Source organism: Python bivittatus, unplaced genomic scaffold, assembly GCF_059951505.1.
Source record: "Python bivittatus isolate LINGU-HERP-01145 unplaced genomic scaffold, Pbiv_v1 ctg000580_np1212, whole genome shotgun sequence".
NCBI lineage: Eukaryota > Metazoa > Chordata > Lepidosauria > Squamata > Pythonidae > Python > Python bivittatus.
The window spans coordinates 12,692,608-12,764,696 of NW_028277087.1; positions in this window are offsets into that span (position 1 = coordinate 12,692,608).

The following is a 72,089-nucleotide window of genomic DNA, read 5'->3' on the forward strand; positions in this document are numbered from 1 at the left end:
TTTCCCCTCATCAAGAGGCTCTTTAGTTCTTCTTCACTTTCTGCCATTAGGGTGGTATCGTCCGCATATCTGAGGTTGTTGATGATTCTCCCTGCAATCTTAATTCCGGCTTGTGATTCTTCCAGCCTGGCATTTCTCATGAGGTACTCTGCATATAGGTTAAATAAGCAGGGTGACAGTATACAGCCTTGTCGTACACCTTTCCCTATTTTGAACCAATCGGTTGTTCCATGACCGGTTCTAACTGTTGCTTCTTGGCCCGCATACAGATTTCTCAGGAGACAGGTAAGGTGGTCTGGTATTCCCATCTCTTTAAGAATTTGCCACACTTTGTTGTGATCCACACAATCAAAGGCTTTTGCATAGTCAATGAAGCAGAAGTAGATATTTTTCTGGAACTCTCGTGCTTTCTCCATGATCCAGCGAATGTTGGCGATTTGATCTCTAGTTCCTCTGCCTCTTCGAAACCCAGCTTGTACATCCGGTAGTTCTTGGTTCATGTATTGCTGAAGCCTAGCTTGTAGGATTTTGAGCATAACCTTGCTAGCATGTGAAATGAGTGCAATTGTGCGATAGTTTGAGCATTCTTTGGCGTTGCCCTTCTTTGGAATTGGAACGTAAACTGACCTTTTCCAATCCCGTGGCCACTGTTGCGTTTTCCAAACTTGCTGGCATATTGAGTGCAGCACTTTAACACCATCATCTTTTAGTATTTTAAATAACTCAGCTGGAATACTGTCATCTCCACTAGCTTTGTTGTTAGCAATGCTTCCTAAGGCCCACTTGACTTCACTCTCTAGGATGTCTGGCTCAAGGTCAGTGATCACACCAGCGTGGACATCAGGGACATTAAGATCTTTCTTGTATAGTTCTTCTGTGTATTCTTGCCACCTCTTCTTAATCTCTTCTGCTTCTGTTAGGTCCCTGCCTTTTTGTCCTTTATCATGCCCATCTTTGCACTAAAGGTTCCTTTCATATCTCCAATTTTCTTGTAGAGATCTCTAGTCTTCCCCATTCTATTGTTTTCCTCAATTTCTTTGCATTGTTCATTTAAGAAGGCCTTCTTATCTCTCCTGGCTATTCTCTGGAAATCTGCATTCAGTTGCTTATATCTTTCCCTTTCACCCTTGCTTTTCGCATTCCTTCTTTCCACAGCTATTTGTAAAGCCTCATCAGACAGCCATTTTGCTTTCTTGCATTTCTTTTTCTTTGGGATGGTTTTAGTTGCTGCCTCCTGTACAATGTTACGGACCTCCGTCCATAGTTCTTCAGGCACTCTGTCTACCAAATCTAATCCTCTAAATCTATTCATCACCTTCACTGTGTACTCACAAGGAATATGATCTAAGTCATACCTGAGTGGTCTAGTGGTTTTCCCTACATTCTTCAATTTAAGCCTAAATTTTGCAGTAAGAAGCTCATGATCTGAGCCACAGTCAGCTCCTGGTCTTGTTTTTGCTGTCTGTATAGAGCTTCTCCATCTTTGGCTGCAAAGTATATAATCAATCTGGTTTCGGTATTGACCATCTGGTGATGTCCATGTGTAGAGTCGTCTCTTGTGTTGTTGGAAAAGAGTGTTTGCTATGACTAGCTTGTTCTCTTGACAGAACTCTATTAGCCTTTGCCCTGCTTCATTTTGTACTCCAAGGCCAAATTTGCCTGTTATTCCGATTACTCCTTGACTTCCTACTTTAGCATTCCAATCCCCTATGATGAAAAGGACATCTTTAATTGGTGCTAGTTCTAGAAGGTGTTGTAGGTCTTCATAGAAGCGGTCAACGTCAGCTTCTTCAGCATCAGTGGTTGGGGCATAGACTTGGATGACTGTGATATTGAATGGTTTGCCTTGGATACGCACTGAGATCATTCTGTCATTTTTGAGGTTGTACCCCATTACTGCCTTTCCCACTCTCTTATTCACTATGAGTGCAACTCCATTTCTTCTAAGGGTTTCTTGCCCACAGTAGTAGATATAATGGTCACCCGAATTAAATTCACCCATTCCCGTCCATTTCAGTTCGCTGATTCCCAAGATGTCGACGTTCAATCTTGTCATCTCATGTTTGACCACATCCAGCTTGCCTTGGTTCATAGATCTTACATTCCAGGTACCTATACAATATTGTTCTTTACAGCATCGGACCTTCTTTTCGCTTCCAGATACATCCACAGCTGAACGTCCTTTCGGCTTTGGCCCAGCCGCTTCACTCTTTCTGGAGCTACTTGGAAATGCCCTCCGCTCTTCCCCAGTAACATATTGGACACCTTCCGACCTGAGGGGCTCATCTTCCGGCATCATATCTTTTAGCCTTTTAACATTGTCCATGGGGTTTTCTTGGCAAGGATACTGGAGTGGGTTGCCATTTCCTTCTCCAGTGGACCACATTTTGTCAGAACTCTCTGTCATGACCTGTCCGTCTTGGGTGGCCCTGCACGGTATAGCTCATGGCTTCACTGAGTTATGCAAGCCCCTTCGCCACGACAAGACTACATGTGATCAATGAGCATCCTCCAAGCCAAACAGTATGCCCTAAGAAAATGTATTTGTGGACTTGGATGGATGGATAGATGGGTGGGTGGACAGATAGAAATGCAGAGTTCCAAATCTTGAGAGAGAGAGAGAGAGAGAGAGGGAGGGAGGGAGAGAGTTGTAATTCACCCTTGAAGTGACTTGAACTGTCTGTTTGGAATAGGAGAAATGGTAGATCCCCTGAACACACATAGCAGATATAAATGTCAGCAACTACTTTTTTTATGAAGATAGGGATGACAGAAGGGAATCTTACACTCAACTGCTTTGGAAAATTATTCATATTAGTGTGAAATTTCTGTTACAACCTGCAATATTTTTATTAAATTTTTTGATAATGTTATTAAAAATTACAATTACAGCAATAAAAACTAATACAAACTAAAAGAAAAAGAAAAAAGAGAAGGTGCAGAAAAGAAAAAAAAATAATAGAAAGAAAAATAGAAAAGAAAGAAAAAATAAGAATATAGTAAAGAAAAAGAAAAGAAATATATAAAGAAATGAATTCCCCTTTATCACAACAAGTATAAACAGTTTTAGTAACTTATCACCTTCTCATAAAATACAATACATGATTTCTTCTTCCCATATCTGATCTCTTATCTGTAAACAAATCCTTAAAGCTTCGTCATTCTGTCGTCAGCAAAAGTCCATTAATGGTTACCAGAGATAAAACCTCTATTTTAACCTTGATCAGATAAACCAACTTTACATTCCTTCCTTTTACTTCTTACGATCTTGATCTTTAGTCCCTTCAAATAACGTCCTAGAACTTGATTTCTTTTCACTTTTTCATTGTCCCATCACACAAAATTCTTCAAAGCTTTAACAAGCTTCTTTTGAAAATCCAATATAGAAAAATTATCCAGGTCACTCTCTTGGTTTGTTATTTGTATATCCCTTTTAATTATTAAGACATCAGCTGGTTTCTTTTGCATGTCCAGTGTAACATATTTTTCCGTGTCATTCTTATACCCTGTCATTTTTAAATCCACTTTCAAATCAGTCTCAATCTTGTCAGGTAAAACTTGTTCCTCTTCTATAACATCTTTTAAACACAGTCTATCTATAGAGGCAGACTAACTTCTGGGTCCATTATTCAAAAATATCCTTCAGTATGTCCAGTGTTAAAATATTTTGTTTCATGCTGTATTTATAAGTTGAGTTTGAGTGTTCTTCTCCTTTAATTGTAATTTTTAGTTGCTTCTAGTTTCCTCTAGTGTCCAATTTTTAAAGTATTATCTTATTATTTTTAAAAAAAGAATTCAAAACAAAAGCATTTTTCCATGGACAGGATTCTTTATAATTAATTCCAAAATCTTATTTCAAATTTAGCTGGACCCTTATTCCATAAAATCAAAGTTTTAATCACCCTTTTGCTGTTTATTATTATTTTTTTTAATTCTTAAACTTATAGTTAAAACTTTTTTCACTAAGGATCGAAGGAAATTCACCCGGTGTTGTAAAACTTGTCAATCCAAAGGTTCCTAATGGCTGAAAAGCAGTTAACAAGTAATTTCTGAAAGTGATTAGAAATGGAAATATGCGAACCCAGTGCCTTTTCAAAGGCACCAACCATGGTTTGAGCAAGATGGCTATTCCCTCATCTCCCAGAGCTCTAAACTTGTTGGAGACCACTGTCTTATGGTCTCATCATGAGGAACAACTGTCTGGAGCACTTGTGGGTGATCTCAAGTCCTCTCCTTGTCTGGAGAGGTTTCAAAGAGCCAGTCTACTGCCCAGCTCTTCATTCCGCCACGGTCGTGAGCTCCACTTTTCACAGAGCTGTCTTTTCTTCCCTGGAAGTCCCCAATATTTTTATTAAACTTGACTAAGTCATATATCACTTCAAACTGCACTGATTTAGCTTTGTTTATGTTAACTGCTGCAAGGATATTTTATGCTATATGATTGAAATGATCTTCAATTGAAGAATGGCTAAGTTGTGGGAGTATGCTTCAATGTTTAAAATATCTTCATATCTTAAAAGTAAATCTGACATAGAATTCAACTCAAATGGAAGACTATTCACAGAACACAACTTTAACATGTACCACATTCATAATCTGAGCTTCCCCATGCATAGAGCCTATATTTCAGTTTTATAGGATATTTAAATCAGAATAGGTTCTCAGTGAAATTGATTGAATTTACAGTGCTTATAATCTCATTTGGGGTTTTATACTGTGTTGACCATAGTTCTGGATATCCATGCTTATGTTAGAGCTTAATAGCAATTTTCAATCTCTAAAATAATATATTAGGTTATTCATAATTAACCAATGATATACTGGAAAATAATAGTTTCCATGACATTTTAAAATCCCTTGTTTATTCATTTGTACCTTTTTATGTTTGTATATCTTTTTAAAATGTCTACTAAAAACACAAAAAGGAGTTTGAGTAGCAGCAAGCAAGGAGAAATGGAAATTGGGATTCTGTGCACCAAATATTAGGCAATTAAATTGGTTTGACATTGCAATAAGTAAATAAGTAAATATAGATTGGAAACAGTGCAATGCATTTTTGAGATTAAATCTCCCATGACTCAAGTTGGACTCTTGATGACTTTATGGACAAGTCCATTTTGAAAGTATGTCCCTTTTTTTGACATTCTCTTCTCTCACTTGGAGCAGCAATGTGATGGCTTTGACTATATGTTCCCTTGGCTGACTTGTAACCTGGAACTATCACTAACACACCCCACATATTCTATACCTCTAGGGAGGGATATTTTCCAGTATATGTTGAAATTTGCAGACGCTGACTGGAACAAATGTTTGTGCAAGTACTAGTTTTAATTACTGCAGGGATTTGCAATATGAGACTCAGGTATAAGGAAGCTAAAGCAGAAAGATGAGGTCAGGAATTATGTAACTGTATGAAGATATGTTGAAGGTTCCCTGTTTGCTCTATCCACTCATTCAATGGGCTAAAGCACCCAGGTTATACAAGACCTCTTCCCAGTCTTTTGGACCATTTCAAGTTAGCTAACAATAAGAATCAGACTGAGCAAGTTTCACCCCACCACCAAGTCCCCTAGGATACTCATTATGATAGACAGTAACCCAACAGGGTGCCCATTTACCAGTGTGGCTGTTAGTATGACCAAAATCTAACAAACCAATCTCTCAACTGAGCTGGGTCTAAACAATAAGAAAGGAGTCTGTAAAAAAACAAAGCTTCCAGGCTAGAAAATATGCTCCCTAAATTCCTACTCAGCCTTGAAAGATGACTAGTGAACCCAAGCTGTGAACCAGAGTAAGTAGGAAGGAAGCTGGTTACCCCAAAGAGTCCACAGGCTGGACACACTGCAGGCATTCCCTTCCTCCCCTCTGTTGGTCAGAAGATGCAGCTCATTCATGCAAGCCTTAGGCCTTAATTTAAGGAAACAGAAGGCCAAAATCATTCTGCCCAAAAGGGAGAAAGACATTGAGCCATCAGAGCAAGGAAGCAAAATATGAGAGGCAGCAATAAAATCCTGTCCTCTGGGCCAATTTCAGTGGATGTGTTGGCTCTGGTTGGACAAATCTATCAAGATCAAATTCACTCTGTTTTCTCTCCCCTTTTCTCCCTGACGTAAGATAGTTTCAACCTGTCTCCGTGTCAGCTTGCAATGTTTTATGAAGGTTGCACAAATAGTTGTGCACGTTTTCAGGCATGTTTATTCTGATATACAAACTTTCTATACTTTCCTTAATAGGAAAGTTCTTTTCCTTAATATAATGTGTAGGGAGTGGGAATTGCAAATTGTGTTACAGTTCATATCCAGGCTTGGGAAATTTGAATTATATTATGCTAGGAAGAGGAATTATTATCAAAATGCTAATAGGGGAATAGAGGTACCAACCTTGGTGTTTTTATCCCCAATGGTATCTGACACACTGTAAGCTGCAGTTCATACAAACCTTTTCCGAATCTCTCTATGGCATATTCACCAACTCAGACCCATAACATTCTAGGGTACCATTTTCTTCTCTCTTATTACTCAAACATTTTTTCCCACACTGTTAGCCTTTTGCCACTCAATGTTGACTGCCAAAATACAAGAATATTTGAATCTTTCTATCCAGATTGGTAAAAAGCTTCAAGCTGGGTGATTTCAATGTTGAGTAGAACTATCCAGGGAAAATCTTCACACCATCCAGAAGCAGCATTTGCAGAAATGATTGAAGAAACCAGAGGTGAAAGAATGGGGGCTGGAGCTCATTTCTTGGTGAGTGATCTCCCTCACTCACATTGCTAAAATGCTCAGTGGATAATGCAGGGTTAGGGAGGGCTTATGTTAAATTCAAAATGGTATATGAGGAAAAATGTTGGAAACAAAATTAAGAGTTTTTTATTCAAACAGGGGCATCTACCGGTGGGGGTGGGGGTGGAGGTTAAAAAGGTAAAAACTGGGGGGGGGGGGGCTTCAATCATGGCATTACAACCATCATCTTGATGTTTTTGCCCCATCCCATGGATACCCTTGTATTCAAAACCCTGACTGATGGTGATGGATTTAATAAGCATCTCAGTTGCCTATCAATTTCAGTTTACTGAATGAGACTAAAACTTGCAGTTAGAAATAACAAGATTCGTTACTACAGCAGTAGAATATCATCATGGAATATTTGTGTCTATGCACCCATTTCCCAAACTATTTAATATAATTTATCACATTTGAACCCAGCTTTCCTTCAAAGGACACTATCCCTTTCTCATTGTCCACAAAACAACCCTATGCTAGATCAATCTAACTATCTGCCCAAGCTCACCTCTTGGACCAAGTGGGTGTGGGAAGGAATAAGTCAAATTGCACCAGATTCTTCTTTGTGTATTCATGTCTTCTAAAGGTTGTATATAATTCAAAAGGTCATTGTTCAACCCAGGGTTTCTCAACTTTGCCAACTTTAAGATGTGTGGACTTCAATTCCCAGAATTCTATGCTGGCTGGGGAATTCTGAGAGTTGAAGTCCACATGTCTCAAAGTTGCCAAGGTTGAAAAACCCTGGTCAAACCTATTCTAGAATCTTAATGGTGACAGTTGGCTATTTCAATGGCTTTCAAAGAAGAAAGACTTAAATGGCATGGAGTCGTGCACCTAAAAGGATAGGAAAAGCTGTGTGAATCAGGCCAAATCCTGTTCCTGGGGTCCCCAACCTTTTGGGGTAGTATTTGGAACTTTGAGAATATGTTATGAGTGCTCTCACAAAATGATTGCCATGGTGTATGGCATGACACTCCTATATCAGAAGGCAAAGTCCTGGACTAAACCACACACTGGTTTATCTTCCAAGGGCTTGTGAGGGAAAAGGAATGAGGTTGAAAACACCCTCTTCACTTGGAAGAGGTAGCACTGAAATTATCTGAATGGCACAGATCCTAGGCAAAAAGAGCTCTTCCCCTTCCTGAAGTCAAGCTCAACTTAATCCCCCCCACTCCTCCCAAAAAGGGACATGAGAATTATGATAAATCCAGTGAAGGAATCCTCAAATCCGGTAGTTTGCAGATTGACTGGCTGGTGTCCTAGCCAGCTGATTGGCTCTTTGATGGGCATAACAGCATCCACAGCTAGTTTAACCACATTGTGGCCTTTTCAGGCCATGCTGATGTCCATAGTTGGCAGGTTAGTCTACCTTCTCCACCCACATCTTCAGCGTACAAAAGGGGAGGCTAAGTGAGAGAGTGTGTGGGCAAGCAGGAGAACAGGAAAGGAGGAAAGACTGCAATCAGGCAAGGAAGTGGGAAGTGATGTCTGCACCATTTCAGGATCAACAGTCACAGCAAGTAGTCCCAAATCTGCTTGATCCCTGCCTGGCACTTGGCTGGGGAGCTCAGCTTGATGCTCAGCAGCAACCCTGCTTAGAGCTCAGTCTGAAGCTTGGCACCAACTTGGCTCTGCAGCTTGATTTACATAAGGAGCCACCAAGCTGAGGCTGCACAAAATCCCAATGTAGACAAGACATTCTGGAGAGAGGCAAGGGCTGTATATCACTTCAACTCAGTGTTTCTCAACCTTGGCAGCTTTCAGGTGTGTGGACTCCAACTCCCAGAATTCTCCAACCAGCCATTTTCCTGCATTTTCTTGTTTGCTGGCTGGGGAATTCTGGGAGTTGGAGTCCACCCATCTAAAAGCTGCCAAGGCTGAGAAACACTGCTTTAACTTGTAAGAACTTAAAGAGACAGAAAACAGTTAAGTAAGCTAAACCCTTGGTAATATGGATAGGCCAGCTCATTAGACTTGGGAGGGTGAAGTTAACCCTGTCCAGCCAGGGCAAACATTTTGTACTGAGGAAAATGTGAAAGCCATGAAGTTTTGTGTAAAGCTTTCATCCAACCAGTCAGAGCCAAAAGAAGCCCTCACAGGGTTCTGGATCTGGGGTTTAAATGAGATATATTTAATGACTGGGATATTATTAGAAACGCTTGAGGCTGGTGCCTTAGTTTGCTAGCTTCTCGTTCATTTTCTTTTTTTAAAACGAAAAGCATGAGAGGCTTAAGGGGAAGTTTGGTTACTGCCATGTAACACCACTGGTTGCTGATGTGTTTCTGAGTGCAGCTGAATGTGCTGGTCATGATTTATAAAGCCCTATATAGCTCAAGACCTGGGTATCTGTAAAATCACTTTCCCAAAATAGTCCTGCCCATTCTAAGGAAATAGAGAATGCCTGCCGAAGGTCCCTTCCTACCTTGAAGGTCCCAGAAGCAACTCTACTCTGTGAGAGCTCTCCCTTTTGGATCTGCTTGACCCCCAAAACATGAACACCCCTGCTCTTATGGCCTTCAAAAGCCTCATGAAGAACCCATGAAGGTGGTTTAGGAAGACCTTCAGAGACTGATAGATGCTAGTGCCAAATTGGTGCTGTTATTTTTAATGTATTTTTATTCATATTTTTTGCACTCATATTGCTGGAGAATTTTTGAGTTGTTTTGACACCTGCACATCTTCACTGAAGCACAGATTGAATTATTGATCGGTACAGGGGGTGAAGACAAGCCTAAAGAAGGAAGGACTTACACTTCCTCTTTAGAGACTTATGCAAATTGCAATACATATTTAATTAGTTTCTGATTTATTGGTTGATATAACATATGTGTGTTAATGTGCATGGTAATGAGGTGAGATAGTGAGGTAATAGGTTCAAATACAATGGCACCCATGAGTTAAAACAAAGGATAAAAGAAAACCTATCTGAAGTTGTTACATTTCTCAAGATGTTATCTAAAAAAGCCTTGAGTTCCTGGGGCTATTTGTTATTCCCCTAGCTGACCTAGTTAAAATTCTTTATGGTTAACACTTTCACTATCTTGTTACTGCTTGCAGCATTCCCACACCTGAGTGTTCCTTGTGTCTAACTGATTTATAGCTCAGCTAGCACTTTCTTTTCACTGGAAGTCATGTTTGGATAAGGGAATTCTTTTTTTAGTTGACCCCCAAATTGCTACTTTGGTATATTGCATACTATGGTATGGTACCACAGTACCACATGGTATCCCTATGATACTCTGTGGAAGTGAAAGTTGGAATTTAAAGAAGGATAGGAAAAGTATGGATGCCTTTGAACTTTGGTGTTGGAGAAAACCCCTGAGGATGCCATGGACAGCCAAGAAAACTAACTGATACTGTAGATCATTGAACAAATCAACCCAGAGTTCTCACTAGAGGCCCAAATGACCAGGCTCAAATTGTCCTACTTTGGACCTATTATGCGAAGACCCAGCTCTCTGGAAAACACCCTAATGCTGAGAAAGGTGGAAGGAAAGAGAAGAAGAGGATGACCAGCAGCAAGGTGGATGGACTCAGTTACAGTGGCGATGAGTACACCATTGGGAGACTTGAAAGAACAGTTTAAGGATAGATCATCATGGGGAAAAAACCCCTATCTATGTGGTTGCTAGGAGTTGAAAATGACTTGATGGCACATAATCAATCATATTGCGTACTATACTTGTGATGGTTTGCAGGAGTCCATGCCAACCTGAAATGGATTGGACAATGTAACACTGCTGACATCTTTCAAGTTTGAGAGGTGCCTGAAGTCTCTTGAAATGGAGCTGAGAGGGACCTGGAGAAGATTCACTGAAGAATCAGAGAAGGAGGCATCGCTAGACCTTCTGTACTCTTTGCAGAAGGCCTCTGAGGGAGGAGACAGGGTACATCAGATTCTACCAACCACACAGATAAAGCAAGTGCCAGCATCAAAAATGTTTACCCAGTATGGTTAGCAGTTTACTTGTCTCTAAATGGAAAATAGGTACAGTAATTTATGTAGAAACAGAGATGTGTGTGTATGGTAGGCAACACAACTCCTTGCAGACATTTTCAGTAGAAAAAAATAGTTCAGCTCAAAGCTACTGTAGTTATCAGTCAAGTGGGCAGAGGGAGGAGGGTGAGAAAGAGCTGTCTAGTTGTAAATAATCCTTGCAAAAGAAGGCTGTGAAAACTGAAAGTAAAAGCTACATGTTTTACTTGCTGTCTTAACAAAAGGAAACAAAATTCAAAAGAGAAGTTTTGCACTGTGATTTGTATCAAATCCTGTGAACCCACATAAGTGGGTAAAGTACTATTGTTCTAGTGTACACCATTCACCCCCTTCATGGATCACTGCCTTGTCGTGGCGAAGGGGCTTGCGTAACTCAGTGAAGCCATGAGCTATACCGTGCAGGGCCACCCAAGACGGACAGGTCATGACAGAGAGTTCTGACAAAATGTGGTCCACTGGAGAAGGAAATGGCAACCCACTCCAGTATCCTTGCCAAGAAAACCCCATGGACAATGTTAAAAGGCTAAAAGATATGATGCTGGAAGATGAGCCCCTCAGGTCGGAAGGTGTCCAATATGCTACTGGGGAAGAGCAGAGGGCATTTCCAAGTAGCTCCAGAAAGAGTGAAGCGGCTGGGCCAAAGCCGAAAGGACGTTCAGCTGTGGATGTATCTGGAAGCAAAAAGAAGGTCCGATGCTGTAAAGAACAATATTGTATAGGTACCTGGAATGTAAGATCTATGAACCAAGGCAAGCTGGATGTGGTCAAACATGAGATGACAAGATTGAACGTCGACATCTTGGGAATCAGCGAACTGAAATGGACGGGAATGGGTGAATTTAATTCGGGTGACCATTATATCTACTACTGTGGGCAAGAAACCCTTAGAAGAAATGGAGTTGCACTCATAGTCAATAAGAGAGTGGGAAAGGCAGTAATGGGGTACAACCTCAAAAACGACAGAATGATCTCAGTGCGTATCCAAGGCAAACCATTCAATATCACAGTCATCCAAGTCTATGCCCCAACCACTGATGCCGAAGAAGCTGAAGTTGACCGCTTCTATGAAGACCTACAACACCTTCTAGAACTAGCACCAAAAAGATGTCCTTTTCATCATAGGGGATTGGAATGCTAAAGTAGGAAGTCAAGGAGTAATTGGAATAACAGGCAAATTTGGCCTTGGAGTACAAAATGAAGCAGGGCAAAGGCTAATAGAGTTCTGTCAAGAGAACAAGCTAGTCATAGCAAACACTCTTTTCCAACAACACAAGAGACGACTCTACACATGGACATCACCAGATGGTCAATCCCGAAACCAGATTGATTATATACTTTGCAGCCAAAGATGGAGAAGCTCTATACAGACAGCAAAAACAAGACCAGGAGCTGACTGTGGCTCAGATCATGAGCTTCTTACTGCAAAATTTAGGCTTAAATTGAAGAATGTAGGGAAAACCACTAGACCACTCAGGTATGACTTAGATCATATTCCTTGTGAGTACACAGTGAAGGTGATGAATAGATTTAGAGGATTAGATTTGGTAGACAGAGTGCCTGAAGAACTATGGACGGAGGTCCGTAACATTGTACAGGAGGCAGCAACTAAAACCATCCCAAAGAAAAAGAAATGCAAGAAAGCAAAATGGCTGTCTGATGAGGCTTTACAAATAGCTGTGGAAAGAAGGAATGCGAAAAGCAAGGGTGAAAGGGAAAGATATAAGCAACTGAATGCAGATTTCCAGAGAATAGCCAGGAGAGATAAGAAGGCCTTCTTAAATGAACAATGCAAAGAAATTGAGGAAAACAATAGAATGGGGAAGACTAGAGATCTCTTCAAGAAAATTGGAGATATGAAAGGAACGTTTAGTGCAAAGATGGGCATGATAAAGGACAAAAAAGGCAGGGACCTAACAGAAGCAGAAGAGATTAAGAAGAGGTGGCAAGAATACACAGAAGAACTATACAAGAAAGATCTTAATGTCCCTGATGTCCACGCTGGTGTGATCACTGACCTTGAGCCAGACATCCTAGAGAGTGAAGTCAAATGGGCCTTAGGAAACATTGCTAACAACAAAGCTAGTGGAGATGACAGGATTCCAGCTGAGTTATTTAAAATACTAAAAGATGATGGTGTTAAAGTGCTGCACTCAATATGCCAGCAAGTTTGGAAAACGCAACAGTGGCCACGGGATTGGAAAAGGTCAGTTTACGTTCCAATTCCAAAGAAGGGCAACGCCAAAGAATGCTCAAACTATCGCACAATTGCACTCATTTCACATGCTAGCAAGGTTATGCTCAAAATCCTACAAGCTAGGCTTCAGCAATACATGAACCGAGAACTACCGGATGTACAAGCTGGGTTTCGAAGAGGCAGAGGAACTAGAGATCAAATCGCCAACATTCGCTGGATCATGGAGAAAGCATGAGAGTTCCAGAAAAATATCTACTTCTGCTTCATTGACTATGCAAAAGCCTTTGATTGTGTGGATCACAACAAACTGTGGCAAATTCTTAAAGAGATGGGAATACCAGACCACCTTACCTGTCTCCTGAGAAATCTGTATGCGGGCCAAGAAGCAACAGTTAGAACCGGTCATGGAACAACCGATTGGTTCAAAATAGGGAAAGGTGTACGACAAGGCTGTATACTGTCACCCTGCTTATTTAACCTATATGCAGAGTACATCATGAGAAATGCCAGGCTGGAAGAATCACAAGCCGGAATTAAGATTGCAGGGAGAATCATCAACAACCTCAGATATGCGGACGATACCACCCTAATGGCAGAAAGTGAAGAAGAACTAAAGAGCCTCTTGATGAGGGTGAAAGAGGAGAGTGCAAAAGCTGGCTTGAAACTCAACATTAAAAAAACTAAGATCATGGCATCTGGACCCATCAATTCCTGGCAAATAGAAGGGGTAGAAATGGAAGCAGTAACAGACTTCATTTATTTGGGCTCCAAGATCACCGCAGACGGAGACTGCAGCCATGAAATTAAAAGACGCTTGCTCCTTGGGAGGAAAGCTATGGCAAGCCTAGATAGCATATTAAAAAGCAGAGACGTCACCTTGCCGACAAAGATCCGCATAGTCAAAGCTATGGTTTTTCCAGTAGTAATGTATGGCTGTGAGAGCTGGACCATAAAAAGGCCGAGCGCCGAAGAATTGATGCCTTTGAACTGTGGTGCTGGAGAAGACTCTTAAGAGTTCCCTGGACTGCTAGGAGGTCAAACCAGTCAATCTTAAAGGAAATCAACCCTGATTGCTCATTGGAAGGATCGATAATGAAGCTCAAGCTCAGATATTTTGGCCACCTAATGCGAAGAGAGATCTCTTTGGAGAAGACCCTGATGCTGGGAAAGATTGAAGGCAAAAGGAGAAGAGGACGGCAGAGGATGAGATGGTTAGATAGCATCACTGAAGCAATGAGCATGAAACTGAGCAAACTCAGGGAGGCAGTGAAGGACAGGAAGGCCTGGCGCAATATGGTTCATGGGGTCACGAAGAGTCGGACACAACTTAACGACTAAACAACAACACACCATTCAGACTGAAGTGGTATACATCTAATAAAATAAATAAATAAGAGCAGGGAGATTAGTGTATGCCTAGGAATATATAAGGAGTCACACTGTTGCTCCTGGTTACTAGATCAAAGAACCAGGGTCTATTTATTTTCACAACAAACTTCTGTTCCCATGGTGTTCAAATAGATGCTGCCAGAGATCGTACAAGTGGGACAAAAGAATGATAACATCTTCTTCCTTGTCTGTCCCAGCAACTGGTTTTCAGAAAATATGCCGCTCTCCAAGGTGGGCAATGTAGAGCATCACCAGGGCTGATAGACATTCACAGTGTTGCTGTTGAAGTTTCCATAGAACTTTTAAACGAGTTTGTACAAGGACAAGAAAAATAACCTTCTTAGGGCCACATCCAAATGGCAGAACTTTCTGCCTTACAAAGCTAAACTGGTTTGCTATTCTATGTTATTTTATTTTAACCCGGTGATCAGGACTTCTTATTTAGGAAGGTACGTGTTTCGTAAGGAGAATATTATTTATTTTTGTATACTGTATCTGCAGGCATTAAGCAGCTCCCCCCCCCTTTATTTCAAATGATGTTCCTTTGCATTAGTTTTAATTGTTCTCAGCCATCCTCAATGGTTTGTAAAAAACAAAAACTACGCAAATAAAAATAGATTATGCCTCCCCCCGTGGATTCTTACTCTTATATTGATGTGTTTGTTCAATTTATATGGCTGCACATTTTGCAGAAGCAGCTCAACATTTTGGTGCAAACGGTTTGACAGCAACAATAGTCACGATAAAGCTGTCCCAGCCCTTGGGACATTATACACAGAAGATTGATGCAAGCTGATGGAGTCCATGATCAGTTCAGATCCATAAATTAGTGAGTCCTTGTAGGGACAATGGCAAACAGCAGAATCATAGGGAACAGGTTCCTTATTATTGATCACTATTTCAGATGTCCAGATGGATTCATCCAAGGTAATAAAACAAATTGGCTAAGAAATGTAAGCTCAAAAATTATCTCAAGATTTTGAATTCCTGTATACACCCTGATATACTGGGCTACTGATTTCTCAAAAAAGAATAGGAGGAGAATAAAATTACATTGATGCAGAATGGAATGGAATGAGAAAAACAGCCTATAAGTTCAAGACAGTGACCAATAAGAGGGAAGCTTATTAAACTTACGATTTAGACATGTTAAAAATATAGCCATTTTTAAAAAGCACACAAAAGTTACTTGTTTGTTTTTGTAACATTTCTAGGTTGCCCCACCCCTTCCATAGCTTCTAAACCCAGACAAGGTCAACCACTGGTTGTTACTTGTTGAGACAATACCTTTATTAGAACCTATCAATGAAATGACAATGGCAGCAAGTTTCTGAGTTCTCCAGATTTGGGAAATGTTCAGATCAAGAGTGGTATGAAGGTAGTTATTTCAAGATTTACACTGGAAGTTTAATGAACTGGATAAACTGGATATTTATCATTTCATTTAAGGCTGTCACTAGGCTTCCTTCTACCCTCACTAGAGGTTTGGGTGCTCTTAAATTAACATTATATTCTTGGATCTTTCTGCATCATAAAATGATTTGCTAAAGGTTGGAGGGAATCAGCATCTTCAGTAAAATGAGACTGGGCTCCTCTTTTTCTAGCAAGTAAAAGACACCATAAACTTGACATTTGATTTCTTTTTGCTTTCTTTTGTTAACAGACATCTTCCCCTTCTGGGCTACCTGCACCTTCATCAAAGTGAGGAAGATCATACTGAGTGAGGAAGATCATACTGAGTGGGGGGGGGGGGGGGGTGCAGGGGGTTCCACCATCGGGTTGATATGCTGCATTGCAATGTCAGCTCCAGATGCGAACAATCTTTGTTTGAAGACCTGTTTTCCACTCCCAGGTTCCTACACATTTTTGATGGGTTCTTGGTCTTTGGAAGAGATGGAAGACCAGAGAGCCCCTTTGCTTACCTCAGAATTCACCCTTTAGGAGAAACAAAGGGCATCTCATTTTCTTCAGCAGTTTTGCCCAATTGATCCTTGGAGACATCATGCAATTAGAAACAGCCACACTCAACAATTGTATCAATTCCCCTCTAGAAGAACTGGTAAGTGAAATTAAATGCAACTGTATGTGTGTATGAGTATGTATATGTAATCTTATTGATTCAATGGGTACAGATCAAGGTTTACAGTATTACAATCTTTATTTCCCTGTTGTGTATCAGTTGCTACGCACAAAGACACACAGACATGCACACTTTAATATCCACATGTAAGTGAGAATGTATAAGAATCAATGTGATATAGTGGTTAAGGTGTGGACTAGGACACCTCCTTTAGGCACCGAAGCTGGCTAAGTAACTTTGGGCCACTCACTCTCTGTCAGTTCTGGTCTGGAAGTCAAGAAATATCTACCTACCAACCTGCACTGGACCAGTCTGGTAGATGGTAGATTACTGTTCATAACCTTCAATGAAGAGGCCTTCATTCTGTGGTGAATTGATTCAGGTTGATGATGATCTCCCTCTCCCTCTCTCTCTCTATATATAATCACATGCACACATGTGTGCTCTCATTTTTTTCCTTTTCCTGAAATTGTCTGTACCATAGGAAGGGAGATCAAAATACATGCTACTGGATATTCATCAGGCAAATAATGTCCTCTGAATATTTTACCCTCTCCAAGTAATAAAGACAGTACATTTTGTTAGCTAGCCAGGACAGTAATGAAACTCAGGACCATGGTGTCAAGATGAGTAAGGAAACACTTGCTATTGATAGAATACCTTGGGGGTTCCTGATCTCTTTTCCTCTTTCATTCTTCACTCCCAAATGTGTTTTGCATTCAAGTGTAACTGGAACTCTGTTGATAAAGCCAGCATTTATTTTTAAGCTGCGTATTCTGTTCTTCAATAAATATTCGCAGGGCAGCTTTACACAATAGAAAACAATCAATATAAAATGATCATGACCGTTTTTTGAGAAGTATAACACAGCCGATTGGGGGAAAAAAACAGTAGATTAAGAAAAACATCCAGCGATAAAATCATCATAGTTTAAGCATTAAAGCAGCTTCCCTCAATATGGTTTGGGAAAGCTGAATTAAAAGCCTAGGAAAATAGAAAATTCTTGGCACCAAAAAGTTAGCACAGATGGAGCCAGACTGTCCTCTCAGGGGAGTGACTTCCTAAAAGTGATTTTCACCTGATCCCCAAGCTCCATATGTTTCACTTTTGATAGCACAGACATTTAGAAAAAGGCATATAATCTAACTCTAGAAAGGACACAGACATTCTTTTAGATGTTTTATTCCCAGACTTGCAAGTAATGCTGTGTCAGAATCTGCTACACAGTTTTTCAAGTGTTCTTCTCCTACAAACAAGGTTTCTGTTTTTCTACTTATTCCCAGGATGCTTGAGATTTTTTTTCAGGCTTCTCCTGGTGGTGTTTCTGAGTTTGCTTTATTATTTGAAGTGGTAGAAAACACAACTGCTGATATTTCTGTTTTCTTGTGACACATCTTCCTGTCCTTCTGAAGCCTCACTGGTTGATTATGTTTCCCAAACTGAAAACCCAGTAGGAGGAACATCCAAACTTCCCTTGGGAGTTAAATTGAAGGGAACCTGTAGATCTCCAAACAAATGACCATACAGTAAAAGACAAGACAAACACACCTCATGGCCATCATGTAATGAAATAAGTGGAAAAGATCAATCCTCTACCCATGGACATCTTACTGAAATACTTTCTTCTTTGAAAGAAATTTTGAAAGTCATTGCTCTTTCTTCAAATTGAGTGAAAACCAATTAGAAGGAAAAAAGGGAGATAGGTTTTCTTCACAAAGCTTTCAAAGAGAGCACTATCATTGTAAACTGGAAATGGGCCACTAATTGACAAAACACACTGAGAATTCATGAGAAAGTCATGGATCATCCATAACACTAAGGCATAATGTGGTTGCTTTGTTTTGATCATAGTGTAATGTGCAAGCCTACATAACAGGGCTTAGTGTTATGACTTCTCAACAAAGCATGGTTAAAACAGCCTGCTTTGGTGACATAGACATTACTTTTTTTCTTGTTCCTAGTCAAAAACCCAGAAGGCTAGACTTTATAGTAGTTGACATTTCCAAATAGTCTTCAAAGGCAGCTCAGAATTGCAGTAACCTAACTTGAAGGATTCCCAAGTGATCTCAAAGCTGAAGGAACTTCAGTTAATGACAACTGTACATTTTTTTTTACATGTCTGAGATGTGGAGGAGGAAGAAAATTAGGACTGGAATAGGTAAAATCACAGACAATAAATAAAGCCTTGGTTCATTTGTATACAACTGCAGCTCAAAACCTGCTCCAACAACCTTTTATGCTATGTTTTCATCAGATTGGAATTTCAGATTGGGATACATTATATAACTATCACCCTGTCTCCAACCTTCCATTTGTGGCAAAGATTGTTGAGACAGTGGTGTAAGACCAACTATGGAGCATGCTACATGAAGCTGATTATCTGGACTGATATCAGTAAGGGTTCAGGCCTAGGAATAGGTCTGAGATGGCACTGGTCACTCTGATTGATGGTCTATGTTGAGACCTGGATGGGGGTAGTGCACCTGTCCTGGTCCTTTTGGATTTTTCAGCAACCTTCAATATCATTAACCATGGTATTCTTCAGCTGTGGGGACTCAGGACTGGAGGCACAGTCCTGCAGTGGTCCCACTCTTCCTCAGTGGTCATTTCCAATCACTGGTAGTAAAATAAAGAGGGAGAGATTGGCACAGCGATTGCTCCCTTGAGGGTTATTCCAGGGAGTCAGTGTTCTCCCCCTTGGTGTTAAACTTCTATATGAAACCGCTGAGGGAGATCATCCAATGCTTTTGAGCCTGGTATCCTCAATATACTGATGATTTTGTTGTTCAGTCGTTAAGTTGTGTCCGACTCTTTGTGACCCCATGAACCATATTGTGCCAGGCCTTCCTGTCCTTCACTGCCTCCCTGAGTTTGCTCAGTTTCATGCTCATTGCTTCAGGGATGCTATCTAACCATCTCATCCTCTGCTGCCCTCTTCTCCTTTTGCCTTCAATCTTTCCCAGCATCGGGGTCTTTTCCAAAGAGTCCTCTCTTCGCATTAGGTGACCAAAGTATCTGAGCTTGAGCTTCATTATCAATCCTTCCAATGAGCGGTCAGGGTTGATTTCCTTTAAGACTGACCGGTTTGACCTCCTAGCAGTCCAAGGGACTCCTAAGAGTCTTCTGCAGCACCACAGTTCAAACCCATCAATTCTTCGGTGCTCAGCCTTCTTTATGGTCCAGCTCTCACAGCCATACATTGCTACTGGGAAAACCATAGCTTTGACTATGCGGATCTTTGTCGGCAAGGTGACATCTCTGCTTTTTAATATGCTATCTAGGTTTGCCATAGCTTTCCTCCCAAGGAGCAAGCATCTTTTAATTTCATGGCTGCAGTCTCTGTCTGCGGTGATCTTGGAGCCCAAATAAATGAAGTCTGTCACTGCTTCCATTTCTACCCCTTCTATTTGCCAGGAATTAATGGGTCCATTAATTAATTAATTAATTATGGTACTGATGATACCCAACTGTATATTGCAGCCCCATGCTGGAGTTTGGTCAGTTTCACAGTCAGATGACCCCCTAGAACACAGCATCAGTCAGCATCTATAGGCCACTTTGGATTAGTGCAAGAATATGCTTTCAGAGCACTTCTGCTTTTAGCGCTGGTAAAGTCCATTTCTTTCACACCTGGCTGTCCTGCTGTACTTGCCAGGTCTCCAAGCTGATTCCCAACTCAGAGATCTGAACCAGCCTGAACATCAGTTGACCAGTAATGATGGCAGCAGATCTGTATCACAAAGCAGGATGGAGAGACAATGTTTTCTGTCAACTGTTGAGATCCTGTTGAACATGCATTTAGCACTTTTTCTAAACCCATGCCCCAAAGAAGCCTCACTATTATTAACATCACAGAATATAAAAGTTGCAAGAGATCCTCTAGTTCAACCCTCTGCCCAGTGTAGTCATCCATTACTAGAGCTGAATCAGCTGATACAGGCTCCCTTTGAACATACCCAAGCAAAACATTTGCAGAAACCCAGAATATGTTTTGACAGATGGCTATTCTCTTGGGTCTAACAATTTGACAAAACTTGTCTCTTCCCCTAGCCCCAGCCCACATTAACAAAACTGATTTGTGGGTGTTTTCTACTGGCTAGTAAAGTTTGTTGAGAGGGGAGGGAAACAAAGCCAGGATAATCCACCAACCCCTTCCCTTAATTTGCCGTGTATGTAGTAAATAAAGACATCACTATTGGTGATGTCCTTCCTTTGACAGGATAAGGAATGCTAGCAGGGGAAACAAACTTTATACTGGTATAATTTTTACCAAACTCAAGGACTGGTACTTAGCTTTTTAATTCAGCTATGAAGAATACCTCTTATTGTGCCAACTTTGACTGTGGAAGTCTTACCAAGGCTCTAAATTTTATTTTTATTCAAAGCAATTCAACCTCCAAGGACAAGATGCTCTGATAGCTCTTTGATACCCAGTGCCTTGTCAGATACCTGCCAGAAGATCATAAAATGAGAGCTGCTTCTCTCCTTGGATGCTTTGTTGTTGTTTTAATACATTCTCTCCCACTATTGTCAAGAGTAGATCATAAATCTATAGCAGTTCTAGAACTGGTATAGTTATCTGCTGGATAAGGATGGTGTTGGATACCTTGCATACTGGAGATCTCAGGCCCCTTTCTCAATAAGACACTTCCTGAAACAGACAATAATTGTTTCAATAATTATTAGGTATCATTCAAATATTGTTTAAACCTATTTCAAACTTACTCCAATTTTATCCAACTTCACATTCCCTGACTGGTTTGAAAGCTCAAATGAATTCCTTCAAAATTGCCATCAATTTAATGCATATTCTTGGAGACTCAATACTGATTTCCTTCCCCATTCTTCACATAAACAATTCTACCTGCCATTATGACATGAAGGAGAAAATTCTCTTGATCTTCCCTTCTGCTCTTTAACATATGTCCAAAGAAAGATATACTTTAGAGACATTACATTTCTGTTAACAATCTCATGGCTTGCTGGTAGAAACTGTATTTTAATCCTGGGTGTGTTTCCATTGCTATCAAATCTTATCATTCTGACACACTCAAGGACTTATCAGAGTAATCATGTACTTTTGATATTTTCTACCTGACTTGTACTTAACTATGTTATTATGGTAACTGCATTGTTATCTTTAAGAAATCTAAGCATGATATCTAAGTAGCTCCATGTAAAGATCCTTCATGTCCAGCTCAACTCCTATGACTTCATGAATTACCCATGTAATTTGTCATTGCCTTTTTCCAAAATGTACTTCTGACTTCCCAATCTAGCAGATAGCTGAAAGCAGATATTGTAGGAGAGCTGTGTTAGTATATGGTGGTAAAAAATCAGATGTACAGACTGTCTGGGCTGATGTAGGTTTTAAACTGGGATGAGGTGGGAGGGGGGAAGAAGGGAAGACTGCTGATTATACAGATACAGATTACATGAAAGACAATTAAAAGTACTTTATCAATTAACAATTACAATGTGTTAAAAACCCATTGTGCTTGCTGAAACCTTTCTGAGACCTCCTGAAACTTTTAAATGTATGATTGAGTTCAACGATGCTGTTAAAGTCTTCTTTTTCCAAAATGATCACTTCAAGTCTGCCATAAAATGTCCTGGGAGCTTGAAATGGTCTATTATCTTGTTTTGAGTCATGATGTCAAATATTGTGTCCATTAATTATTTTGCAGTTTTTCCTGTTTGTCCTACATAGACTCCAGAGGACATTGCTGGCAGATGGTGGCATATATCACATTGGAGAAGTGCATATGAAGGTACCTCTAATCTTGTGTGTATTCTTTTTGGGGCCAGTAATGGTGCTGCTGGTGTAGATGTGTAGGCAAAGTAAACATCTAGGTTTGTTGTATGATCTGGTTCTTATATTAGCATCATTGTCCTGTTGTTTCATCACACTACAAGCCCTCCACCCATGTGTGTTATGATATCACCTGCACATCCAGAATGACAAAAACAGTGAAAGCCTATCGATGCTGCTGATGCTGATCAGTTTGAGATAACAATTCCTTTTACCATTTTTTCTGTTTTAACTGGGCGGATGATATAAGACAGAAGCAGGGATGTTCTTTCACTTGGGAACTGCATTTGATCACAAGTACCTCTATGCAGTACTACTAAAACTCTCTTGTGTTTATCTGTTTGACCCCTCAAATTAGCCCCAACTGTGCATTATATCACAACAATTTTTGAATCAAGGTATCTAAAATCCTCTAACTTAAAGAATGTGTAAAAAATCCAGGACCCATCGCTCCTGTGGAATTGAAATTTCCATGAAGTTCAGACCAGCTCTATTAGCAAAATTGTGGCTGTTGCAGTGTCCCTGCATTCATGTGATCATGATTTCCAATGCTGTCTGCCATCCTCCCACAAACAAAGTCTATGGGGAAGCTGACAGGAAGTCGGAGGTCACTCCCACTCCCATTGCTTTTTTGTCCACCTGTGGTCATTCTGTTTATCTGTTTAGGTGAGTAAATATTACTTATTATTAAGTTCATTTGCCACTACAATTATTTTTCTATTTATGATATATAATCTTCTTAGATGATCATTGGACCATCCACAAAAATATGGTCGGTCTAAAATTTAATGTTCATTCTGGTCACATCATACAGCACTACCTTTCTCTCAAAGGATGACCCAACAGGTCACAGGGTTGTCTAGTGTTTTTTCTTTATTTATTTGTTACATTTATATGGCTGCCCATCTCACAAAAAATGACTCTATAAACTTGCATGAAATTGAGTTCAACTTTCATAAAATTCAACTTTCATACACATTCAATAAAGTTGAATTGCAATAGTGAGGAGAAACAAAGTCACACACTTTCTTTGTTCACTAAACAAATGGTCCCTCATTATCTTCTCACAGATAGTAGGGAGGCATTTTTCCCTAAAATAATTACAAAGAATATCATTGAGGTTTTAGCGGGGAGGAGGTGGAATTCATAGCTTACAACTATGAACCTAGCCAACCTGCATACCATTCCAATTCTCTCTCTCTCTCTCTCTCTCTCTCATTTTCTTTCACACACATCCACAAACACACATGCATCCATTGAATCAAGCTGTTGAAAAGCATTTCATTATGCCTACAGTATATGGAGAGAAGAGCCAGTTTGGTGCAGTGGTTAAAGCGCCAGGCTGGAAACCAGGAGACTGTGAGTTCTAGTCCCACCTTAGGTACAAAACCAGCTGGGTGATCTTGGGCACTCACTCTCTCTCAGTCCTAGGAAGGAGGCAATGGCAACCCACTTCTGAACTTTTGCCAAGAAAACTGTAGGGACATGTCCAGGCATTTGCCAGGAGTCAGCACTGACTCGAAGGAACCCCCCTGCCAAAAAAAGTGATTATGTGTTAACTCTTCCCTTCATCATTGAAAATGTTGTCAAGTGCACCATCTACAACTGCACCAGAGCAATTCAGTACAGGAAACAATTGTTGTTGATTACAATCAAATTTGACTATAGCAATGCACTCTATATGACTTTTTCTTTGAGGAATGCCCAGAAGCTTCACCCAGTAGAAAATAAAGCAGCTAGGATACTAACTGGTATTATAGTGTAATAGTGTTATATTATATTGTTATATGTTAAAAACTTGCACTGTTACTGATTGTTTTCAGGCACAATTTAAGGTGTTGGTTTCAACTGTTTAGAAACTCAAATGACTTAAGCCTGAGTGAAGAGTACCAACTCAATATTAATTTGGCTATTACAGTCAATAGAAGAAAAAGAACTCAGCTTCTTTAGATTTATTTATTAAAATATAGAAGAGGGCTCTTCCTTCCTTCCTTCCTTCCTTCCTTCCTTCCTTCCTTCCTTCCTTCCTTCCTTCCTTCCTTCCTTCCTTCCTTCCTTCCCTTTGTTTCAGAACTATCTTCAGATGTATAGAACATGGAAATAACTGGAAGTCAGTTCTTTGGGGAAACTGGTTGTTACTTTATCGACTCAAGCAAAATGCTCCAAATAATAAGATTGCATGGGAGAAGTTTTTAGAGGGTAAGAAAAATGAATTATATTTTCTCAGGCCACTCAGCATGGGATCAGTTTATTCAATGCTTCAGGGAACTCTGTTGTGCCATAGTAAAGACTAGATATTTGTCTTAAACCACATCAAGGAAGTCCACCAGTGCTGTGGTCATACCACTAGTTCATCTGGTCTTGTGGTAATAAAGGTAAAGTTCAGCCACATCTTAAATACCAAAGATATGGAACACAAATGTAGAATCAGATTCTTAATTTTGTCCATTCTTGGTAGTCTTAGAATGCTTGGGATTGTGATATCATCATTTTTCCAAGACTTTTGTCTTCCATTTCTTTATTTCCTTTCCCCTTTTGTTCCATTACTGCTTTTGCAGGAATTGGCAATGAAATAAACTGAGCCCCAAAGAAAGTTTTGTCTGGTTCCCAAATATTGAATGTATTCAGCAGCTAAGAATAGTTAAGGTTTTTAAAACCTTTAATTAAAGTCTTTATTTGATTCTCTAATAATACATTATTAGCATTCCATTGACTTTTAGGACCTTTTCCAAAATTAATCTTAACTCAAAATTGCTTTATGATTAGCCCCTTCCCGTTATTTTCATTCTCTGTGACTGTTGTAACCAGCTCAGTGGTATGATGGAGTTCTGAGCATTCATGTGCATTTGCAGTGGACCCCAGAAGTTACCTATGATCTGTTCTTGCCACTGAAGCTCGGAGGAAATCATGGGTCTCCCTGAGTAGCGAAAAGCCATAAGTGTGATAGATCCATGGAGAAAAAATTAGCTTGTCATTTTCATTTTTAACACATTCTTTTTGAGGAAACCAGAATGAACAATTATGTGCAGGGAAGAAAAAAAAAATCTCACTAATGGAGCTGTTAGGTGAGAGCAAAAGAATCCATCTATTGTTTTCAGTTTTTGCACTTTTCTAATTGCATTTGCCTCTCTCTGTTTCCGATTCCTCAGCTGGATTAGAATGAAAGAACCAAAATGAAACTAAAATGGAAATCAAATCTTGGCAACTTGCATTTCTTAGTTCTGCCCTTAAGAAGAGTTCGCTAGCAAAAAGCTCCTTAAGCTCTCTGATTTATCAACCCTGCGAGCCACAAAGCTGGCTGTAAATCAAGCTATTAGCATTATTGATGGAAGGAGCCCTCGTAAATAAAGGTAGCAAATTTATGCAGCTTTATAGCTTCAGGGATCTTCTTTTCTTTCTCCCCCACTTTTCCGCTTGACATGTCTAATTTGCACTTAAGTGATTGAACCTTTTGAAAGGGGAGGTATTGGCACCGTACAAGATGGTTGGAAATAACAGTTGACTTTCTCCATTGTACCCATTTCCTAATATACAGCCAGATCCCATCAATCACAGGTTAGCTTGTGCTGTCTGGAGAATCCTTAAACTCAACTGATATCCATTTGATAAAAATATAAAACATCCTGTCCAACAAGAGTGAGGAAACTGAACCCCAACTATCTTGCCATGTTTAAATTTTCTTCTCAGTTTGCTGTCAAAATTGTACTATTTCCTCCCTTCTTTTCACTACAGAAACATATAGTAGGAAGTGACAATAAAGGTCACCTAGTCTCCACTGTAGCATCTCCAGCAGACAGCCATCCAGCCTCTGTTTGAAAACTTCCAGTAATGGAGAACTGTGGCAGGCTGTTCTGTTCTGTCTATCCCTTCAGGAAGTTACTCCTGACATCTAGTTGGGATCTATTTCCTTGTGATTTTAACCATCTGGTCCTGAGGAAGTCTACTCCTTCTATATGACAACCCTTCAGATAATTGAAGATTGCTACCATATCCCCCTTCACATTCTTCTTCTGTTGTCTAAATACTCAGTTCCTTTAACTGTACCAGTAGAGGCGAATATGGGTAGCTCAGGGTTGAACTGTGGAGTCCTTGGGGTTCTCTGAGCTTGGTTCTTTTCTTGCAAATGTTTCATTACCCAGCTAGGTAGCATCTTCAATGCTTAAAAAAAAATAAAAAAAAATAAAGGTTTTTTTAGCACTGAAGATGTTACTTAGCAGGTAATGAAACATTTGCAAGAAAAGAACCAAGCTCAGAGAACCTCAAGGACTCCACAGTCCTTTAACTGTTTCTCAAATGGCTTGGTTTCCAGATCCATTACCATCTTGGTAGCTGTCCTCTGACCTATCACCCAACAAGCCTTTGTGAATACACAAAAGTATCTGACAAGAAAATTGCCACATCATGCCACATGTGCAGATTCTGGTTGGCCAAGAGATGCACAGCTGTCCAACACCCTACTGAGCATCATAAAACCATACACCATTCCATCCCCACACACATATGCATACATGTTGTTTCTGGTCATTCTTCTTGAACCTAGTCCATTCCTGGTTGTGTGTCTGCTTATTCCTGGAATATCAGGCTACTTTTCAACCATCTAAGACAGATGCAAGAAATATTGCTGAATCAGGAGCACTGATTAAAGCTCTTGGGCTAACGTGGCTTATATCAGAATCCAGGATACTTTTTAGTATAAGATTGTGTTTACTTTTTAGAATTGTGCACCTTACTCCATTTCTTCCTCCCTCCTACTTTTATCTTCCCTTCAATAAATCTGTATTTACAATTGTGCTGGTGAGTTGATGTGGATTTCTTGGAATCTTTGAGGAAGCTTGTCCTCTCTTGTGCTGAGAAATGCTTGGTGGAACTATGCAAGGTTAGCTTCTTATGTCCAGGCACTTTGGTGTTCATAGTCTTGGAGACTTTTCCAGTCCAGAATCAGAGGAAACAGGAAGGAGGGGGGAGCTTACCATAGTACTGAAATCCCATGCTTACTAACCTACTTTGCAGGAACATCACTGGATAGATGAAAGAGAGATGTCCTCTTTTGTCACCATAACATAAAACAAGGTATGACTTTTCAGTTGGAGAGGAAGACTTTGGCTGGCAATGCTAACAGATTTGAAAGACCCTGGGCAAGATGTTCTCAGAACCCTCACATTTTCATATGCATATACTCTCTTTCTTCCTCCCACCTCAACTCTTGTTCCTCTTCCCCCTATCTCAACATTCCCTCTTCTGCCTTGAACCGAAACTGGCAGAAATAGCATGGACCTCTTTCTTTTGTATTTTATTTAATGAACTTAGGAAGAGTTTAGAAATGCTGCACAATTAGACCATGGAGTGCTTCAGATCTGATTTCAAAATGATGCTTTTATTGTGACTGTCTTCAAAGCAGTTACTTCTTTTCCTGGGATCACATGGCAACTTCAAAGGACAACCATCTGATTGTAAAAAAAGTTACAGACAAGAATTATGTTCACAAATATATGTTTATACCAAAACACATTTTTGGAATTGAATCAGAAGTGCTTCATATCCTTATTGTAGAATAAAGCCCAGCTGTCCAGCCCAGCAGCTTGATTTCCTGAAGACCTACTATGACTTGTGCTAGAAGGACAACCTGAAATTTTACAGCTGCATGTTGGCCCCCAAAGTCTTGGGGATGGGACCAAAGTCTCTCTGAAATTTGTTCTTAATGTAATTGTTTTGATGTAACAAAAGATAGAAATAAAACTCCTAGAGAGCAACCCTACTAAGTATTTTGAGTTTGTTTAATGTTAATTACAATGTCATGACATGATATGACATGACATGACATGACATGACATGACATGACATGACATGACATGACATGACAGCTTCATCCTCATTCCATCTGTTTTGGGGTACTGGGCATCTGGCCACCAAAGACAGGTCAAGCGTGGTCCTCAACTCCAGAAAGATTGTATCACCATTGTGTATAAAGCCTCTGAGTAAATGAATGGGTATCCATCTTGTTGGAAGATGTTGTATAGGTGGTCTGTTTCCTTTTTCTGGTGTTCTGGGTTGCTACAATGCATTTGTACTCATATGAATAATGTTCTTACACAATTCCTCTTGTGGGAGGTTGAGTTGTTACCTTGGTAATGGAGCACTTGGTTAGTGTGGCTTGCAATTCTAACTTGCCATCAATTCCTCTGCTGATGAGGATATCCAGAAAGGGTAGTCTACCTTCCAACAAAATGGATAACCACACAAGTTTATCAAAAAGTGCCTGACTGCTCAACCCACTACAGCACAACCAACACAAGCTATGAAAAGGATAACACTGCCGTACATCAAAAACATCTCAAAAACAACCGACTATTACGACCACACAGCATCACCGTAGCACACAAACTAAAGCCCTCCAAAACTCTTTAAGTAAATAAGTAAACCAAACTATCCAGTAGCCCAAGAATAAAAAACAGGAGTCATCTACAACATACAGTGTAAGGACTGTAACAGCCACTATGTAGGACAGACAGGAAGAAGACTAGCAGAGCCCATCCATGAACACCAACTAGCAGTCAGAAGACACAATGAAAGCTCCTTAATTTCACAACACATGGACAGACTCAACCACAGTTTCAGCTGGGAAACCATGAGCATCCTAGACCAAACTAAATCCAAAAACACTAGGGAATTCCTGGAAGCTTGGCATTCAGATACATCAGTCATCAATAGACACATAGAAATAAACCACATTTACACACCATTCAAAAGAGACAATAAAAAAACTAAGAAAGAAACCAAAAGACAGAACACATCCTGTCCAGCAGCCAACACCAAGATAAACAGGGATTAATAACACCAGGCAAACAATCAAGCGGAAAACAATACCCTAATCAAGGAACTACCAAGGAGAAAACCACACCCCCACCAATGCTGTCAGGACAAGCTACCGTATATAAACAGGGAGTAAACCCCATACTCACCAGCACTGATGATGTTACCTAGTTGGGTAATGAAATGTCTGCAAGCAAACAACCAAGCTCAGAGAGCACCAAGGACTACTCAGCCTTGGACTTCTTTGCCTAGGTAACAGTTCTTGCATATTTCTGTCAAGGTCATCTCCCTTACTCTCTACATTCCCTCAGTAATCCACCAGATGCCCTTGGGTGCTCAAAAGCAGGCGATAGAGATATTTTTCTTCTTCCATAATTCTCTGCAAGAGGGTAATAGCCCTTGATTTCCCTGCCCACCATTAATTTATCCAGTCCCCTTTTAAAGCCATCAGGTTAGTGGCCATCAGATTATTTATAGTTTATATGTTTTAACCTATTTTATATTTATTGTTTTATAGAGTTTGTTGTACCTTGACTCATATATGATGCAGCTGAAAGTTGTATACTGCTTGGAATGCAAGCAGGAATGCAACCCTGTGGCATAATCTAGCTCAGTGTTTCTCAAACTTGGCAACTTTAAGATATTTGCTGGCTGGGGAATACTGGGAGTTGAAGTCCACACATCTTAAAGTTGTCAAGCTTGAAAAACACTGAGCTAGCTGATCTTGGAAAAGCTAGGCAGAACTGGATATGTCAATGCTTGGAGACAACCAGAAGATCTCAGTCCTATCAGCTAGACTGGAAGAAAACAATGGCGAATCATGGATATGTCTATGTCCAGGAGTTGAGCTTTATTTGGAGAAGTCTTTACTTTTACTATTTGGAGTGATATACCTAATCATAAGATCTCTACAACACTGGAACAATGTAGCTATGGAGGTTGTGGGTTATCTATCTCTAATGGTTTATAAAAAGAGGCTGGACACTCACCTCTCAAGGATGATTTCATTGACTTTCGTACATATTTCATGGTTGGATTACATTATTCTTGTAGTCCCTTCCAAATCCACAAATCTATGATTATATGATTCATTGTAGAAATATTAAGCACGTGAGGGGAAGAAAGAGCAGGGTTTTCTTGGGGGGGGGGGTCCCTGTCTTTTAATGCTATACATTGATGAGAGATTCAGAAGAGACAAAAAAAAGTAATTGTTCACATGCTTCATTGACTGTGTTTTCAAAGAAATCTTGGGGCTGGTCAGGAATTTCTAAAGGAATTTCAAGCAGCTAAGAAAATTGGAACAAGTCCAAAACCATTCAGCCCTTTTTGAGTGTTAAAAGTAGATGCACCAAGTTCAATGTTCTTATTTTGCATCTGGGGGGCAGGAAAAAATTGGTAATAAATCTTGCTGCCAAACACTAGCGAATTGCTGATGCCCAGTATAGATGCCAAAACTTTCAGTGACAATGTAGTAGTATTCATAAAAGGCAAGGGTGGAGCAACTGATCTATTACTTTATTTGTTATCATTGATTTTATTTTAACTGCAGGTTAGCATTTCCTACCAAACATTTTGAACTGAGATGAGAAGCAGAGATTTTCTATTTCTATACATGATTAGGGCAGACCTGTTGTAAGCCCTCTTGTCTAAAAGGCTAACTACAAACAAGGTTGCCAACTTCAATCATTTATGTTCCTCTTTTCTTTTTCCCATTAAGAGTGCATGGCCCCCAAACTGAGATCAAAGCAGAAGCTAGGCTAACTCCTATTACCATTGTTATTGCTCTGTTGTATTTTGGCTGCCCTAAATTTTAATTGCAATGGAGAATATTTTTGAGAAGGTTTCTTTTCCCTCTCGTCCGTTGCCAGAACCTTTCCCTCATCTTTAATCAGGAAAACTGCACCTGTGTGCAACGGGCTGCCAGCTTCCATCAGCGCAAGCAAAGCTGTGCTATAAACACTGGGTAAAGAGCCAAAGCACAGGAATCAAGCAAATGATGGAAGAGCAGGCCAGGGTGCTCTCGCATCAGTGCCAGTTTCTGCAAAATGGCCTATGCAATGCCAAATGCTCAGCAGGACGACTTCAAACTAGGGGAATTTAGCTCCCAAGATCGCCCTTCTAATGCATTTAGGGAATTATTTTACAAATGTATTGGCCCCCCACTCCCAAACGAAACTGGGTGGCCTGCAATATAAATTTACAAACAGGAAAAAACAACAACAACTATACACAAAAGCATTTAAAACCTGCTACATGCAACCCCCCAAAGCGTAGAAAACAAAGACTCCCTTGGGTTGAACTTTGCTTTGGTGACTGCACAGAGAAAGAATTTCCATGTAGTTTTCTTGGCAAAATACAGAAATGGTTGGCTACCTCCTTTTTCTGGGAGTCATTTTCAGTTTCTGCAGGCTTGGAATTTCCTTGTAGTATTCTATGCAAATAATTAGTAGTCCAACACTGTTTAGTTTTTTTGAGACCAACCAACCTTGGCTAGCTTTGGCCACCTGCCGTGGAAAAAGACAAATTTCCTTGCTTCAGCTCCAATAGCCCAAGGAAGTTTTCCCTCATGGAAAAGCAGATTTTCCTGCCAATGTTTGATGTATCTGAGGAGAAACCAGTAAAAGATGCCCCACTGAAGACTTAAGATTTTTGGTTTGTTCTGTAAGGGAATAAAAGATCCTGAAAGTAACTTGGACCTCAACTGTGTCAGGCTTTGCAAGCCAAAGTGAGAGACATACAGAGCAGAAATCTCTCTTACATCGTCTTAAGTAGGGTTGTAAAAGAAATGTATCACATTTCTATGGAAATAGATTTGCCACTGCGATGACTCTATCAGCGAATGGTATCTGTTTGAATCCAACTTTCTTTGGACTAAAAATTTATGCCTAAAAAAAAAAGTAAGAGCTTTTTCTGTAAAAGAACAGATGTTTCTGGGTGCAGGATATAAAAAAAGAGATAAATGTGTAAAATGTAGGCCTTTAGGGAAATATGTATTTTAAAAAGCCACCCTATCTTTGAAAGTTGTGTATACAAAGAAGCAGGTACATAATATGTAGGAATTTAGAGAAATTTGCATTAAAAAGGCCTCAGATTGGAAGGGGGGGGGATTTAGGTAACAAAGAAAAATATCAAGCACAATTGAGTTGTTTTCTTTTGTTTTTTAAAAAAGCTTCTCTGGAGATTTCTATAAAAACTCCAGAGTCACTTAGATTTTTAGGCTTAGAGGTATGTTAAAGTAAGCTCCACATGTTGGAAAAAGTTATTAATGAAAATATGTTTTTAAAAAAGCTTTAAGTTACAGGAATATTGCTCTGTGAACACAAACAATAAAACTGAGCTGGGTTTATAAGGATCCATAGTAACATAACATGTTGCAGTTTGTCATAGAAACCCCCACACAGAGGGACTTGCTTAGGGTATATCTCTGAGAAGCTCTTGAGTGTTTTTTTATTTATTTTGTTTTACATTCAATTGGGAGACCATCCAACTCCCAAAAGATACTGGGCAACTTCATCCATACAGAGAAAAAGAGAAGAAATTATAAAAATAAATGTATGCATCCTGAAGAATGAAAATCTTGCCAAGAAAACTGCAGGGACTAGTCCAGATTGTCTCCAGGAGCCAGCACTGACTTAAATAAATAAATAAATAAATAAATAAATAAATAAATAAATAAATAAATAAATAAAAACATACAAACAAAAACAAAACACACACACACACAACCACACACATTGATTTGGGGGAAAATGAAAAGCAAAACTACTACAACAAAAATATGTGACATTTTTAATGACTTCCAGAGCATCTGCAGGGTGGGAGTCACACGAATCTCCTAGGGAATGCTGATCCAGAGGGTAGGCACTGCAATAGAGAAGGTACGCTGCCTAGGTCCCAATAGATGACATTGTTTGATTGAGGGGGATTGTCCTCTGCTAGGTTAGATTTCATAGAATTTTTGCATCCATCCATGTTGAAACTGGCAGTTGAGGAATGACAGCAGGAGAGAAGTCCTCGCAGCTGACCTAAAAATAATGGACTGACATTTCTGCCCTCTTTTCTGTTGGGCCCATTTCTGACTCTTTACCCTGGAGGAAACTTCCAAAGGTTATTTTCAAAGCTCTCAGGAGAGGGATAAGCCAACTGAGTTGCATTTGACATAGTCACTTGGGGATCCAGCTGCTATCATTAACTGAGTCATGGCAGGCTATTAGCTCCTGCAGACCTCAACAGTGAGTTGTTCCTGTGTTACTGAGACAGACAACTTCCTCTGAGATGTTCAGGGCTAGTTTGAGTCATTTTTGCTGGGAGATTGAAGCAGTATCATGATCATTCTGGAGAGGAGGAATCTGACCTTAATAGTGATTAGTGAAACAGGTTTGATAACTACAACAGAAAGGAGATTTATTTACAGGAATTATATGATATGGATAGGCAAAACCTAGCTCTTGGCCATCTACATCCTACCAAGAGGATAACTGAAGAGCAAGTGCTCTGTGAAACTTGCCTGGAAAGAAAGGCAGAAGGGAGGGGCTTCAGATTAGCAAACTCATAAAACAAGGACCAGGCAGAATGATAGACAAAAAGGATACAGAGTAAATCTTTCATTCTCCATCTCCATTACATTTTTTCCTTGTAACAAATAGGTCATGAATTGCTGAAGAGTTAGTGCTGCTGGACTGACACCTCCAACAATGTAAATGTTTCTATCATAGCCTGGAGTTTTAGAACTGGTAGGCCTCCCTTCTTCCTCCAGTGTAAGAGATTCTGGAGGAAACATGAGTGATTAGTTACTTGAAGGAAGAGAGGTAGGTTCAGATGATACATTATGCCTTTGACTGAGGTGTTTAAAAAGGGGATGGGTAGTTATTTGTCAGAGATGCTTGAAATGTAATCCTGCATTGAGCAAAGAATGGGACTAGAGGAGGATGGACAATATTCGTGATCATGACATCATCACAGTGGGTGGACATTGTCTTGTGCCGGGTTAAGATTTTGCCCCATACATCTTCTCCCTGAAACGTGGGAAGAAAAACTTGTCTGAACATTATCTTTGTTCCCTTGTACCAAGGGCAAGTTTGCAAAAGTGAATACAGAAATTACAAAGGATTACTTTGTTTAGAGTGCCTGAGAAGGTTTGAGAGAATTCTGATCAAAAGGTATGAGAGGTGACAATAAGCAAAATTGGGGAAGTGCTATGTGGCTTTATGCCAGGCAGGGAGTAATTTTTGCTCTTTAGCATATCACTGAGAAATGTATAATTGTAAAATGGTTGGTTATTATGCATTTGCTGATTTAAAGACAGTGGCAATGAAGTGCATAGGTTTGTGTTATGGAATATATTGTGTGAATATGGAATTGAAGGGTGGTTGCCAAATGCAGTAAGTCAGGCATATAATGAAAGTAAAAAATGTGAGAATAAATTGAATGCTTTGTGAAGGGCTGAGCAAGGAGTAGGACAAGCATTTGTGATATCCTCTTGGTTGTTTAATATATCTATGGATAAATGTATAATGAAGGTTTGTTGCATGCTGGAGATACAGATATTTTTGTTGGCAGACAATGCCATGTTGTTGATTAAGAACCCAAATAATTTGCAGTAAATGTTAGACAGAATGAGGTTTTTCAACCTGGTTTCCATGGAGTCCTAGGGTTCTACCATTATGCTGGTCTAGGACTGCAATAAAGATTGATTTGATTTGATTTGATTTGATTGAGGGTTCTGCCAGGACTTTAAAGGATACCATGGGCTAGGGGGGAAAAAAAAAACACCTCTCCATAAGATACTAAAGGGGAAAAAAATCTAAAAGGTTTCCAGAGAGGGATTTTTCCCCTCCTTAGTCCTTTGTGGAGAACTCTGGCAAGGGACTAAGGGAAAACTCTTCCCCCAAGTAGCCCTTGCAGAGATGTTTTTCCTTCTAATCATTAAGGTACAGTGAGAAGGGCTGGGCTTGTCATCTGCCATTCAGAAGCTCCAGTTTTCTTGATTGGGGGTTTCAGGAAAAAAAAAAAATAATTTTCCCAACCTGAAAAAGTTTGAAACCCCCCAAGACAGGTTTTATGATGCCACAGGAATTATGATCTAAAGCAGTGTTTCTCCATCTCAGAGCCTTTAAGATGTATGGACTTCAGCTCCCAGAATTCCCCAGCCAGCATGCTGGTTGGGAAATTCTGGGAATTGAAGTGCACACATTTTAAAGGCTCTGAGATGGAGAAACATTGATCTAAAGGTTAATGTATTAAAGACCAAGGAAATTGTGTGACAGATTGCATGCATAATTACACATTATGCCTATATACATTATGCAAAAGATTAAAACAAGAAGATGGATCTGTGTGCTTTGGCAGAGTATTAATTAAAGATGGTAAACTGGATGGAGAAATATTAAGACATGCAAATGCTGACAGAAAAATGGTGGATAATGGGTGTATGGTAGGAGGAACAAATGCTTTTGAAAGAAAGGGAAATGACTATGTGTAATGGCTGTTCCATGGAAGTGAGATTTGGGTATGTCCAGAGAAACATACATTAAGTTGAATGCAAGGGGAATGGGCTACTTAAATCCTGTGTACAGGAAAAACAAAAAGAAAGACGGACAGGGATGAACAGTTAATAGATGAATGTGGATTGAGTACAAAAGTGAGTATGAAAGAAGTACATTAAGGTTAACCAGCCATATAGAAAGAATGAATGAGAATTGAATTTAAAACAAACATAAGGAAGAGTGAATGGGTTGAGAGGAAGGGAAAACTGAGAAAGCTATGATTGTGAATGGATGGTGCTGTTGATTGTTGTTGTTGTTGTTCAGTCATTAAGTCATGTCCGATTCTTCGTGACCCCATGAACCATATTGCGCCAGGCCTTCCTGTCCTTCACTGCCTCCCTCAGTTTGCTCAGTTTCATGCTCATTGCTTCAGGGATGCTATCTAACCATCTCATCCTCTGCCGTCCTCTTCTCCTTTTGCCTTCAATCTTTCCCAGCATCAGGGTCTTTGCCAAAGAGTCCTCTCTTCGCATTAGGTGACCAAAGTATCTGAGCTTGAGCTTCATTATCAATCCTTCCAATGAGCAATCAGGGTTGATTTCCTTTAAGATTGACTGGTTTGACCTCCTAGCAGTCCAGACCTCCTAGACTGGTTTGACCTCCTAAGAGTCTTCTCCAGCACCACAGTTCAAAGGCATAAATTCTTCGGCGCTCAGCCTTCTTTATGGTCCAGCTCTCACAGCCATACATTACTACTGGAGGTGGTGTTGATAAAATCCTCAAAAAGAGAGAGTTGAGAAGTCAAAGAACAAAAGATATACATGAAACAATGTACAGTCATGGTGGAAGAAGGAATGTTCACAAAGATAGAAAGGTATAGAGAGATACAACAAATGATGCTGGGTTAAACTAGATTTAGCTTTCTAAAAAACTTAGCTCATGCCCTTAATTTCTCTGGCTTATTGTTTCTTATGACCTTTGTGCATGATCCATAATGTTATCCCAAGAAGAAATGATGTAACAGATATGTATATTTGTATGCAGGGGTATTGACAGGGAGACGGGAGGGAAGGAGATGAAAAAAAGTCACTATGATGGTCACCAGCATATAATCAAAAGCATTGATTGTGCAGTCGCAGTCACCAACTTGGTTTTTTATACCCCCACCCATGGATATCCTACAGTATGTATAAGTATGGGCTTTTAAGGGGTAAAAACAGTACCTTCACTTTTGGGGTTCCAGGCAGGAAGAAGGAACAGTGGACAAGCAGCAATACTCTTCAAGGATAAATAGAGTTGAGCCATGATGACTTTGAAAATGACTCAGAATATTTGTTTTGGACCTTCCACAAGCCTGAGATCTCTGTTGTTTGATAATCAGCCCTTCTTTTTGCAGCCTCCTCTGTAACCCTGGAAAAAGATGTGGCTGTTTCAAGAGTCATAGTAATGTTACTGAATCAGCTCCTCCTTCTCTCTCTTTCCTTTAAGCCAAGACTGCTGGCAGCTATAATAATCCTTGATTAATTTGGGGTTTCATATGTCAAATAAAGTAGTTGGTACAACTCCTTCTGGGCTACATCAGATAAAAGGAGACATTTGTGTAGAATAAGCCTATAAGACGTTTAGAGAAGGAAAGATGAATCAGTATAAATCTGCCCCATTTTATTCATGTTGCCAAAGACATGCTAGATTTCCCATCACCCAGGACTCATAAGTATTAATACTTATATTAAGCTATTCCAGGGATACAGTGTTGGATGAGAACTAGGGACAAGGTTTTCTTAAGTCCTACTTAATTGATCCCAGCAGTGGCCAGGAGGTTTGATTAGATGGTTTGCAAGGTATTTTCCAACTCTTACATTCTATGATTATATGCACTTCTTTACCAAGATTTTTAATCTCCTCTGTCCTGTTTATTCCCAAGATTAAATGGATGATCCTATTGCTTTGATTTAAATTTAACATTGTTAACATTTGGATTTGTTTTTATAACTATATGCCACTTGGTGATTCTTAAAGAAAGAGCAATATAGAAATCAGAGTCATCCACAGAGAGAATAAAAAAAGTCAGGATGGCAGTCATGTACAAGATGACATGTATGCACAAAGGGGAAGAGCTTCAATCACACAGTTGCAACCACCATCTTGACTTTTTGTCCCTCCTCCTTTGCAGATACTGTTGATAGAATAATACAAATAAATAACAACAACACCCAAATAACCTAGTTCTTGGAGTGTGTCCTTAGAGAGGGGAATATCTGAATTTTGCCTCGAGCTCTTGGGAAAAAAAACTGGGATTTAAAAATAACACAGTAATGTTATATTTATATTAATGAGGCAAAATTCTGTTTGTTGGAGTTTTCACAGGGTTTTTTTTTTTTCACTCTTATGCAAGAGAAACCAAACAGTTTGGTACTTTCAATTGAAGAAAAATTAGATAACTAACAGAGGACCTCCTGTTCCAGAAAAACAAATGAGGGACATGACTTGGTTAAGTATCATCATCATCTTTATTTCGGTCATTGACCAATAAAATAGATACAATAAAACAGACAACAATATTACCCCTTTCATCAATAACTACTAGCAACCATTTGTGGGCGAAGCTTACACATTATGTGGCAAAATTTTGCAACTTTTAAAGAAATAGATCTGTCTTGATTATTTAACAAGTAATGCAAGTAAAAATTATCGGAATGCCCGGGGAATTTAAATAAGAGAGGGGTAATCAGCTGAAAGCGAATGTCCCTATAATACTGACAATACAAAAGAACATGGACTGTGGTTTCAATGGCACCTGTACCACAAGGGCAGTATCGAATATCATAAGGAATTTTCCTGTATTTTCCTTCTAAAACAGCTGTAGGGAGAGCATTAAATTGAGCTAAGGATAAAGCTCTCCTGAATTTTGGGACTGTAATATGATACAAGTATGAGACTGGTTTGTTCACTAGAATTTGGTTATTTGCAATTATATTATGGGTAGACTTGGTTAAGAAAACAGAGACTGGCCACAGTGTAAATTGTGTGGGTCTTTCTGGGCTTGTTAATAAACATGAGCCTGATCCAGACCCAAGACTTGTTGGAGCACCAATATCTGTTCCCATCTATAATATATGTGATGACTGTGAAGCTGTTTCAGCATTGTTAGCCCAAAAAGATTGATCAGCATAGAAAACAAAGGACTATTGATTTAATTGGAAAAGTGAAACCTAAACCTTGAATGGATTGTGAATGAATGAATACACACACACACACACACATACACACACATATATACACTGAACGGCACAACCAAGTAGCTAGCATTGTATACAATGTATGGGCTAGACCCTCCCAAGTCCAGATGGGAGATTCCACAGAAGGTTGTAGAGAATAACATGGCTAAGATCCTGTGGGACTTCCAGATCCAGATGGACAGGCAGGTACTGGCCAATCATCCAGACATCATGGTAGTAGACAAGGACCAGAAGACAGTGGTGGTGATAGAAGTAGCAGTGCCAAGTGACAGCAACATCAGGAAGAAGGAATATGAGAAGCTGGAGAAGTACCAGGGCCTGAAGGAGGAACTAGAGAGGATGTGGAAAGGAAAGGTCAAAGTGGTCCCAGTGGTGGTAGGAGCACTTGGGGCTGTGACTCCTAAGCTGGAAAGTGGCTCCAACAGATCCCAGGAACAACATCAGAGCTCTCTGTCCAGAAGAGTGCACTGCTAGGAACAGCTGAGATACTGCGCAGAACCCTCAAACTCCCAGACCTCTGGTAGAGGACCCAAGGTTGAGGAAGACGCATACCACCCATAGGGGTGAGAGGGGAATTTTTATGCTATTTTTGCTGGTTAGCAATCATGTGAAGCCAATTTAAATTGCGATACTTGAGCAGAAATTTCTTTTCTTCAGATCCTAGCAAGGTAAATGAATGACTCCCTTTATGTGAAACCTTTTGCTACTTGTTATTCATTGTTTACCATTATCATCCTTCATTTTTATAACATAAAATTAGGCTACTCTTTCAGTTCAGTGAGTTTGTAATTAGTTTTCCATTATACTTGTCATCCATATAACCAACATAAACTCATCTAAAAAGGTAGCCTTTTCCTATATGATGCTTAAGAAGGGGTGACACAGACAGCAAACACTTCTAAATTTAAAAGATAACTGTTCTTATTAATCTTTTATGTTTTTGATGTTAACAATTCAGAAACCTGAGATAAAGATAGATTTGGGGTTGGTGACTGCAATCAGTGTTTGGCAAATCTCCCCTACAACAATGAGCTTTGCAATCATTTTCCTTATTTTATTGACGTCTTATACTGCCAGTTACCTAGATCTTTTGGCACCTGAGAGCTTTTTCAAATATATTTATAATGCCTGTTAGCAAATCCAGGTATCTGACCTTAGCTGACCTTCCCTTACCTAGAGAGAGGGAGGGAGGGAGAGAAGGGTGCCCTATATTTTAATTCAATTTACTGAAATGGAATTTGCTTTCAAAATTCACTTCAAAGGAGAGGAGATCAGTAAAGTTCTTGCACTGATATACAAATCAGATGGCTGAGTGAATGTTCTGTCTTTCCTTATGGAGATATCTCTCAGCAATTGGCAACCATGCTGGCTTTGCACAGAAGGGCAGGTATCCGGAGGGTACTCCTCCTATTGAGTTGAAGACTGGGAGCAGCCGAAGAGGCTTCATATCTCCTATCAATACAGAAAGCCCAAAGAGAACACCATGAGATTTGAAAAAAAAACCCTCAAGTACTCTGAAAAAAAGGCAGGAAAAATGGAGTTTCCTTCTCAGGAGAAGAAACAATTTGAGAAATTGCAAGGCCAATTTCTACACAGCATAAACACATATAACCCAATCTTACTCTGAGGAGTGCTGAGACAGATACCCACTGGTTGAAAAGATCTTGGCTACCACATCCAGCTGGCCAGGAAGTCACTGAGAAAGAGACCAAAGAGAGAATAAAGTTCACAAACTGTAGTTTGACTGCATGTAGATCAGAGGAACCCTAACACTTTTTTTAAAAAAAAATCTGCAACTAAATCATGGGGATCATATTCATGGGTTGCTGAAATCTAAATGCCCTTAATCTTTTCACTGCTGGACATATCAGGAACAATGGAAGTCTCCCCCCCCCCTCCCCCGGAAAGGTATTCTTCCAATTATCAAATTGGGAACTTGGAGTTCTCCAAGGATTCATGTTGCAAGCCTATTTGTCCAAAAGGGAATAAATATGCTAAATGTGATTTGAGATGGGTAATAATTTCATTTTCTGTATTTTTTTTAGATCTTGTTATCCCACCTTTATTATTTTTTATAAATAAATCAAGGCAGTGAACATACCTAATACTCTGTCCTCCTCCTATTTTCCCCACAACAACAACCTTGTGAGGTAAGTTGGCCTGAGAGAGAGCGACTAGCCCACAGTCACCCAGCTGGCTTTCATGCCTAAGGTGGGACTAGAACTCCCAATCTCCTGGTTTCTAGCCTGGTGCCTTCATCACTAGACCAAACTGGCTCTCTTATTCTTATTCATACCTTCTCAAATTTTCCCATCATCTCCATAAATGGGATAGAAAGAAGAATGAAATTGAGAAAAAATGAATTGTGGGAGGAAGCAGATTGAATAGACTCATCCATAGTTTTGTCTGAGTATGATGTTCTTTCTTGCCTAGGCAGCTGAGAAGATTTCCAGAAGGATATTTTTAGCACCCCCACACAAAGCAATTAACAGGTTTCTATTCTGGAATTCAGGCCGCTCCCAGCTGTGTTGTCTGTTTAAATTAGCAGTGGATTCTGCCCCGGCCAATTGAGCACAATTGCAGGTTGGTTATTGGCTGCCTATGACTGCTTAGTCTAAATCTTCTCTTAATCCATGAACATGGCCTCCTCCAATCAGGGAGAAAATTCAAAGCAATTCCATCACATTCACAATGCTCCCCACTGACTTGACCTGCTGTCTTGTTAATTATATTTGGGGGAATTTTCAGTTAGTACTTTGCCTGGAATATTAAAAACAAAATGTATTCCCTGATGGAATATCTCCAGTCCAACTTAACCTGACTCAGAAATGTTCCAAAAGAGCAATGTTATCTTTCGGAAGAGAGAAGAATTAAGGGAAGTATCAACACTGCCGGTACTTCCAAATTTTGCCACCAAATTTTATTTAGAATGTGACTAACAAGGACTTCCGGGGAAGAAATGGCAGACTGAAGAGAGTGGCAGAATGAAGAGCCATTGAGTAGACTGGCTCTTCTATAATTCCTCTCTGGACAGGACGACTTGAGATCACCCACAAGTGCTCTAGGCAGCTGCTCCTCATGAGGAGACCACAAGACAGTGGCTTCTGGGGAGGTTGGAGCTCTAAGATGGAGGAATAGCCATCTTGCTCAAACCACTGTCAGCAACTTTGAAAGGACACTAAGTTTGCATACTTCCTTTTCTAATCACTTTTGGAAATTGTTTGTTAACTGCTTTTCAGCTATTCAGAACCTTTGGATTGACAAGTTTTTACAGCACCAGGTGTGTTTCATTCAATCCATAGCTAAAGAAGTTTTAAATACAAGTTTAAGGGCTTTTTTTTTTTAATCAGCAAAAGTGTGATTAAAACTTGTATTTTAGAAATTACAAATGGACTAAGGGTCCAGATAAATTTGAAATAAGATTTTGGAATTAATTATAAAGAATCCTTCCCATGGGAAAATGCTTTTGTTTTGAATTCTTTCAAAAAATAAGATAAGACATCAAAAGTTAGACACTAGAAGGAACTAGGGGAAACTAAATATTATAATTAAAGGAGAAGAACACTCAAAACTCAACTCACAATTACAGAATGAAGCAAAATGTTTTAACATTTGACATACTGAAGGATACTTTTGAACAATGGACCCAGAAGTTAATTTTAAGAGTGTCTGCCTGTATAGATAGACTGTGTTTAAAAGATGTTATGGAAGAGGTACAAGTTTTACCTGACAAGATTGAGACTGATTTGAAAGTGGATTTAAAAATGACAGGTTACAAGAATGACATGGAAAAAGATGTTACACTGGACATGCAAAAGAAACCAACTGATGTCTTAATAATTAAAAGGGATGTACAAATAACAGACCAAGAGAGTGACCTGGATAATTTTTCTATATTGGATTTACAAAAAAGGCTTGTTAAAGCTTTGAAGAATTTTGTGAGAAGGGACAAAGAAAAAATGAAAAGAAATCAAGTTCTGGACATAATTTGAAGGGACTAAAGATCAAGATTGTTAGAAGTAAAAGCAAGGAATATAAAGTTGGTTTATTCGATCAAGGTTAAAATAGAGATGTTATCTCTGGTAACCTTTAATGGACTTTTGCTGATGAGGACAGAATGATGAGGCTTTAAAGATTTGTTTACAGATAAGATATGGGAAGAAGAAATAATTTGTTGTATTTTAAGAGAAAGTGATAAGTTACTAAAATTGTTTATACTTTTATAATAAAGGAGGAATTCATTTCTTTATATAGTTCTTTTCTTCTTCTTTACTATGTTCTTATTTTTTCTTTCTTTTCTATTTTCTTTTTTTCTTTTCTGCATCTTCTATTTTTTCTTTTTCTTTTAGTTTGTATTAGTTTGTATTGCTGTAATTGTAATTTTTAATAAAATTACTATTAAAAGGAATATGAATAACAGGGGAAAATATTGAATTCATGCGTACTTAGGGGATGCGTGTACCAATAGTAGTAAATAAATGTAATGGTCAATTAAGTTTAAATCAAATTCTGTTTTTGTAATTGGCCCAGCCACTTTTTGTCACAATTCTGTTCACTTTTGGAATGTGACTCTCAGCATGCCATTCCAAGTCAAAGTTTATCACACCTGCTCAATAGGAAGTTTGCACTCACCACTAGGCTGTTTTTGAAAGGCTTCCCAAAGAAATGTTAGTCCTTCGTCTTTTGTGCTGATCCAGATTTGCAAAGCAACACTGATGACATGGGCATCTTTTGGGTATCTGATAATATCTGAGGCTCTTAATCCTTTGAGAATACCTAGCAAGTGCCAAGAATGAGATGCTTGGATTTTTTGCAGTATGATCACATTCTACTGCTGTGCTTCTTTCCAGAATCATGGAGTTGGGAGGAGCAATATAAGGCCATTGAGCTAAACCCCCTGCTCACTATAAGAATAAATGTAAGCATTCCAAAAGATGGCTATGCAATGTCTCTTTGAAGGGGAGCCCACCATGTCTCTGAATAATTGATTGTACTGTCAGTCTGAGGAAGTTTTTCTAATATTTAGTCAGAATCTGGCTTCCTATTACTGAAACCCATTATTCCATGTATTCTGAAATGATGGAGAACACATCTTGACATCCTTTCAAAGCTAAACATGCCCAACTCTTTCACTTTCTCTTCACAAGATTGAATGTCTAGAACCTTGATTATCTTCCTTCCCTCTTCTGAACCTGCTCCAGTTTGTTTCAATCTTTTTTTAAAGTTAGGTACTCAAGAACAGGATGCAACACTTGATGTGGAGTATGAGCAGAGCAGAACTCTTTCTTGCATAACTTGGAAACTATACTTCTGTCAATGCAGCCTAAAATTGAATTTGCCTTTTTTTATAGCCACATTTCCGTGTTGATTCATGTTTAATTTAAACATGAAGTCCTTTTCTTTAGAATGGAAAAGGTGCCAAAGCTGAACAACAGCCTTCTTTATATGGTCACAAGCTGCAGGAAAATCTAGGAGGCCACTTGTGCAGCTTCATGGAGCTCTCCATTGAACTGTCAATTTTGGTGGACAAAGATTCACCAGGTTAGACACAGAATGGATGGAGAGGCACTTACTTTCTAAAATGGAAGAGGTGGCTGAAAGATTGCTGCTGCTGCTGCTGCTGCTGCTGCTGCTGCTGCTGCTGCTTCCTCCTCCTCCTCCTCCTCCTTTAACCTTTAAAATTTGCAGTGCACTTACACCTAGAGCAGACTCTTTGGAAAGTAGATGTTTTTCCCCAAAGCACTTCCTTGATGTTAGCCTTTGGGGTAGTCCAGACAAGAAGCACAACTATGAGTACTAATTCTATCTTTATTGTAAGGTTACATTAACAGAATGTTGCAAGACTGAAAGTATTTCTCCCCTCTTTTCCTTTTATTCTCTGGAAAACTTAGAGAGGGTCCCTTCTAAAACAGTTCCCATGCCTCCTCTCCTTCTGTGGACTGAGATATCTTTTACATGCTGGTCGTCCAATATGTGGGTCTTCCTCCTGTCTCCTAACAGACCATTATAGTGGAATAGCCATATAACTATGCAACATTGTGTTATCCCATGCCCATTCTAACAAGCCTCTGCCCTTTGAAGAGACCAAAGTTTCTTTAAGCATTCCAGGCTTTCTAAAGGTTAAAAAAATATTGGCCACTACATGTTAAAGGTTAGAAGTCAAGTGCAAAGCCAATATGTCCATACATGAGTATTTATTGTTGAAATATAAATATTGTCCAACCTTAATTCTATCATGCAGTTGTCCTGACATGGATCCACTAGCAGCAAAATACTCACCATTCATCCCCAGCAATACTCTGGAGGAATTCTGTTTAATCCCTAGTCAAGAGCACTTCAGGAGTAGGCAGGAACTCAGCAAGGTTAATGAGGGCTTTTTTAAAAAAAGTACAAATATGTGTTCATTTTTTTAAAAAAAACTATGCTTCATCATTCTTTCATACTTGTCATAGCAACCTCAGTCATAAATTACTTCCTTGGGACAACTGCATTTTATTTTTAGGGAATGCAGACACTACATGCAACCAAATCCCCCCCCCCCAGTGGAAAGCCTTTGGTAAATGATTGCCTTTTACCAATTTCTTCAGTTCCTCATGATCTCACAAAGTCTTCAGAGATTGGGTTCCATTTCCCAAATACAGGGCTGGGTCACAATCATAAATGGGGTAGAAAGAATTTAGCATTTAAAAAAACCAAAAACCTGAATGTCGAAGCAAGCAAAATTTACTCATTTGCCTATACAGGGAGAGGGCTTTTTAGGTCTTCTCTATGTTTGTTGGATTCTGTTGAACTCAACAGTACAGCCTTGAACTACTTAATTTTCCATGATTGGATTCTCTACGTTTCACATCCCTGTACAGGAAACATTCTTTCTGGCACCGATGAAAGTTGCCATTTCTCAGACGTAGAGTTTTAAAAGGCTGTCAAGGCCATTGAGGTCAACCCCTTCTTAGTCTAGGAATCCAAACTGAGCCTCTCCAACAAATGACTGTTTAGCCTCTGCTTGAACAAATCCAGGGACCAACCACCTCTTGGGTAATTGGTTCCATTGCTGGAACTGCTGTTACTATTTTTTTTTTTTAATCCATCCAAAGAAAGCCTTTTGCTCAACTTTTGTGACAGACTCTTCATTATTTAAAGCTACCTGATTGGCAGATACAATGTGGTTGTCTCCATGTTGGGATTAGCTAAAGCATTCAGAATTAGATCAATGCAGGTGGGTGACATTTTCATGTTGTTTCTTTCTTGATAGTCGTTAATCAAAATTCACAAGCCTCTTTATTAATGGAATGTAAAAGATCTAGACTTAATTTGAATGTGGGAGAAACTAAACAGGCAGATGGATCAATCACTACCAACCCTTCACAGGAAGGAGGGAAATAGAAGCCAAGCAGACTCTAAGCAATAAAGCAATTTATCGGGCTGACATTTTTCAGGGGGGAAAAAAAACAGTGCATTTTTCTGAGATCCTTTTTCAGAGTCCCCCCAAATTGTCAGAGAGTTTCTGCCCTTGCCACAGATTTCCTTTCTCTGGTCTCACAGTTCTACCATCTGTAAACATTTTGAGCAGCTTCAGGCATATATGTAAATCAGCATGAATTAACAAAACTGTTTCCCATTGCTGCTGTGTTGAGATTCCTCCAGAGATGAATTTTTGGAGTTTTCCTGTGTGCTTCCTCAAATTGTGGGAATTCCACCTCCCCCCTGGAAAATGCTGAATGAAAAGCTTTTGCCCTCAATCTTGCATCCTTAAAGAAGGGTGGAGAATTTTAGGAAGCCATTTTCATTCAGCCCTACATGTGGCCTCACACTGCCACCCAGTGGCAATTCATCACAGAATGGTGATTCCACCGAGAAAAGGGAGGGATGATTAAAAAAGAAAGACTTCGATTCAAGAGTCTCAGAACTGCTTTCTATTTATTATAAGCTGCAACAGATAGACTGGGAACTAAATTCTGTTTCTTCACAGGATTTCCCATTTGGGCCAGAATATTGTACCTCATCCCTACAAATAAGCAGAATGCCCTTTCAGCACCTGAGCCAAGACAGTTCCTCCCTTTTCCCCGCATGAGTTGGGGCAAAACTCTACTCTTCTGCTTCCCAGTATATCACTTAACAATGAACAAATTTACCTATTAAGAGTTTGACCAAGACCTTCTTTCCTATACCTATTGGGGAACAAGCGATTAAAGAACCTTTTGCAATTCTAGAGGAACAAATACAACCTCGGCCACTCTTTGTTCAGAAAATGTCCCTTGCAAAAAATCCATCATGGTTGACCCAGTTATTTTTACTCTGCCAAGAGCCTTCCCCAACATTTGTTGTTGTTGTTCAGTCGTTAAGTTGTGTCCGACTCTTTGTGACCCCATGAACCATATTGCACCAGGCCTTCCTGTCCTTCACTGCCTCCCTGAGTTTGCTCAGTTTCATGGTCATTGCTTCAGTGATGCTATCTAACCATCTCATCCTCTGCCGTCCTCTTCTCCTTTTGCCTTCAATCTTTCCCAGCATCAGGGTCTTTTCCAAAGACTCCTCTCTTTGCATTAGGTGACCAAAGTATCTGAGCTTGAGCTTCATTATCAGTCCTTCCAATGAGCAATCAGGGTTGATTTCCTTTAAGATTGACTGGTTTGACCTCCTAGCAGTCCAGGGGACTCTTAAGAGTCTTCTCCAGCACCACAGTTCAAAGGCATCAATTCTTCGGCGCTCAGCCTTCTTTATGGTCCAGCTCTCACAGCCATACATTACTACTGGACTTCCCCAACATGGTGTCCTCCAAATGCATGGGGATTACCATTCTCAGAATTCCCAGACAATATTGTTCTAATATTTTAATTCCAATGCCTCAGGAAAGCATCAGGTTGCAAAAAGTTACCACTAAACAGGCCGAAAAACAAATAACAGCTAGGAGTTTCTGATACAACTCACAATCCACACTTTGCCCCTTAACCCCTCCCCCCTTAACATTGTCCCAAATGCAAAAAAAGTGTCTGGTGTTTTAGTCTATCACTCTGTACAGCTTTGGGAGCAAAGGGTGTCACAAGAGTAGGCCACCAAAGAATGCTGGTTTTGCAGTCCCAACCTAAGAGATCTAAAAGTCTCTAGATGTGGGCACTTAGTTTGAGGTAAGCAATTGATGGCCAGAAGTGTTTCTGCTGGACCTTATCTTGACCAGCATAAGAGAGAAAAGTGTTGGAAGTTGATGTGTTCTGTCAGTGTATGCAAATATTCCTGAGAGTTAGAATTGGACTAAGCAAACATTAGCAAAGATTAGTGAGGCAGTTGTTATCTCCTTAATAAAGAAAGGAGATTTATTTACAGGAGATACATTCAGGGGATAGGCAAAGTCTAGCACTTGATTAAGAACACCCTTCCAGGAGAAATGTCCAAGAGTATGTGCGTTGTGCATGTATGCCTGGAGACAAAGGCAGCGGAATTTATCTCAGACTAGCTATTTCTTAAATAAACAGACTAGCTATCTCTTAAATAAACAGTGATAGACAGGGAACAAAGAGTAAATCTTAACTCTCCGTTGCTCCTTGTGATCAATAGGTCATGAAGTGCTGAACAGTCTGTTACTGAATTTGGACCTCCAACAAACCGAAAACTGGGAACTGACACTTATCATCTACTTAGAGAGAAAGAAAATGCCATCTGACTTACATTCAAGAACTTAGGCAAATAATGCAGTTTGTTATGGAAAATGGCCAGGACAAAAATCAAAGGGCCTTCGAACAGTTTTCTGAGTGCCATTCAGTACCATCAACCAGATTATTGTTTGGGAATGTTTGGATGGTAAGGGAGTCAGCAATACATTTTATACTGATGCTAATCCTATTTGTCTGGACTCTCTTAAATATAATTTGTGTTAAGATAGGGGTTGTCCTTTTGTTCATTCTGGAAGGAAAGAGAAGAAGAGGATAACCAGCAGCAAGGTGGGTGGACTCAGAGTGGCAACGGGTGCAATATTGGAAGACCTGAAAGACCAAGTTAGGGAAATATTGTCATAGAGAAAATCTATATATGTGGTTGTTAAGAGTCGAAAATGACTTAGTGGCATATAATCATCATCATTTGTTCATTCCCCTATGGACTTCTTCAGAATTGTATATTGGCCTCTATGTTCTTGTTTTCATATTACAAGAAGCATCATTGTAATGATGATGATGTCATCCAGCAATATGTGCCAAGGAAATTATAAAGTATTGTGTGGGCTTGGGTGTGGATGAGCAAACTGAAGTATAATCTCAACAAGTTTTGAAACTTTGCTTGTTAGAAGACAAAGAATTCAAGAATGGAAACACAGCTTATTCTGGATGGGTTAGCACTCCTCCTGAAGACTCTGATTCTCAGGTTTTAATGTCAGCAGGGAAAATTATTAAACATGTATGGAGTAAACATATTAACACTATTTAGTGAAATCAATTTACATTTAATGCAATTTAAATTAATTCAGTTTGAGTTTGCTGTTTGGACGGTCACTTTTTTTTTTTTATCATGGCTCCACCTGTTTTGAAGGGAGAGTGTAGCCTTCAGCATGCTATTCTAAGCAATGTGGAACCCTCACCTTGAAAAAAAAAGGCACATCTTTGCACATCAGGAATGACAGAACTACATTATGTTCCCATTCAGAGCTGGTCTTCTCCACTTTCTGCTACAGATTGTTTGCAAGAGGCAGCACTGAGATATTGGTCTACGGGGAAAGACCAAAATTTATTCATGAAAAATATTTCAGGCTTGGAAACATATCAAAACAGAAGAAAATTAATTTTGAGATCACATGAGGCTGACAGAGTAAGAGCGATCGTATAACATGAAATTAAGTTTCTGGGATTTATTTATTTTTTAAAATGCATTTAGATGTAAATAGAATTTCATTTTCCAGCAATTGCTTTATGAATCCCAATGTCTTATTTAATTAATCAGGGAAGTTTGCATTAGTGACAAACTCCCCATCAGATTGCTTTAAAGGTGTCGGTTCTATTAAGATGGCATTAACTGCGGCTCCATCAAGGACTTAATAAATAGTTGCAATATCTTCATCTGATAAAAGCATAAAGCGCAATGCCCAAGAGAGTAGAGTTTATCAGAGAATGCAATTTTCTAATTAGAGAATGCAGATGCCTCAGAGCATTTGAATGCACAAAGTAGCCCTGTTTTGCTTTTTAATCTGATGCCCAGCAATAAAGCAGTGAGCATATCAGAAAGGGACGGGCCAGCATTTCAGTGGATCCCACTTTTCAGCTGAGTTATCTGCAGTGGTCCATCTGATTCCAGTTCCCAAGACTGGAGCTCCCCTCATCCAGCCTTTGTAAGAAGTGAATATGGTTTTTCTGGAAATGGAATGAAAGACTGGGTAATGCTTCACCAAAAAGGAGGAAATCCAAGCTAGGAGAATATAAAACCCAGTCCATTTATTTCCTCAGGCCACAGATCTGAATGGCAATCCAGACATCTCTCCCAAAAGACAAGAAAAAAGATATGCAGTTGCTGACTGATGCAGCCAAGCAGCATTTTGGAAGTGTCCATTGAATTGATTTTTTTTTTCAATCTGTCCTGATAACCTTGGGCATGGAGATGCCTACTTTGGATGATTGCCATCTGACCCTGGAACAAACATTCTGATATTCCCTAAAACATCCTTTCTCAGCATGAATATCTGGAGGAACCCTTGAAATGATTTTCAGGTCTCAGGGAGCTCCTTCATAAAAATTGGGGGGAAAATGTGAAAAGTTCACCATACTATTCACTTCTCACCCATCCAATCCACAATTTTCAATGTTTACAGCAACGGCAAAGCAGCAGGCTGACAGCTGAACTGAATCATAAAAATTCTTCCCACTATGAGCACTAGCATTGTGTAATGGTGAACTTCAAAAAATAATGCTTATTTTTTTTCAATCACAATCTCTTGTGGAACTCTAGGGCTCCATGAAACCCTGGTTGAGAAAAGCTGCCCTAAAACATCTAATATATTGATTGGAAAGTCCACAGAGCACAGAGCCTCTCCCCCAACATGCATCCAAACTTAAGCTTTTTCACACAATCATTTATCCAATTAAAAATGGCCAGCTCTTTTATAATTCAAAGTAGAGTCATTGGAAAAGTTGAGGATCAATCACAAAGTATTTTTCTGATTTTATGGATAAATCTCTGGGTTGAAAGAAGAGCATATCATTTGACTGGGGAAAACAACAGTTAGACTTTTATAAAACTCTTGCTCTCAGTAGAAGGGAGAAAAGAAAGAAAGTAACCATGGATATCTGGTACAAGGGCTCCATGATATCACGTGTCATCACGTAAATGATATGAATTATGTACTTTGCAGTGCAGGTTACATAAATTCCATCAGTTGCACAATGATGCGACATCATTTGCTCCTCTTGGAAGTTGCAACCTTCTTAACAATATCTGGGCGAGAGGCCAAGATCAATGTTTGAATAAAGTTCCCCCCTCTCCTCAAACAAAGGGAGCAGGGAAGAGGATTTTTCTGCAGCCTAGTCCAATTTCTTGGAACTGTATTCTTTATGCAAAATTTGTCCATGGTTTTTCTTTTATTAATTTGATGTTATAGTATACTGTCAACACTGTTATACAGTATGTAGGCCTTTTTTCTGTTAATTAGTATAAGGAGACCAAAATACTGTCCCTCAAATCATTCTCTCATATTCTGAATTCTGCATATTCTCTGAAACCCCAAATCCTACTTAAGCAGATGAGATATAATATAAGTATACCTATTTAAAGTAGTGTTACCCCAGGTCGTCATTCCTGCCAAAGGCGCAATTCACTTGTTCTTTTCATGACTCTCTTAGAATCTCAAATTAAGCACATGTCTTTCTGTATCAGAGGTTCAGTGAGGTTCCTTCTGATTTCAAAATGTCAGTATGTGAATTGGGTTTGATCTCACGATGCTAGAAGTACTTTTGGCTTTACAAAATACTTGAATTACTTGCTAATATTCATAAACCAGGTTCAGCCTGCAGCTTGATTTGCTATTAGGAAGACTGATGTGGAGACTGCCTGTATTAGTTATTAGCTGGAGATGGTTTCTCCATCTCTGAGTTTATTTAAAACATAGCCGTGGAACAAACTGATTTGAAAACTCATTAATGACACTGAGGTGGCAGTTATAATTTGCAGTGGAAATAAGTGAGAAAGGGGGAAAAAAGCAGAGCCAGTAGTGTCCACAGACTGAGTCAAAATAGGCAAAATGGCAGACATTGCAGAGACCATCCCTTTCCCCTTGTAGGCACTATTGGGCTGAATATCAACCTGCATCTCAGACCAAGGTAAATCCAAAAATGCAAGGGAATTCCTTGGAAGCTTGGTATTCAGATAAGGCAGCCATCAACAGGCACATAGAGGTAAACAACATCTACACACTATTCAAAAGAGACAATAGAAAGGAAAACAAAAGACTGGAACATCTCCTTACCAGCAATCATCGCCCAGAAAAGCAGAGATTAACACCAAGATGATCACCAGACATACAATCAAGCAGTAAACAATACCCTAATCAAGGAACTATCAGAGGAAACACACATACACACACACACCAGGACAAGAAGGGCATGCCACTGTATATAAACAGAGAGCAAACCCCACTCCATTCTAGCACTGAAGATGTTACCTAGCCAGGTAATGAAACGTTTGCAAGAAAACAGCCAAGCTCAGAGAACCCCAAGGTCTCCACAGTTCAACCCTGAGCTACATATATTCTCTTCTATTGGTATTTATGACTGTGTAAACCATTTAATCTGTAAGCCTTACCTGGGGAAAATATTAAAAAGAACTGTTTTCCAACTTAGATCTGTTCTGAGGCTCCGGACATGGCTTAAGAGAAAAAGATATGACTATAAAATCGCTTTGGTCCCACTGGACTGTTCCTGGAGCAAACCCTGTTTTTGCCCTGTTCTTGATGTCTAGTCTACTGGATTCTATGGCTGAACTTCTCCCTTTTTCTTCAGTGTACTTTGCCATGGACCTGCTATTGCTGTTCTTATCTTGATGGATAGTTCTCAGTCTTACCATTGTAAAGGGGAATTCTATTTATTTGTTTGTTTGTTTAAATTTATTGGCTGGCCAACTCCAATGTATTCTAGCTATACCACACAGGGTTGTAAGAAACAGGGCAATAAACAAACTTAATTGATGAATAGAATTAGCCCCTTCCAGTGTTCAGCCTCTGTCCCACAGGTCAAAAACAAGTCAATGCCAACAGAAATCTTAATAGAATTGTATCTATTGGAAAGATGGTTCCAAGGGCTGGATCAAGGATCTTATAGAGATGTATAGTTCTCATCCAGATTTCAATGATTTATAATTTTCTTCTCCAATTTTTCCACTTTCCCTTTCTAATCTTGCAAAACTTTCAGAAGACCGGCTGAGACCCACTTAGCCTTGAACAAATAGCAAGGTGGATATATTAGTATGTTCTGCACATTTTCACTAGACAGTGAAACCTCTGGTCCCAAATAAATGAAAGCTTAATAATAGGAGGTCCAAGAGTCTCCAAAGCAAGAGGCCATGTTTGGTTTCATCTGTTCCTCCACCATCTCAGAAAGGTCACCCACTCATAGCTCTGTTATTGCTTGAAAGTGCTAGCTGGTTCTGCACCTCTGGTATATTAGGGCCAACCTCATCAGCAGAGTTCAGCAGCAGTTTTATAAATGTCAGCTCTTAAGGCTTACACAGGAAAGTTCAACGGTGCAGTAAAGCACTCAGTTGGCCTTTTGGCTGGCAATGGAGTATTACATCCCAAAGGTCAGAGGGATACAGTTACATTATCAACATCAGAACAGACAGGATGATCAGTCCAGGGAGTCACCACCCTAATTAATCCTTCATTACTGCTTAAGTCATAGGTGAGAGGAAGGAAGGAAGGAAGGAAGGAAGGAAGGAAGGAAGGAAGGAAGGAAGGAAGGAAGGAAGGAAGGAAGGAAGGAAGGAAGGAAGGCAGGCAGGCAGGCAGGCAGGCAGGCAGGCAGGCAGGCAGGCAAGCATAAATCTCCATCCTAAACAATGTTAGTACAGAGAAGTAAATCAAGGATTTCCCTTTGGAAATAATAAAAAACTAATAGTAAAGGCAGATGCAGATCAATGCTAACAACTTTTCATGAGATCCTCCATTTTTTTTTTCCATCAGAAGGATCCACCATGAAGGTGTTTTTAAAGTATATATAATTATTTTACTGCTGTTTTAATAGCTTCACAATAACATCCATTATAACAGCCATTTTGGGAATAATGATTAACCACTGGGGTATACAGACTTTAGAAATAAAGTAATCACAACCAGTGGTTTACAGCCACTTACACGCACATTTACATATACATGTACATATCCAGCAAGTTATCCCTTTTAGGGTTAGCAGTGTTATGCAAGGTGCAGAAAAGGAGTAAGAAGTAGCAAGCCAAAGAAATCAAAGGCATGAGAAAAGACAAAGCAAATACATCTAAATAGATGTGTCCACAGCGATAGTCATTGGCTTCAAAATGATAGGCATGATTGAGGGGTCAAAGTCCTGCCCCTTTTAACATGTGTAGTATAATTACACAAATGTACAAAGAAGTGGGACTTCAACGGCCAAATCATACCATTTTGAAGCCAGTGACCATCACTGCACATGCCCCTGTAACTAAATCTAGTTTACAAAAGTGTCATTCACTGTATCTCACCATACTTTTTCAACTTTGCTAACTATCCTTGCTTCCATCACATCCATATACCACTTCATACATTGTTTTTAAGACTTCTCAACTTCCTCCTCCTCCTCCTCCTCCTCCTCCTCCTCCTCCTCCTCCTCAACTACCCTGTGTCATCAGGTACATATATAGTCTTTAAGCACAGTTCAAAAAGTCACACAGACATTTCATAAGCAAACTATCTCCATATTTTAACATCTCTCCAGTTGCACCATCTACAGAGTTTCCATTTTTCAACCTTCTCAAAGCATCTATGATAGATTTTTCTTTTCTCTTTTCTTTTCTTTTCTTTTCTTTTCTTTTCTTTTCTTTTCTTGGGTGGTGATGAATGGAACACTGGAATTTATTTGAGAAGAATTGAAGAAATAGCATTTATTTCAATTCTTCTCTTTGACATATCACTATCATTTTCTTTCTCTCTCCCCCCCTCCCCCTCTCCCTGGTACCTTTGAGTCAGCCTTGACTCAGGACTATCATATGGACAAGTCCATGAAGATATCATGGCAACATTTTTGGAAGTGGTTTGGCATTGCCTTCTCCTTCCAAGGGCTGGGAAAGAGAGACTGGCCTAAAGTTGCCCATTTGGCTTCATGCCTAAGGCAGGACTAGAACTTGTGGTCTCCAGCCACTGCCTTTAACCACTACACCAGAGTGGTTCTCCTCATTTTCCTACAAACCTCTAAAATATCCCTCCCAGCATTCCCTCACTTAGGCTTCATCCCAGTTTCATTGTTTTCATGTTTAAACCTTTTCATGCTGCTGGAGGGTTTCAGTTTATTTACTCTAATTTGTTTATTTACTAGATTTATAGCTCACTTTTTGTTCAGAAGTTCAAAGCAATGGACATAATGCTCCTTCTTTCTATTTTCCCCCACAACAACAACCATGTAGAATACCTGAGGCTGAGAGACTGACTGGCCCCAGGTCACTCACAGCACCTTCAGGGGTAAAAATGGACCAACTCCAGGGTTCCCCCGCTCCTGGTCTAACAAATTAACCCAATACCATACTGGCTTCCTTTTCATTCCCTTTATTTAGCCTGTTGCATTAGAAACTCTGCATTTTCTCTCCTCTTTTAAACCATTCCTTGTTCTCTTTGACTACATTCTTTCCAACTATGTTTTTAATCTCTGTATACGCTCTGAATAAGTTCTTACTCTCATTCTCATTCCGCCCCTTTCTCTTATTGGCATTTTTGTCTTATCCACAACATCTTTCACTTCATCATTCCACCAAACATCCTTTTTCATACTTCCCATTAGCATGAAACTACACACTTGAACATAATTCTTTTCACTCTGTTCCAAGCTGCTTCCACAATCTCTTTACATCTATTTTCCATTTACTTTGTTGGGATATTATTCTGTCTTCTAATATATATTCATAAGGACTCACACTTTTTCTTCCTGAAATCATTCGGCTTTCACTCTGCCCCCCCCCCCCGCTTTTCTTCTATATCCATTTTTCTCAAGATATTCTCTTGACACTACCAAGTAATAGTTTGCCCTATATTCACAGCCTCTCTTCTCCCTTGTATTCCTCACTGATTCTCTCAATCTTTCATAATAAACCATCAGAACAATCACACTTTTAGATCTATATGCATTACGTTGCCTTCTTGACATACAATTAAACTTAAGTTTAAATCAGGTATTCAGAACAATCCTTTTTTCCCAATCAGATTTTCACAGTCATCATTTTCATTTATACTTGAGTCTCTAAATGACCTAGTCACCTGTTATATGCTCTTTTGTCTTGTTTCTACCCATCCATTCATATCATTTAACAATATTTTTTCTCCTTGGATCGCATTCATTCAGAATGTTGCACAATATTTCCCAAAACTCATCTCTGGTTCTTCCGTTATCTTTATTCACTGGAATGTAACATGCAACTATCATGATCTTATGGATTCCTGTTTTCATACACATTCACAACCTAGCTCACTTTCTGACATGCATTTAGCATTTTTATTCATAATTTTAGATTGACACTTTCAGTTCCCTGCATATAGTTATCAAATCTTCTTCACAAGACCAGACCATCTTCCTTCACATTCATTGCATCCTTCCCCTTTTTCCTTTGTTTTGCAGGCAATAAGGTATTTCGTTTGGTCAGTTAATTCATATTTTTTACAATTTATTACTTTTACATTCCAAGTCACAATCTTCCCTATGACATGGTTGTTACCATATGGGCCCATAGATTGACCTTTAGCACTAATCATTCAAGGCTGTCACCTAACACTTTTAGTAAGATAGAATGTGATGGCCAAAAACTGGATCTCCTCAAATCCATTGATCCTTTTGCTTGTGGTAGGTATGCCCTTCTGCCAACTAGCCATGGGCATAATAGACTCCTTAGAAAAAAGTTGGTTGTGTTATAGATTTATTTTAGGGGTTTGTGACTATACCACAAGGATGACCCTGAACAAGGCCAACCAGGGATATAGGCCTTGTCGTTTTTATTAGCAGGAAGTTATTACCTCAAGAATAGTATACCTCAGTATACTACTTCACAATAGAACGTGAAAGTAGTATATTTTCACATTCTGTTGTGAATGTATAGTATATTTTCACATTCTCCATTAAAAGACTCTTGAATACCTATATTATTACTTGATAGGGAGGCCATTTAAACTTTTGGCTGATCATCAAGCTTTGAAATGTTACATACCATGCACCAATCGAACCCAAGATTGTTTTTACAGCCCTATTAATTAAACACTGAGCACATTCCAGGAAAAAAAATGTTATGGCAGATTATCTGTTCTGATTACTCAATTATGAACAACCTATGAAACTGAAAAAGGTTCATGGCCTGTCAAGGTGTGCCAAGAGCAAGCCGACAGATCCTCCAGAAACTTCCTTTAAACCAGGCAATTTATTTCAAGTGAAGAGTTGATTAAGGTGATCATGAACACCTTATCTGGTGTCTCTTGAGTTCACCATAGAGTTGAAGCCTCTGACGCCTACCAAAGAGGGTTGTCTGTGTAGCTGGAAATGTAATGAAGGGAAAGTAAGCCCCACGAGCAGGAAAAGAGTATTTTCTACTGCTTAAGCTTAAAGGCTACACCAAAAAGGAGAAGAAGAGGAAGAGGGAACAAGACAGGGGTGGACACAAACCAATAGCAGAGAGAAAGTAAAGGCAAGGAAAATTAATGCTGGATGTCTTTATGCAGGCCTGTAAAAACTAGCCTAGCCGAGGCAGAAAACAGAGCCATTCCCTTAAGCAGGAATGCCAGGAGGGAGGAAAGAGAGATACCCTAAAGGAGAAGGAGTCCTAAACGCCCACACTGGCAAGCTGGCAAACCAAACTGTTGGGGAAAGAGCACGAGTCAGTGTCATAAACTAAGATGGCAGTCCAACAAATTTGAATCAATAGTTTGAACAACTGAGGCTGCAAAAGAGCTATTCTTGTTTTTAAGTCAAGTCCCTGAGGGCTTAAGAGACAAAAATGAATGCATTTAATCAAACTCCCTTCCCCTTTGGTGTCTCCAGTGTTTGCTTCTCTGGCTCCAGCAACTGCTAGCCAATGCCCCACCAACAGTATCTGCCTAAAGGGGTCACTGCCATGGAGACAGACACAGCTTCTCTATGCCACGTGTGACATTCCCTACCAATGGTAAGGACAGTACAGTCAGTTTGGGCATATTTGGGGCATGCACAACTAAATCCATGTTTATTTTAAGCCCATTCACGCTATTCCATTCAGGTTCAGAACACTGCTCTAGATAGTGTTCAAATTAAAGTTCTGTTGCATATTCAAACCAAATAAAACAAGCTTTGCCAGGAAGTTTTTTTGTGGCTTACATTTGCTCCAGATTTGTTTAATATCCAGACAGAATAAGAGCTCGTCTGATCCCAAAATTAGTGCCCTCCATTTTGATTTGGAACTCATAATGGGGTTGCTTTGGTATCCCTATACGTTTGCTTGAATGGTCCAATAGAGTTCCTTGTTTCTGCTTCAAAATGTAGGCCGATCCACGACATGTTTCTTCAGCAATAAGCTCCACCGTGATTAATTGGACTTACCACCAGGCAAGAAGACTGTTTTCTTTTTCTTGCATCAGTGAAGGAGAACAGCTTTAAATATTCTTGCTATTTATGCAATATTCATGTTTTGTACAGCACTAGAGAAATCCAGGAACAGAAAAAGGGTCAGTTGAACATTTTATCCCAATGTATACATTTATGAGCTTTAAAAAATAGCAATATCACACTAATTGTATGCATAATTTTTTTTTTCCCCTATCAGAAGAGTCAGTGGTGAGTTAAAGGCATTGCCATTGCCTGTAATGTACTAGAAGCTGCATCTAATCAGGACTCAGGACCCATTTCTCAGGACTGAAGAACAAATCCCATCAGTGATAGAGCTTGCTTTCCATATCAGAGCCTCAATTCACTCAGGTCTGGCATAACAAGCTTTTCAACAAGGTGTTGGGGAAAGAGAAGCTACCCTTCCCCCATCTTTTCTAAATTAAATAAAAACCATTATAATGCCAGTGGAATACAAGTTTTTAGTGAAAATATAGAGTAAATCAATGGAAGACAAGGGTGTTTTGGCAAGCAGTTACACTATTTCCTTAATCATCCCTGCCCAGAGAAGGCATGGTCATACAGAAAGGGACAAGGTTGGAATTCTATCTGTCTGTCTGTCCGTCTGTCTGTCTGTCTGTCTGTTTTTTTTTACCCCACCTTTATATTTTTATAAATAACTCAAGGTGGCAAACATACATAATACTCCTTCCTCCTCCTATTTTCCTCACAACAACAACCCTGTGAGGTGAGTTGGGCTGAGAAAGAGGGACTGGCCCAGAATCACCCAGCCCTCTTTTTGTGGTCATTTTGGGCTCCCTCCTACCATCCCACTTGCTGAATTTTTCCAGGAAATGAAAATTATATTCCTTAAATTTGGGTGAAGTTTAATGCTGCTATTCTCAGTTTTATTTTCACAGATAATGCCAAAAATCTTCAGCACCCCAATTTTGTGGGTGGGGAGGGTCTTATAGGGCACAGAAATGGAGCTGGATGGTTGGTTGTGTCCCACTGACTACAGATTGCCCATAAATGACCTAAAGGAAGCAAACAACTACAGCTTTTAATATATCCATATATAGGAAAAGAGAGAAAGAGAATTTGCCTTATTTATTTATGAAATGCATAGGCCATCCCAATCTGTTACAATTCTGGGCAGCTTACAAAATACACAGGAAAAATACAATAAAACAAAATCACCAAACGTCCAGAAAAAAACAGAACATCATACAAGGAGTCACAACATCACTCATTCTAACTCAGAGATAGAGGCAGGCTTTAAGGGCCAAGATGAGGGCTGTATGAATCTTCATGCAATAAAATAAGACCAGGCTATTCCCTTTCCTTGTCCCTCTGTTGAATAAAAGCCTATTCAAACATGGAGAAATAATATTTTTCAATTACTCATTGGTGAAGTCAAGAGCTAGTGAATGCTTCCAGTGATGAATAATCACTATCTTAGCTATGCATGATGCTCAAAGTGCCCGTAATTCTTGATATGGGGAAAGATTCTTTATATTAGGGAAAATCTTAAGAGAACAAAGATGTCTGTCACAATCAGCAGTCATGCAGAACCATGTGAACAATCCTGTAATTTCAATCCCTCAGCATTGTAGGAGGAGAGCTGTGTTAGCAGAAAGGTGCTCCACACTCCTGATTTAATCCCTAGGCATGAAGTTCTATCATCTGAGTTTGCCGTATTCCCACCGCCCCACTCCCCCTTTCTTTTTGCCTAAAATCCAAAGAGCCAGGGTTATGAATACATTCTGCAGTTTTGTATGTTCAGCTGCTGACATTCAAAAAAGAGCAAATCAAAGGAGAAGAGCAGGTACAAGAATGGTGAAAAACCTTTTCATTGACATATAGAGTAAGTTAAGAATGGCCAGGCAGTCTTGTTTGGCTACAGTCTAACCCAAGAATATACAACCTGAAATCCCAGAGATACATGAGCGCCCCCCCCCCCCCAAAGAGGATGCAACCCCAATAAATGTCTCCAAAAGTTGCCACCAAGGTGTAATTTTAATGTGACAGAAGGGATATTTAATGAATGGGCAGTAAACCTACTCAATGTACAATGTTTAATTTTAATTACAGTTAGTTCTACATCTAATCAAGTTTTGTTTTTTTCAGGACAGTTGTTTGTCATGGCCCCATTACTGTTCAGAGGACAGTCCCTAGCATGCCACACAAAGATGAAGTGAAGCCCTCCATCTCCCAAAGTTGCACAACCATGAGCTAAACTCTTATCAGATTCATCTCATTGATTGCCTAAATGCTATTACATTGGTGTTGACTGTTAGCAATCCCATAGACTTTGTGACTTTGTCCAAGATGATCTGTCCTTAGCCTGGCCTTTTAGGTGTCTCAAAAGAGCATTCATTGCTGTTGTAATTGAGTCCATCACCTTCCTGCTGGTCATCCTCCTCTTCTCTTTCTTTCCACTTTTCCCAACATTATGAAGGGAGCAGAATCTTCACATCATGTCTCTAAAATATGATAATTTGAGCCTGGTCATTTGTACCTCAAGTGACAATTATGAATTGATTTGTTCTATGATCCATTCATCCATTTTCTTGGCTATCCATGATATTCCCAAGAGTCTTCATCAAAACCAAAATCCAAAAGCATCAATATTCTTTCCATCCTACTTCTCCAAAGTTCAGCTTTTGCATCTATAGTGTCACAAGGAAAACCAGTTCCTGCACCATTCTGAGCTTTGTAAGTATAAACACATCATGGCATCTGAATATCTTTTCTGAGGCCTTCATTAGTACTCTACCAAGTGCTAGTCTGCAGCATATTTCTTGACTGCTGGTTCCTTCACTGTTGATAGTTGATCCCAAAAGATAGAAGCTATCCAACTTCTTCATTATCAATTCTAGGGCTGATTGCTATACCTGCTGTCATTAGTTTTGCCTTTATCATCTACTGACAATAATATCTTTAACTGTATATTTAACTTTCAATTTAATAAAATTTAATTCATTATATATGTAAATATTTATATTTAATCTATTGACAATAATATCTTTAGAGTTTCACCAATGAAGCAAATACGTTGCAGATGTTACCTGTCAGGAATTAGCATCGACCCAGCACTAGCATTACTCCATTAGCACTAGCTGTAGTGCCATAGCATTGGTGGGGAAAAAAAATCCTCTTAAATAGATCCCAGCAGAAAGGTTATAAACAGGAAAGATAGGAAAACTAGATTGTGGGCTAGCAGAGGGATTAAAATGCATATGCATACATCCTTTCATGCTATTCCCTTTTATGAAAATGAAGTATAAGTATGAGATTTTATGCAAAGTGCAATAAGAAAGAACAAACCAAAGAAATTCAATGCATGAGATAAGAAAACCAATAATTATGCTTCTCTATATCTTTCTACCCTTGCAAAGCATTCTTGCTTCCACTACATCCATATCATCACTTTATACATTGCCTTTTGCTCTTTAAACCTTTCCATTTATCTTTTTGAGGATCTCATCAACTCCATCCAACCACATCTCTCTCAATCTTCCCTATCCCATCAGTGCATTCACTCTTTCTTCATATACTTGTTTTGCAGTTTGATCCTTATTCATTCTTCCTATATGACCAAACCATTTTTACATACTTTCTTTCATACCAGTCACTCTCTTTAGTATTCAGTCCACATTCATTATGCACCCATTTATACTTAACCCTATCTCTTCCTATTTTCACCGCTCACGTTCTTAAGTTCTGTACCAAATTCCCACTGCGTACTAACTGACAGCTGTTTCTCCTGACATATGCAGCTATCACTTCCATATAAAACATTGGGCAGAAGCACACTCTTATAACCATTTCTTTCCCCAAATATTCAATCCACACAGCCTATCACATTCTACCCAGTGTCTTTCTACCAGCACATCTTTCTCCATTTCCCCATCTCTGGTATTTCTACCAACATACACAAAATTCATCTACTTGAACTTGCAATTGTTCATTCCCTTTTCCCAGTCAAATCCAGCTATCTTGGTCTATGATATATTAATGTTCAGATCCATACTCCTTGTTGCATCATATCATTATCTAACATTGCTGCAAATAACTCCACTTCTTGGCCAACAACACAGCACCATGTGCTTACATTCCCAACAATGCACTTTAATATCTGTTTTTATACATGTATCTTTTAATACATAAAACAAGCAAGGGAACATCATACATCCTTGTGTTACTTCCTAATCAGTGCTGAACCATTAGCTAAACATTCTGTTTATTCTCATGTGTGCAAGTATCCATAATATTCTTGTCTTATCACATTCAGCAACCAACCTTAAATTCTGTATTAATGCCAAGCATGAACTAATTCACCTGTAGTTTTTGTATTCATTCTTGCTATCTTTTCCTTTCTATGAGGGCTCAATGACAGCATTCTTCCAACCATTGGGCACAGATATACAGTGTTTTCACATGCATTAAGCAACTCACACAGCCACGTCAAAACCAGATCCCATGCATATTTTAACATTTTTCCAGTTACACCATGATCACCTGCATTCTTACAGTATTAATGATGTTATTTTCATCACTTTCTAAAGATGCAATATTTAGTTTCAACACTTTCATTTTTAATTCCAGTCATTCAGTTTGAGCTCCTTTGATTCTCTTTGCCCATTGCCAAACATTTTTTTTAACTTCCATCAAAATCACTTTGGATTTTTTCTACTTCTTTTAATCTTAACCTTTTCTTGCTTTCTTTGACTACCATTTTTATTTTATTTTATTTTATTTGCAGAAATCATTCTCCTATATGCATGGTCTTCATATCCATAGCTTCTTTTACGTTATCATTCAACTAAGTATTCTTCTTTGTATTTCCCATTAGAATAATTTCACAGACATCTGTAGCCTTCTGTAACGTAAGTCTTTTTACTCTGTTCCAAGTTGCTTTAACATTCTCTTGCCTTCGTCTCTTTTGTTTTTGTTTGTTTATTTAGAGATTAATCTTCCTTCTAAAATATTTCCATAGCAGACTCACCCTTTCTCATTCTGCCATTGTTCTGTTCTACTTTTTTCACTGTCCATGTCTTCCCCAAGAACTACTCTTGAACTATTAAAAAATAGTCTGACCCAAATTCAAAACTCATTAGTCTTGTATTCTTCTTTATCTTAATCTTTCATTCAATTCAATATTATTATGCCCTATAATGACCTGAGCAAACAAAACGAGATAAAGGGAAAGGGGGAAAAAAACCAAAGCAAATAAAAAATAAGATATATCGGTTTGGTCACTGTGGGGGAAAGATACAGATACAGATACATCTTATTTTCTGCTATGGAACTGCTGCTGGAATCCTGATGCTAAATTATATGTTCCATGAAAGAGCTTATCAGCACACAGGAAATCAACACAGAAATATCTGATTCACCGGGGATTGCTACTAAAAGAGAAGAAATAAGGTTTTGGCACAATATCACATTAAAAACCTCAGTGTAAAAGAACATGTATAATCAATTCTATCTTTGTATGCCACAATGAGTCATAGGAAGATTACAATATCTGCTCTGTAACAATATTGAAGGGAGGGCATTGTGGCAAGCCTTAGTAAAGACCCACTGGTAGTTTGAGTGAGTCAATGAATAAAGATAGGGAGCCATACCTCTCCAATTAATTAATTAATTAATTAATTAATTAATTATTCATTCATTCATTCATTCATTCATTCATTCATTCATTCATTCATTTGGTATCATGCAAAGGCTCAAATTATACTGCAACTCAGTTTTCAAGTAGTTGTTGGGCAACTGAACTTTTTGCCTGAGACCAGCTAAGATTCCATAAGATGGTCTGCTTAAGCTGCTGTTCAAAACAAACAGAACATTGTCTAAGCAGAAATTCACTAAAAAAATTATCTGCTTCATTCCTTTAAGTATCTCCAAATGGGCCAAACACTTTTTTGTATTCTATCATCTTATTCCCATCCATTAATTCATGTTTCCCTCTGTTTGCATTCATTCAGAATCTTGCACACTTTTTCCATCCTAGACTTTTGTTAATACCATTCACTGCAATATCATCTAACTATCACCAATCTATGAATTCCTACTTGCACACCCACCTGCAGCAAACAAGATGAAACCAATTTATACCTTCTGACATACATTTTAGCCCTTTCATTCATAATTAAACCTACAGCTTGCCTCAACTCAATGATATCAAATCAGATTACCTTCATTCAGATTTATTACATCTCTCCCTTTTTCTTAGTTTCACAGGTACTTTTTTAGTAAGAGAGAAGATATAGGCTAGGTTATCAGCCTCAATCCTACCCATGCCACAGGCAATATTTCCTGCTGAAAGTAAGGACAGTACCTCCCATTTTAATGCATTTTTGCAGCATGTTACAAGTGCTACCAAAGCCCCAGCTGACCCCAAGCAAGTGTCCACTATTCACAGTGGCTAGGTGGCTGAGCTGGGAGTTGTGCACTATAGAAATGTGATCAGTAGATTAGTGCTCAAGATGAAAAGTAGCAAAAGCCCAAATGGAATATACCACTAAGGACTGAGACAAAAAATGCAGTGATTGGCAAGAAACTGCAACACCAAACCCAGTGGGGTATACAATTCACAGACTCAGATGTCTCTATATCAGTGTTTCTGAACCTCAGCAACTTTAAGGGATGTGGACTTCAACTCCCAGAATTCCCCAGCCAGCCATGCTGGCTGGGGAATTCTGGGAGTTGAAGTCCACACCCCTTAAAGTTGCTGAGGTTCAGAAACACTGCTCTATACCAGTGCACACCGTATGGGAAACAAATGGGGAGTCCTTGAAATCCTAATCACAAGGTCAAAGATGTCATCATAGGCATCACTGTAATTTGGTGGAATTTGACTTAAACTCAACCCTGAAAGACTACAATGTATTCAAAAGGAACAAACTCAATAGAAAGGAGATGGTTATTGTACTGTACATAAAGGAAGCATCTGCCTGCATAGAAGTTCATGAATCAGAGCATGGAAATCCTATTAAGGCCCCCCCTGGGAAATTATAAAATGAGAGAAGAAGCAAAGTGTTCCTCTCAAGGGAGTTTATTGTAGAATACCTAGGGAATAAAAGCTATGGATGAGATTTTTATGTTCCAGATGACCAAAGTTTCAAAGAGGTATGTAATAGTAACTGTGACAGTTTTCAACTAACCCTGACATCTGCTGGAATCCAACTTCGCCAAAAGTCAGAAGTCCAATAAATGATTGACTCTCATTGACATTTATCATTTATCAACAAGGTGGAACAGGTTGAAAAAGTGAAGTGCAGAATGAGCTTGCAACAGAAAACAAAGTTTTGGGGGGTAAGTCAGAAACAAAAGGAAATGCAAAAAGGCTGTAGGTCTGTTGTAAGGAGAATGGGATGAAATGGTAATAGGTGAGGGTAAGAAAGCAGAGCATCTTAACTTATATTTTAAATCTGTCTTCTCTCATAAGGGACATAAAGCCTACTGGCCATCATTGTACCACTAGTGAAAGGAGGAAGCTTTAGCTCAAGTTAGACAAGAAGAAATCAAAAGAATACTTGGTTTCTATATTAAAAAAAGGAGGAGGACCTGAGAAATTCCTGTCATCTTGTTATCTATACTGGTCAAGTAGATCATCAAACAAATTTGTGAGCAATAATTAGCCTACTCAATCAAGCCCCACTTGCAATATGGTATCCAGTTTTGAGTGCTGCAGTCTAAAAAGGCATCAACAGAACTGGAACTCAATAAAGTACTACCAAGATGGAGTGGGAGCTAGAAATGAAGTCCTCTGATGAACAGTTAAAAGAATTGGGAATTTTTAGCCTGCAGAAGAAAAGAGTGATTGGAGATAGGATAGCAGTTTATTTAAAAGGTTGTCCCATAGAGGAGTGAGGGGGCATGATTTGTGTTGCCTCAAGGGCAGGAGGAGAACCAATGGTTTGAAGCTACAGGGATGTAGATTCAGGTTAGATATTAAAATCAATATCCTGATGACAAGGGCTGACAACCACTGAATAGTAAAATTGCATTCCTGTTTACTAGAGGTCTTTGAACAGGTTGGAGAACCATCTGTCCAAAATGCAGATCCTTCACCAAGCAGAAGGCTAGAGTAGAGAATCTGGGAAGTCTCTTCTCTATGATTCTAAATTATATGATGAAATAAATATTCTATACAAGCTAGATTCTCTAGTCTAGAGATTAACTTGCAAGCCAACATCCTGTAACACACATTTCACCAATTTTGCTGTACCAGCACTGCTTCTACTTAGCAAGAAACTTCTGCATAGTTTTATCCTTGTCCTTTGTACTTCTATAGCCTCACAAATCACCTCCATTGACTTCACTTCCTTGCAGAGCTGGCAACTGTGTATTTGCCTCTTGGGCTTGGGGATTCATGACCAGCTTTCTGTAGCATCTAGCTCCCTTCTTGTTAGAGAGATGAGTGGTTGTGAATTCTTTGTTCCCCTTGTCCCATGAGAGACACTGTGCTCAGAAGGAAACTTCTGAGCAATAGACTGCCTTCCTCATTAAGCTGCCCAGGACAGGAAGTGACTTGCATTTCTCATTGAAAGAAAAGCTGGTTTCAAAGCAAGATTTTCTCAGTAGAGTATGTGATTTAAGAATATATAAGGAACCTGGGCAAAATTCAGCATGAAATGATAAGTGTACCTCCTAGCCAAATACATGAATCGGAACATAGGTACCAGGTAACCATCCTTCAGAAGTTTTTATCCACTCTCTAGAACTCTGGAAGTGAAGGTTCTCAAGAGATTGGCAACAAGTGAAAGGACCGCAAGATTGTGATTTTTTGTACCATTTATTTGGGCTTTTTTTCTTCTTTTATTGTATTTATACACTCCCTTTTCTTTTCAGAGCTTCAGATTTATTTAGTCAATTTTCTGTCCTTTTACCTTCTCAACAATAACCCTGTATGGTACTTTAGGGAGAAAATAATCCAAAGTCACCTATTGAGCTCTGTGGTCACCTTGGGATTTCAGCTTAAATATTCCCAAAGTCCAGCGCAGTACTCACTACACTATAGTAGCTCTAGATTCTATTAGGAAATCCTGAAGATTATCAGTGAGAGTTTGTCTCCTTCCTTGTTCAGTATTCTTGGACCTGACAGATGAAAAGAACTGTAGAATCTGAACAAAGCAAAATCAAGCTACTGAATCAATTCTTCTCAAATGAAATCAGCAAAACTTGCGGTCTATCATGTAAAAGGTAGATCATTGTTTTTCAATCCCAAATAGGTAGCATAGCTAAGAAATTATCAAGCCCCAAGGGGACTATTTTGGTGTAGCAGTTAAGGCACCAGGCTAGAAACTGGGAGATGGTGAGTTCTAGTCCTGCCTTAGACATAAAACCAGCTGGGTGACCTTGGGCCAGTCACCCTCTCTCAGCCCTAGGAAGCAGGCAATGGCAAACCATTTCTGAAAACTTGCCAAGAAAACTGTAGGGACTAATCCAGGCAATTGCCAGGAGTCAACACTGACTTGAAGGCACCCCTCTGACCAAAAAAAAAAAGGGGGGGAATACTATATCCAGTCTAAAAAGTTATGTCAACCTTTCCCAAGCTGATGTCCTTCAAAGGTGTTGGAATAATAACTCTTAGGATTTCCAGAGGCCTGATGCAAAAATGGGTATATCTGTTACAAATGTTCCTGTTTGCTTAATTCTAAAAAGCAAATAAATAAATGTCTTCTTGGCTCATGGAAAAAGTCCCCCCATCCACCCACCCAAAGAAGCATGTGATTTATTTTATTTTATATCCAATGCCTTTTAGATTCTCTGCAGGCAGAGCCAAGGTCGGGGTAATAAGTGCCTCCCATTATTAGGGCAAATCCCCTGAAGGGGAAGTGATCAAGCCAGATGCTGGAGCAGAGAAGGACACTTTGAAGACTGAAGAGCTGAACACAGTGTAATGAAATGCAATGAGGCAAAGCAGAGGGAACCCAACCGAGTGAGAAAAAGCATCAGAGGAACCAATCGATACCTTGAGAAACCAACAACCATGCAAAGTGGGGAAGGGAGAGAGGAAAAGAGACAAAACTGCACTTGGAAATACAAAGCAGAAAAGTTATACAACTGGAAGCAGGCTGTCAAACGGTGGCTGAAAAGGGAAGAGCCTCTGTTATCACAGGGCCCTGGAAATGAACTGATCAGTCGCCCATACAAACAATATCAGGTAACTACACATTAAGATATATCCAAGAAGCATAGAAAAAAAAAGAGAGAGAGGTAGAAAATGCAAAAAAGATCTACTACAATGTAAGTAAAAAGACAGGTACCGTACAAAATTACCCCATACATTCATACACAAGCACACACACATATGCACATACTATACACACTGGGCAACTTGTAGGCTACAAATCCCACCCCCTCTTCTTTTTGAAACTCCAAGATCATGGTGCTAAAAGTTAACATCAAATCACAGTTTTCGGCATAGTTGATTTTTTGCTTAGAACTAGTGCACTGATTCTTTGGAAGGTTGAATGCACAAATTTGGGGTGACCCCCCCTTACAAAACAAGGCCGAGATCTTGGTCCTACCACTACTGATGATGACACTGTTTCATTGCCAGCCCCCAAGTATTTCTTGGAGGCTGGAAAACAAAAGTGCAGCCTTAGATGAAAAGAATGCTCTTGCTCTAATTTCAAATCAATCAATCAATCAATCAATCAATCAATCAATCATCATCACCATCACCATCACCATCACCATCACCATCACCATCACCATCATTAACATCCATAAAGCTACATAAGAGATACTTTTGATTAGGTTCATCCTGCTTATTTAGCGGGCAAATTCATCAAGCCTACCAGACACACTTTTTGCATTCATGTTTTAAATCAGATTTATTAATTTGGGCAGAGTTTTTGATGTGAACACAGCAGTAATCTTTTGTTCACAAGCTTTAGGGTTCAGTCTATTGTGTGAATCCAGTCATGCTGTTGTCATATTGCAGGTTGCCTTCATTTTATTTATGTATTTATGTTCATTTATATCCTGCCTTTCCTTCAAGGAGCTCAGAGGACCAGACATGGCATTCCCTTCTCCAATTTTTCCTCATCACAATACCCTTGCGAGGTAGGTTGGTCTAAGAGAGAGTGACAGGTTCACAGTCACCCAGTGAGCTTCACAACCATAATGGCACCTGTGTATGTGTGTGTGTGTGAGACGACATGCATGTTATGACATTACAATGCAAATAGCGTGATTTACGTACTTGCGTCAGCTACCAGGTTGAATTTGCATCAAGACATCAAGGCATCATTGTATACAAGTTGTCATATTTGTGTCATTGAGGCTGGCAGCAGACACTGCTGCATGGACTCAAACCTGGTCCTCACTGATTCAAATCCAATACCTTAACTGTTGTATCACACTGGTTCTCATTCATGCATTAGGACTGAATTCGATGACGATGCTTGCCCAGTCAAAGAAAAGTATCATCTTTGTGTTACAAAATGCTAAGTAGGGAAAGAGATGACATCATTGTTCTAATATCCAGTATGCCTGGGACCTTCATCTCATTATTAATCTAATAAAATCTTATTATCGTTGATCTTATTATAAAGCTAAAAATGCAAGCTATTTATCTAATAATCATATTATTAATCTAAGAGGATGTGCCATGCCAAAGCTATGTATCTCTTCATTTTGAAAGGGTGGTGTGGTGGGGTCCCAGGGATCAGAGTGACATAAGCAGCATCGCTGCATCATAAAATAAGCCCTCCCCCTTTCCTGTGCACATCATAATGTTGCACACATGTGGCAAAGGGGTGGAGATGGCCCCAGGAGACCACAGCACTGCTTTCCTGGCAATAAACACCGTCATGCTGCTGGATAGTGGTAAAGCTTACAACTCGCTCCTTTTCAGAAAAGGAAAGGAAAGAGTTTGATCATGACTCTGCTGTTTCTTGTTTTATTTCAATTTGCAAATTTGAACATGAATGATACATGCAAAACGTTTCAAACCTAAAAGGTTTCATATTTGAAACAATCCATTACAAGCTCCAAAGAGTCTGAAACAGTTTTTCTGAGTTTGAGATGGGCTGTTTCAACCATTCTGGAAGCATTTTGAGCTTGAGACAGTTCTACATGAGGTTTGAGGCAGGGCTGTGGAAGCCTGAGTCATTTTCAAAGTGGTTGCAAATTTGGACAGTCCATTATGAGTTAGACATGTGTGTTTTGGACCTGAATGAGAACATTTCCAACTTACAACATCAAGACAAGATGGCGGCCATGATGATGCATCAATGTCGTGCTTGTTCTTTATGTGCATTACAGGTAGTCCTCACTTAATGACCCTAATTGAGACTGGCAACTTTGTTGCTAAGCGATGCAGTCATTAAGCGAGACATCACACAACTGATAGAATTACGACCTCACTTCTGCCACAGTTGTTAAGCAAGACATCACATGACCATGACTTGCAATTCTGCGGCCAGTTTCTCCATTGACTCTGCTTGTCAGAAGCTGGCCGGGAAGCATGCAAATAGTGATCACATGACCACGGGATGCTGCGATCATCATAAATGCCCAAGGTTTGTGATGTGCCTGAATCAAAATCACATGACCGCAGGGACACTGCAATGGTTGAAAGTGCAAGGACTCATTGTAAAGTTCCTTTTTCACTGCCAACATAATTTCAAATGGTCACTAAACAGGGCAGTCATTAAGCAAGGACTACCTATACATGTGCCACACACATAAAAAACAACCAGAGCTTTAATTGCATTTCTGTGGCTGCCATCTTGATGATTTTTTTTTTTTGACTATATACTGCAAAACCCCTACTGCAGATCCTTGGCTTTCCTCCCCAAGTCCAAAGTGTGCTTTGCACTAGCAATAACAGCTCATTAATTCTCCCTCCCTCCCTGCCCCAGCATGGAATGCCTTGTGTTCTGCCAATCTTCTTCACATGCCCTGCACCACACTTTGTTTTGCAAAGATTTCCTGTAGATGCAAACTCTTCTAGCAGTTCTGAGGCTGGAGCTTCTTGGTTTAGAACTGTGTGTGGTGTGTGTGTGTGTGTGTTTAGAACTGTTTAGTCTGTGTGTGTGTGTGTGTGGTGTGTGTGTGTGTGATATTATTTACTGACAGATAAGCAAGTTTGGGAACAGCATGGAAGTAGATTGATCATCACAGGCACTTCATCTTTGGAGCTGATTTCTAACACTGGCTACTTTATGAAGGCTTAGATGGGAGGAGGGATTAGTTCAACCTTGGCTAAGTTTGTCTATTTTATCTCAGCTGAAGAAAACAATGGTAGCAAAAGTGTTTATCTCAAGGAAGGGACACTGCCAGTGTCAAATTCCCATGAATATATGAACTAACCAGAGTTTTTCAAACTTGGCAACTTTAAGATATGTGGACTTCAACTCCCAGAATTCCCCAGCCAGTATGCTGGCTGGGGAATTCTGGAGTTGAAGTCCACATTTCTTAAAGCTACCAAGTTTGAAAAACACTGATCTAGACTCAGAGTTTTGAGGTCCTTGCCAAAATTCGCACTGTCCTGAACTATTTATCCTCCTTCACCCTGATCCCTTTAATTC